Source organism: Lathyrus oleraceus, chromosome 4 (genome assembly GCF_024323335.1).
Source record: "Lathyrus oleraceus cultivar Zhongwan6 chromosome 4, CAAS_Psat_ZW6_1.0, whole genome shotgun sequence".
Taxonomy (NCBI): domain Eukaryota; kingdom Viridiplantae; phylum Streptophyta; class Magnoliopsida; order Fabales; family Fabaceae; genus Lathyrus; species Lathyrus oleraceus.
The window spans coordinates 458369502-458441590 of NC_066582.1; the positions used below are offsets into that span (position 1 = coordinate 458369502).

The 72089-nt window shown below is 37.0% G+C and overlaps 1 protein-coding gene and 1 non-coding gene across 2 annotated transcripts; both read left to right on the forward strand.

Moving 5' to 3' along the window:
* Positions 1-26392: 26392 nt before the first annotated feature.
* Positions 26393-27737, forward strand: LOC127135654 (ATP-dependent Clp protease proteolytic subunit-related protein 2, chloroplastic). The gene is made up of 6 exons (XM_051062310.1): positions 26393-26486; positions 26576-26619; positions 26697-26775; positions 26908-27028; positions 27329-27466; positions 27579-27737. The coding sequence occupies exons 1-6, from the start codon at positions 26431-26433 to the stop codon at positions 27720-27722; spliced, it is 582 nt and encodes a 193-aa protein (XP_050918267.1). The 5' UTR covers positions 26393-26430; the 3' UTR covers positions 27723-27737.
* A 15575-nt stretch (positions 27738-43312) lies between these two features.
* LOC127077778 (small nucleolar RNA R71) lies at positions 43313-43419 on the forward strand. Its single transcript, XR_007787551.1, has one exon. It is a non-coding gene; the product is annotated as a small nucleolar RNA R71 (small nucleolar RNA).
* The last annotated feature ends 28670 nt before the right edge of the window (positions 43420-72089 follow it).

Consider the following 72089-nt stretch of genomic DNA (forward strand, 5'->3'; position numbering starts at 1 on the left):
GAATAGCAATGGATAATAACAAACAAGCAAAACAAAGACGGATACCGGATGCCAATCAATGGTCTTATACCAGTCTCCTAAGACAAAACAGGATATCAGAGGCCACTCAATGGTCTTACACTAATCTCCACAGGCAAAGAAATAAAAGCGGATACCGGATACCAATATATGGATTTACACCAGTCTCCTAAAATAGAACAGGATATCAGATGCCACTCAATGGACTTACACCAATCTCCTCAGAAGAAAATGAAACAGGGAAGTCAACTGCCAATCTATCTGGACTTAGGTTAACTCCACAGTATGCTCACAGGAAATCCAATGCCACATCACAGGGACTTACAATGGATCCTCACATACAAGAACAAAAGCAACAATCATGATCACAGGAATGCAAATGCCAACTTACAGGGACTTATAATTGCAACCTCTCATACAAACAGATGAAACAAACTATGATCACAGGAAAACAGATGCCGACTTACAGGGACTTACAACTGCAACCTCACATACAAATCAAACAGATCAAATTATGATCACAGGATAACAGATGCCAACTTACAGGGACTTATAACTGTATCCTCACATACAAACAGATAACAGAAGATATGAGTGACCAATGAGGTCTTACACTCTATCCTTCCATATCATAGGAGCAAAGGCCAAAAGAGATGGACTTACAATTGTCCTCAATGGGCAAACAACAATGATAACATCACAAAACAAATGAGATGATCATGCACTAATGGCAATTGATGATGATGATAAATGCATAGCATATGGGCAAGCAAGTACATATGAAGCAATCAATCAATCAATGAATAACAAACAGCACACTCTATAGCCAAACAATGGGGGGCTCACACAAGAGGGTTTGACTTTAACAGCCCACTGTAATAGGTAAGTGTCGCTCTTAACCTGGCCATTGAGGGCTCAGGTGAAGCAGATGAAAAGGAGATGAGGGGTGTGCCTCATTGCTTCAATCTCAGATCAGAGAGAGCATCAAAGAAGTGTGGGAGTTCAGAAAGTAGGAACTCTCTCCACATTATTGACTCGATTAGATCTTGGGTATTTATCTCATTGCTTCAACCAGGTACTGGGAGCAAAGAGAGGACACACTGAATAGTGGGGGATAGATTTCTTATCCCTACCTTCCACCAATTGCCTTACTTGAAGGACTTTTCCTGCTTGGGACAATTATAAACACACACAGGCATTGCCTCTTAAGGAGGACTTCAGACAGTTTGCCCGGTCAAATAACAGACCGGGTCTCCAGACTACATGAAGAAGAAGTAATTATACCTCAAAGCAAATGCTAAAAAGCAAAGCAAGCAAGCAAGTTCAAAGAACTTAAGCAACTAAAGCACCTGCAAAAGTCAAACTCATTAGTAAACAAGTCAACAGTCAAAATCAAAAGGAAATGAACCAATAGTCACACAGTGGGACCAATTGTGCAAGGCACAAAGACTCAAGCATGTGAGTCACCTACAAAACAAAGGTTAGCAAACCATATAATTCAACTCAAACAAATATTTGAATGATCCTCAAGGCATTAGTGTTCAACCTGAAACAGATGAACTCAACATAAGCTCAGAAGACCACTAGGACTGGCCTAGGGTCAAAGATGAAAGAAAAAGTCAAGGCAGCAAGCAATGTTCAATCAAAGTCAAATTCAATCATGTAAGAAAGTAAACACAATTGGATTCAAACTTATATCATGCATCAAAGCCATTTCATATGCAAAAGAATGCAAAGCATAGCAAAGGAAGCATGTAAAAGTCAACAGCAAGGACTTCATTCAAAAGTCAACTCAAACAATTTCAAAAATTATGAAATAAATTACACTCAATCCTAACATCTAACATGGAACACATGCAAAATTTCATGGCATTTGGATGAGAGGAAGGCAGTCAAATAAAATCATGAAGTCAAATCAAATTCAAGTAAGCATGGTGAAAGTCAACAAGCATGGGTCAACTTCAAAAAATCATATTAATTTGAAAACAGAAGAGAAATGAATGAGATTAACACCAATGCAAAGCTTGAAGTGTCTAGTTGTCACATATGAAATTTCATGGACATACAATAAGATTTGAGAATTTCACAAAAGATTTGGCAAGGCATAGCACAAAAAGTCAACAAATGACCACATATGGAAGAAAATTCTCAATCAAATGGAAAACAGCATGATTAATTCCAATAAAATTCATACATCAATTAGACATTCAAGGGATCATTCATGCAAAATTTGGAGTCATTTGGATAAGAGGAAGCATGTGAACAAAAATTGGGAAAATGCATGATCATGGTATAGCACCAAATGTAACACATAACTTCAGAAAATCATAACTCTCAATCCACAAATGAGAAATGCACAAACTTTATATGGAAATGAAGGTCAATGTGTCTAGTTTCACCACAAAAAATTTCAAGCTCATTGGATATGTCATAAGTATTTCACAAAGAGAATGGCACAAGGTATCAATTTGGCATACATGTCAAGAAAATAATTACCATAAAAAATCCAGCCAATGGAAAAATCATTAAAAATCACAATTAAATGAAGGACACATTCATGATCATGAGGACAAAATTTCAAGATTTTTGGATAACAATTGAATTGAAAAAGAATTGTTTAAGTTGAGTGGAATTATGGGTGAAATATGAACACAAGGCATGGCATGAGTGGTCAACATAAGTCAACAAAATGGCAATTGTGTGAATAGTGCAGTCACTTAGTGAAACGACTGCGCTTCAGGGAGAAAACGGAATGTTCTCATTGGCTCCCAGCCAATGGAACAGTGGCATGCGCAGCAACAGCCAATGGGCTTCGAGTTTTCTGGGTTCATCATAACCCTTAGGGTTTGGCAACAACAGGGCAACAGGTTCCATTTCATAATTCATCATATCATCATGAAATTCAAACAAACATGGCAATGGTGATCGACAGCAACACAAAAACTTGACTAGCATACAACAGCATTCATCATCATTCATCATTTAAATCGACAGCACGTGAACACAGCAACATTCAATAATCAAACCAACAAAATCATGAGGAAAAATCTGGACATGGTAAGTTTCGAAACAGCCAGCATAGCATCATCATCATTCGACCAAACCAAAACAAATGACAGCATGGTATTATCAACATCAGCTTGATTAATCAACCAGAAACAACAGCAAAATGTAACAATACATAGGTCAAACATCCACAACCAAATATCAATTCTGTGGATGCTGCAAGCAGGTTTAAAGGTTTCTCAAACAGCAGGGCATTGACAGCATTGGTATTCAACATTGTATCATCAACAACATCATGCAATCAACATGCAAACATAACCAATCAAAATCAACACAAAGCATGTGGAATTTCTGTTTTAGCTGGAAAATAGCAAAGTTCAACAGCATAGCAGCATGGCTCATCATCATTCAAACAGCAGACCAAACAACAGCATGGAACATGTTTCAAAAATGCAGCAGGGTTATGCAGCATCGGTATTCATCATCAACAGATCAAACAACCCAAAACAATAGCATGGCATACTCATCATCATCATGTAACAACAAAAAGCCAAACACAACAGGTGGAATTCCTGGGCAGTTCATCATAATAGCAAGCAATATCATCTTCATGTAAACAGAAATCGAAACAAGGTATCATTCAAAAGCAGCATGGTTCATGGTGTCTATCAACATCCAACCAAAATGGACAAAAGCAAACAACATGTGGATTTAGCAAGCAGCAGGACACACTCATCATTCAATGAACCAAAACCAGACCAAGCATAGCATAATTAACATGGCAGCTGTAAACAATCAGCATGGTAGCTCATATATTCATCATCAATTTGCAATATGGTTAATAGCATAACAGCAAAACAACATGGACATGAAGATTTATGGACAGCTCAAACATAACAGCAATATCATGCATTCATCAACCAAATTCATCATTAAAATCAATAGCACATGAACAACAGTATTAGCCAAAAAATCGTGGCCATGAAATATCATCAGTGAGCAATATTAATCAATCAGCAAAACACACAATGGCAGGGCAAGCAGCATGATACCATCATCATTCAAACATCAATCCACAACAAAGCAAATGTTAATCATGAACACAAAAACTGGACAAGGCAGGTTGTAGCAGCAGTATACACCATTCAACATACAAAATCACCAAAAATCAACATGCCCAGAAATCAACCATATGCATATCAATAGCTTCATCAAACTACATACAAGCATTATATAGCAAGGGTTTTCATGAAATCATAAACATGTGAGCCAATCGATGGAGAATGCATTTGGACCTAGAAATGAAAGTTCAGATTTCTTGCAATATGATTAACCAAATCAAATGATGTAAAGCACACAACATTCAGCATGGCAAAAACTATCAAAAACATATCATAGCATAGCAGATAATGAAGGTCGAAACCTTACTTGGTTTTGAAGAAAAGTGAGCTACAGTGGTCCTTTTGTGGTTGTGAGCAAAAACAGGTGAGCACAATGGTTGCTAATGATGAAGGCTTGAAGAAGATCAGTTTAAACTTGCTTGGTTTCACTCTAAACCCCAGCTGCCATTGAAGGACTCCTTTGAAAACAGAACCGGATAAAAACTGTGCAGAGGATGTTTTATACTCGAAAGGAGTTCCAAAGAATGTCCAGATGAAGAATCAATCCCAGTTGTTCAAGGGTTTTTTGTGTTTTAAGCAGAAAATGCCAAAAACGAAAAATGGAGAATGAGAGAGTATCAAGGTTCTTGGTCTGTGGCTGCAGTGTCTAGGGTTTTGCAATGTCAGAAAATGTCCTTATATTCATCTGTTAATCATCACTTAATTAAATGGTAAGCTTGTTTTGTTCAAAATGGGTGATTTGCATTTTTGCTAATTGAGGAACAAGTGAAATGGAGGGTGTGTGCTGCTGCGAATTGGGCTGCTACAGGCTGCAAAAAGGACAACATATTTGCTGTTTTGGTTGTACAAGAAAAAGCTGTACTGATTTTGCCTTATGTACTTCTATTTGCACCTTTTGCCAATTTTGAATTTTGATCCAAAATGATGATGGAATGATGGTATGATGATGGTTTTGGAATTGGAACAAGTCAAAAATGTGATATGGAACATTTCCCAATTGACCAAATCAAGAAAAAGTCAAAAACTCAAAAAGTCAAAGTTTGGTCAAACTTTGAATTTAAATGCAAAAGGTCCAAAAATGCCATTTTGAATGGTAAGGTTTTAGGTCATGAAATTTATATTTTTGGAAAGAGGATGAAAAATGTGGTTTGTAGAAAAAAACCCCACCAAATTTGGCCTTATGGTTTGAGAGATATGGCTTGTTGAAGTTCAAAATTTGGTGAAAATGATTTGATCATATCTTGACAACCACACATGGGATTTTGATGTTCTTGGACTTTTTGAAAATGGGAAGACAAGATCTTCAACTTTCATGTTGGGCAAAAATTCATTTGGAGCTTGTATCATGATGTAAGTTTAAGATCAAGAAGTTTCCATTTTTGGCAGTTGAAATTACAGGTCCACTTTCTATTTCTGGAAAATTTTCTGATTGGCCTGATTTTCTTCCATGATGAGGTTGAACATGATATATGAGGCTTATACAAGCATGAATGAGCTTCTTCAAATCAATTCTATCCATCAAATTCTTGATTAAATCCTCAGTTGACCAAGTTTGACTTTTCTAGGGTTTTGAGTGACTGATGCATTTCTGATGAATTCCAAACCCTAATTCTTTGAGGACTTGACTTCAAATGATGTCTCAAGTCATATGAACTTTTGATTATTGAGCATGGTGTCCAAATTCTGCAAGAATGGCCACCATCCATTGCTTTGACTGATCAATGACTGACTTTGACCTAATTTCTGATGATTACTTTATCTGCAAGCAACAAGGTTAAACAGACAATATTTTTGTACTTTTTGAATGATAAACATATGAAAGCAAAGATATACAAATGCACAGTATGCTTGGTGATCAAGAAACAAACCCACAAGGCAAACTATCCACTAGAAGGGGACAAAGGCATGCATTGATCCTTGAGGTTATGATATGAATGATATGGGCCATGAGGGATCTTAGGGCCCAAAATTGGGGTCTTACAGATGCCCCTATTTAAGGTCATTCTAGCCGGAGAAGTGAAGTTTAGAAATCTTCATCTCGACGCGGTAGAATGGACTTAAATAACAGTAATGAGACAAATTTTGGTCCCTAAGAGACCTCATGATGCATATGTATGTATGCAAAAGACACAAACTCTGTGGGGAATATAATTCACACAGGAGAAAAGACGATCCATCAGAGTAGTACACTCACCAGGAACAGAGACTCTAACAAGACTCTATGGGGATAATAAAAGAAAAAGAAATGTGTGAACAATACACGACTCCAAACTGGGGAAAAAACAAAACTGACACAACGTGATCAAAACACGACTCTGATTAGAAAAACGGAAAACAGACTGGAGAACTCACTGGGGAGTGAAGGACTCACACTGGGAAAAAGAATTCCAAATGGGAAATAAATCCATTGGAGAGACACAAGCTGACTCCTGGAGGAGAAGCAACAGAAAACTTCCACTGGGGAAGTAACAAAGAAATGAGATGTTCCCAGGCATACGGGTAACAAACTCAGGAAAATCTGACTCCACAGGGGGACCGAGGTCATAATAGGGAGCAGAAAGGAGGGAACACCAAGGATACCGGTTACTGGGTATATAATAGGTGACCGACCAAAGCGTGAATTGGATTTCACTTCCAAAACACTCATCATCCTGAAGAGAGCTAGAAAAGCGAACTTGTTTAGGATGGACATTCAATTCCGCAAGGAAAATGAATCTTACTCTGAGGGGAAAACAATCAAAAGATCGACTCAAAAGCGAACGAGATATAATATCCATTACCGTCAGAACGTGGATAGAATACTCAGATGAGACATATTATTCATTACCGGCAGACCGTGAATAATATACTCGAATGGGAAAATTATCCTGAACCGGTTACTGGGTTGTTTATAGGATAAAATCCGAAAACGTGAATTGGTTTTCACTTCCAAAACACTCATCATCCAAAAGGAGGGCTTGAAAAAGCAAAACAACTTACAGGATGGACATTCGAATCCACGACGGGAAAACGAATCTTACTCAAATGGGGACACAAACCCAAAGAGTGCATGAGATATAATATCCATTACCGGCAGACCGTGGATAAGATACTCGCATGAGATATATTATCTATTACCGTCAGAACGTAGATAATAAACTCGCATGGTAAGAAACACCAGAGATACCGGTTACTGGGTATATAATAGGTGATCTACCGAAAACGTGAATTGGATTTCACTTCCAAAACACTCATCATCCAAACACAAACTGGTTAAAGGATGGCTATTCGATTCTACAAAGAATACGAATCTTGCTCAGTTGGGGAAAATCAACAAAGGATTCCAACTAAAGAGCGCATGAGATATATTATTCATTACCGGCGGACCGTGAATAATACACTCGAAAGGAAAAGACACCAGAGATACCAGTTACTGGGTATATAATAGGTGACTAACCAAAAAGAGAGACAATCGATACCAAGCATACGGGTAAACGAAGGACAACTCAAAGGGATAAATTGCAAGCATCCGGCAATTATCCAACAACAAGAATATTCGACTCCACAAAGGGAAATAACGAATCTTACTCGACCGGGGAAACACAAAAGGCTTCGACTGAAGAGTGCATGAGATATACTATTCATTACCGGCAAACCGTGAATAATATACTCGCATGGAAGACTATCCACAACCGGTTACTGGGTTAACAAAGGATAAATCAACCGAACAGAAAGGCATCGGGATACCAAATTAGGTATATAATGATGACCAATCAAAAAGAGCAACAGACATTACCGACAAAAGGGTAAATGAAAGGCGAACTGCTGAGGATAAATTGCAAGCATCCGGCAATTATCGACAGAAGACTAGCTGGGGATGCACTGGTAAATAACCAAAGATCCGGGGAACAAATCACTAGCATACGGTGAAAAGACCCACTGGGGATAAAATTGCTAGCATACGGCAATTATCCACAAAAGACTTGCTAGGGAATAAGTGCTGATCTGAGCAACTTAGCCAAGCAAAGGAAAATCAACATCAAATATTGAATGAAGATAACCACAAAATTAGGGTTTACATCTACCGAATACGGGGTAGAAGACCAACAACTCCGCGTGGGGATAGAACAAATCACAAATCCGCACGGGAAACCAAAATAGGGTTTATAACAAACCACAAACTGCTGAAGAGCAGGAAAATAGGATTTACAACTACCGGGTGATAGGTAGAAAACCAAAAACTCTGGCTGGAGAATAAAAGGTGTATAACTACAAATTCTGTCAAGAAAGCCAGGAAAAGATAGGACTTACAACTGCTGGTTTGTAGGCAGAGGCCCAAAAACATTCCGCTGGGGAACAACCCGCTGGGAAACACAAGACATTTGACAAATAGCCAATTCGGGAATGATCCGAAAAGACAGACTGAATCAAGACACGTCCTAATGAGGATATAACTCAAATAGGAACATCCATCCCAATATATGTGTTGGGAGGAAACGGAAGAAACCGTCATCCACGAGGGTATATCTCGGTGGGGAACTGCAGAAGGAAGGACAGACACATTTTCTGCTTATGGGCTTGACTCTATATGGAGAGATTTAACACCCAACATCTGCTTGGGGAGATCTGTAAAGAGACCTATATCACCATAGCAGGAGACACGACAAACAAAAGATATATGGCAAGAAATGCAACATGAATATCTGAATGTTTATGAATATGCATGAATATGCGTGATTTATGTTTGATGAATGCTGACAAAACAGACAATTCTAACACAACGGGTTCAGGAACTAAACGCCCGGTATTATACTTCCAGGGGAAAAACCAGCTGGAGAGCCAATCTGCGGAGATCTTCATGCTGAAAAGCAAAGATCTGCAAGCACTGCTGAAGAGGCAGAGAATCAGAGATATCAGGAAACAACCCAATCAGGGTACAGAAAGTCACAACGGGCAAAACAGCCACCAGGACGAATCTGTAGGGGAACAAGAGAAGATCCAAAGTATATCTGCAGGGGATCTCAGTGTCAACTGAGAAACAAAAGATGCATTGCACAAGCACAAACTGCTGTAGAAGCAAATCCACACAACTCCACCGGGGAACAACCCACTGAGGGAGAATGATATCATCCAAATAGAATTTGACTGCATAAGCAACTCTACTGGGGAAAACTGTCGGCTACTCTCTTGGGAACAAACCACTGAGGGAGGACAGATCAAACAAATAGATTCCGCACGAACCGATCCACTTGGGGAGACCATACACAGCAAACTGATCACAACAAGTAGATTCTGCAATATAAGCCACTCTACTGGGGATCACAAATAGTCAGGAAGTGAATCCGTTCACTGGAGGCAAAAGCCATCATCCGACCATACTCGGGGATTGAAGGAGTATTCAACAGGCGAAGCTGCCACGACAAACATCCTGCAGACTGAGCTGAGGAAAAGATGGTTACAAAACTGGGATATCAACCCAAACAGCCACTGAGTAGGAAAATAAATCCTGCTCTGCCGGAGAGAATAACTCTGATGGAGAGATAGCAACAATTCCACAGACGACTTCGCCGGGGAACGGGTAAAGTACCGGGTATCAAACCACTGACTTACCGAGTCTTCAAAAGAAAACTAACGTGCTGAGGAAACAAACAAATCCTGCTGGCACACTGCATGGGGAAAAGCGGTAACAACTCCACTTGCAACTCTGGTGGGGATATTAATAACAGCCCTACTCGCGACTCCGAGGGGAGTATCAATCAACAGTTATACTCATGACTGCACTGAGGAGACAAATAAAGTCTGGGGCATACGACCCACTGAAGGAAAGTGACGGGGCACCAAGATAAACAAACCATCAACCACCGAAACTTCTAAAGAAAACACCCATGCTAGGGAAAAAACTGCTGCTGGAGAGTACGAAGTCTTCAACAACAAATCACTTGCGACTGTACTGGGGAACAACCCCAACAACAACTCTGTCTGAGGAACAGCCTCAACAAAGATCTGAAGAAAGAAGATACCACCAAACCAGGAATATGAACGAATGTCTTACCTGTTGGGAATCATGCCACCCTCGGGAGAGCACTGAGATATTCTTGAGTATCCTTTCAATCTTGTGAATGTTCACTTTGTTTAAAACAAATAATTTTGAAAAATTTGATTTGTTTAAAACAATGACGTTTTATCAATTTAAAACATGCAAAACATTTGTTGAATTGAAACAAATAAGAGTGCAAATAAATTGGATAAAAAGTTCAAATTGATTTGATAGAATGGTAGTCTGCAAATGGCAAGACTCCATAGATCTGTACAAATTTGAAATCAGTGATATATATTGGAAGAGGGCTACATTGAACATAATGGTCCTTTCTCTACCAATTTGAATCTCGATGTATCCGAAGCTTCGGTTGACGACGAGTCGAGAATCTTCTGACGAAATGACGACTGATGAACAGAAAGTCTTGTCAGGATGCAGTTACTTGCCAAATCCCTAATTTTTGCCTAGATTGCCCCAGAGTGAGGTACTCAATCTAGCGGGATGCAAATATATATTTTTTTTTCAAGTCTCTAATTTTTGCCTGAATTACCCTTGCGGGTTCTCCATCGAGACGCTCATTTTTGCCTAAGCCGCCCTTTCGGGTTTTCAACTTAGCGAGCTATTCTGTTTTTTTTTTTTTTTTTTTTTTTTTTTTTTTTCATTTGCATATACTTTTTTTTTTCTAGGCAAAGTATCTCTTAACTGCATCTGAATTCGCAGGACGAGTGAAATCCTCCCCATCCATTGTTGTAAGCATCAAAGCACCGCCTGAAAAGGCTCCCTTAACAACATATGGACCCTCGTAGTTTGGAGTCCACTTGCCCCTGGAATCGGGCGCGAAAGACAAAACTTTCTTTGAGCACGAGGTCACCTTCTCGGAACACACGAGGCTTGACCTTCTTGTCGAATGCTTTCTTCATTCTCTGCTGATATAACTGACCATGGCACATGGCAGTTAATCTCTTCTCTTCAATCAAAATTCAATTGGTCATAACGACTCTGAATCCATTCAGCATTAGTCAACTAGGGACTTGAGGGTATAATTTTTTTTTTTTTTGGAAAATATTTTGAAAAATTTTTCCTGATTTTTGATTTTTTCTCTTTTTTTTTTTTTTTTTTTTTTTTTTTTTTTTTTTTTTGAATGCCCCAGTTTGACTGTTCTGCTGATTCTTGTGATACAGCTGAATGAGCTTCTTTTGTGCTCAAGAAGTCGGGTAATCTCATCAGGAATCCCCTTCAACATCATCTTCCTCTGCCTCAGATACAAGGACTTCAAGATTGGGAGATGGCGTTGGATCATTATGTTCAATGGGTTTAGAAATCCCTGCATAATGATTCTGGATAATGAAAAGCTTTTGATATTTTAAACAAGCAAATCATTTATGCAGATGAAAAAGCTGTTTTTGTTTTTCAGGTTTTTTGTGATCACTGATTTCATGCAAAAGCAAAAAGTGAAAACAAATGGAAAAACAAATGTTTAGCAATGCATTAATTGAATGAAAACATCATTGTATTAAATGTTGTCAACAATGTCATCACTTCTCCTTTTGGCATGGGAGAAGGGTTTCAAACAAAATGAACAAATCACGCTGACTTATGAATGACCGTAGGAACATCCACAGCGACCCAACAGTGGCAGACACCACCAGGTATGATGAAAGTGTTCAAATCTTCTGCATCTTCTTCTTCAATGATAGTAACAGCTTCCTCTTCAGGTTGATCGTCATGGATGAATCCTCCACTTGTGAACAAACCTTGCTCATTAAGTGCCCCAGAACCATAGCCAATGCCAGCCCGGGATTGGATAACCAGGAATAAATCCATCAACAGGAATAAATCCATCAACAGCACTAAGGCTGGCAAAATCCTCTCTGAATTCACAACTCTCTTGCCCAGGATGATCCATCAATCTGGCAGAGTTGGCTCTGGTATAATACCGGCAAAGTGCGTCTCAAAATAAATGAAGATCGCAGGGTCAAACCACAGGAAGGAGACCGGAACCGGAACAAAACACCTGCTTATGCGAATGATGCATGAAGTGTTTATGCATATGCTTGTTTTTATATCAAAGGAACCCGAGGGTTTTATTTGCAAACTTTGAAAGATTTAAGCATTTTGATCATACATGAAAATATCTCATCAGATATATCAGGTGAAAAAAAATTTCCGGTTTTTTCATGTTTTGAAAATTTTTGCAAATAAACTCCTTTGAGTTCCTTGAAAATTTTCTCTTTTATCTGATGATATGGATGCAGATGAATGCGTGAATGCATGAATGCAACAAACACACTCAAGGATCAAGCAAAGCACACCAAACAAAGGTCGCGGGAAAGCTCATTGTATCCCTAATATCAATCATCCATTTTGGTGGATTTAGGTTTTCACCTTATCGACACCCAAGTTCCATTGATATTAACGGTACATGAACCGGCTCTAACATTCTTAATATCAACCAGCCGCTTTGGTGGATTTTAGGTTTTACACCTGATCCGGGATCCATTGATATTAACAATGTTTGAACGACTCAACCACGAATCACGGGTTTGTTGAGAGTCACGAGCATGGAGTCTCGGTTAAGAACCACCCAAAGGGAGTGTACTAGGGTTTAAACCTGCCAGACATGTTCTACCAGAGGTTCCCATAATCATCGTTCCATCTTTCGAATATTATCGGAGGAACGAATACTCGTATTCCAAGAATATTCTCAAGAGAAACTCTTATGAGTGTAGTATCGCGTAACAATCGTATCAGAACTGACATCTGAACGACCTCCGCACTACGGTCCTAAAAATAGGCCAAGATGGGTTTGGTAAACTAAGGTCCTTGGCTTCTGCGGAACATGATTGAAAGAATAATGCCTAACCACAAATAACTTGTGTGACATTATTAGTCCAACATGACCTCCACCAAGTGAATGGACTCGCAAGTCAACTGGCTAAGGACTACTCCACACCAGTCGACAAGACTATGCCATTCTCCTATCCTAGAGAGCACTCGAGTTCGGGTATAGAACTCATCTCACAGATCACCAAAGCAAACAGCAAATGTATATCAAGCAATTCACACATTACAATCAATACAGTCATCCCAAATTGTACAAAAATATGTCAGATAAAGAATAATAACATATATCACAACAAGGGTGAAAAGTAGGCAATACAACCAGAGATTCTGGGTTCGATCCCCAGCAGAGTCGCCACTTTTCTGTAGCGGTGTATTCGTCGCTATATGATTTATCGATTAAACCATAAGCTAAGAGATACATTGAAATTTCGAGTCGCCACCGCACTTTTATTTATCCAAAGGATTGGCTAAAAAGCGAACAAAAGCCTAAGAAGTTTTACACGTAGAAAACTAATAAAAAGATCAGAGATTCTGGGTAAGGGGTAAATTACGCAATGGGAAGGTGTTAGGCACCCACTACGTCCTAGGTACTCCTAGGGAGCCCTTTTCACACTTGTTGTAAAAATTATTATTTGTTATGACAAAAGTATTGTGCAAACATGATTGGGATGGTGAGAAAAGAATATACATTTTTTATTGTGTTATTGGGTTATTGGGTTCGAACGGATGAACCCGTTGCCTACGTACCTTCCATCAAAGGTAAGGATCAGAACGCCGTAGTTCGGCTAAAAGATTTCCAAAAGTGGGTTAGGTTCAATTTTAAACACAAACCCTAGGTCTTACGTTATCCACGGGAGAAAACTCAACCTTATACAAACAACAACGTCCACCATGTGAGAACAGCTTCAACTTGCCAAGGAGGGGTTAACCCTATAATAGGCAAGGAAGGCTTACGATTCAATCACTAAAGACAGAAGGTGAGATTAACATCAACCACTAAGATAAATCAAACCTATAGCTCATGTATGAAAAGATTAATGGACAAAGCCAAAACAGGTGAATGAGTGGAATTACTGATTATGATTATGAAAATGGAGTCAAAGTATGATTAAGATCAATTCAGAGAAGTATTATGAAATGAAGTTTGAAAAAAAAAAAAAGGTCAAGGACTTGAGTCCAGGTTTTTAGTTAGAAAACATGAAGATGTTTGCACAACACTTACGTCAAGTTTGGAAATAAAGTGTGAAAAGGTTTAGGACATAATAGATGATGAATGGATGAAGGATGAATAATAAAACTTCTTAGAAGGTTCACTTCTTGAGATCATATAGCGGATGATTCAAGTGTGTCCTTTGGAATAGCAATGGATAATAACAAACAAGCAAAACAAAGACGGATACCGGATGCCAATCAATGGTCTTATACCAGTCTCCTAAGACAAAACAGGATATCAGAGGCCACTCAATGGTCTTACACTAATCTCCACAGGCAAAGAAATAAAAGCGGATACCGGATACCAATATATGGATTTACACCAGTCTCCTAAAATAGAACAGGATATCAGATGCCACTCAATGGACTTACACCAATCTCCTCAGAAGAAAATGAAACAGGGAAGTCAACTGCCAATCTATCTGGACTTAGGTTAACTCCACAGTATGCTCACAGGAAATCCAATGCCACATCACAGGGACTTACAATGGATCCTCACATACAAGAACAAAAGCAACAATCATGATCACAGGAATGCAAATGCCAACTTACAGGGACTTATAATTGCAACCTCTCATACAAACAGATGAAACAAACTATGATCACAGGAAAACAGATGCCGACTTACAGGGACTTACAACTGCAACCTCACATACAAATCAAACAGATCAAATTATGATCACAGGATAACAGATGCCAACTTACAGGGACTTATAACTGTATCCTCACATACAAACAGATAACAGAAGATATGAGTGACCAATGAGGTCTTACACTCTATCCTTCCATATCATAGGAGCAAAGGCCAAAAGAGATGGACTTACAATTGTCCTCAATGGGCAAACAACAATGATAACATCACAAAACAAATGAGATGATCATGCACTAATGGCAATTGATGATGATGATAAATGCATAGCATATGGGCAAGCAAGTACATATGAAGCAATCAATCAATCAATGAATAACAAACAGCACACTCTATAGCCAAACAATGGGGGGCTCACACAAGAGGGTTTGACTTTAACAGCCCACTGTAATAGGTAAGTGTCGCTCTTAACCTGGCCATTGAGGGGCTCAGGTGAAGCAGATGAAAAGGAGATGAGGGGTGTGCCTCATTGCTTCAATCTCAGATCAGAGAGAGCATCAAAGAAAGTGTGGGAGTTCAGAAAGTAGGAACTCTCTCCACATTATTGACTCGATTAGATCTTGGGTATTTATCTCATTGCTTCAACCAGGTACTGGGAGCAAAGAGAGGACACACTGAATAGTGGGGGATAGATTTCTTATCCCTACCTTCCACCAATTGCCTTACTTGAAGGACTTTTCCTGCTTGGGACAATTATAAACACACACAGGCATTGCCTCTTAAGGAGGACTTCAGACAGTTTGCCCGGTCAAATAACAGACCGGGTCTCCAGACTACATGAAGAAGAAGTAATTATACCTCAAAGCAAATGCTAAAAAGCAAAGCAAGCAAGCAAGTTCAAAGAACTTAAGCAACTAAAGCACCTGCAAAAGTCAAACTCATTAGTAAACAAGTCAACAGTCAAAATCAAAAGGAAATGAACCAATAGTCACACAGTGGGACCAATTGTGCAAGGCACAAAGACTCAAGCATGTGAGTCACCTACAAAACAAAGGTTAGCAAACCATATAATTCAACTCAAACAAATATTTGAATGATCCTCAAGGCATTAGTGTTCAACCTGAAACAGATGAACTCAACATAAGCTCAGAAGACCACTAGGACTGGCCTAGGGTCAAAGATGAAAGAAAAAGTCAAGGCAGCAAGCAATGTTCAATCAAAGTCAAATTCAATCATGTAAGAAAGTAAACACAATTGGATTCAAACTTATATCATGCATCAAAGCCATTTCATATGCAAAAGAATGCAAAGCATAGCAAAGGAAGCATGTAAAAGTCAACAGCAAGGACTTCATTCAAAAGTCAACTCAAACAATTTCAAAAATTATGAAATAAATTACACTCAATCCTAACATCTAACATGGAACACATGCAAAATTTCATGGCATTTGGATGAGAGGAAGGCAGTCAAATAAAATCATGAAGTCAAATCAAATTCAAGTAAGCATGGTGAAAGTCAACAAGCATGGGTCAACTTCAAAAAATCATATTAATTTGAAAACAGAAGAGAAATGAATGAGATTAACACCAATGCAAAGCTTGAAGTGTCTAGTTGTCACATATGAAATTTCATGGACATACAATAAGATTTGAGAATTTCACAAAAGATTTGGCAAGGCATAGCACAAAAAGTCAACAAATGACCACATATGGAAGAAAATTCTCAATCAAATGGAAAACAGCATGATTAATTCCAATAAAATTCATACATCAATTAGACATTCAAGGGATCATTCATGCAAAATTTGGAGTCATTTGGATAAGAGGAAGCATGTGAACAAAAATTGGGAAAATGCATGATCATGGTATAGCACCAAATGTAACACATAACTTCAGAAAATCATAACTCTCAATCCACAAATGAGAAATGCACAAACTTTATATGGAAATGAAGGTCAATGTGTCTAGTTTCACCACAAAAAATTTCAAGCTCATTGGATATGTCATAAGTATTTCACAAAGAGAATGGCACAAGGTATCAATTTGGCATACATGTCAAGAAAATAATTACCATAAAAAATCCAGCCAATGGAAAAATCATTAAAAATCACAATTAAATGAAGGACACATTCATGATCATGAGGACAAAATTTCAAGATTTTTGGATAACAATTGAATTGAAAAAGAATTGTTTAAGTTGAGTGGAATTATGGGTGAAATATGAACACAAGGCATGGCATGAGTGGTCAACATAAGTCAACAAAATGGCAATTGTGTGAATAGTGCAGTCACTTAGTGAAACGACTGCGCTTCAGGGGAGAAAACGGAATGTTCTCATTGGCTCCCAGCCAATGGAACAGTGGCATGCGCAGCAACAGCCAATGGGCTTCGAGTTTTCTGGGTTCATCATAACCCTTAGGGTTTGGCAACAACAGGGCAACAGGTTCCATTTCATAATTCATCATATCATCATGAAATTCAAACAAACATGGCAATGGTGATCGACAGCAACACAAAAACTTGACTAGCATACAACAGCATTCATCATCATTCATCATTTAAATCGACAGCACGTGAACACAGCAACATTCAATAATCAAACCAACAAAATCATGAGGAAAAATCTGGACATGGTAAGTTTCGAAACAGCCAGCATAGCATCATCATCATTCGACCAAACCAAAACAAATGACAGCATGGTATTATCAACATCAGCTTGATTAATCAACCAGAAACAACAGCAAAATGTAACAATACATAGGTCAAACATCCACAACCAAATATCAATTCTGTGGATGCTGCAAGCAGGTTTAAAGGTTTCTCAAACAGCAGGGCATTGACAGCATTGGTATTCAACATTGTATCATCAACAACATCATGCAATCAACATGCAAACATAACCAATCAAAATCAACACAAAGCATGTGGAATTTCTGTTTTAGCTGGAAAATAGCAAAGTTCAACAGCATAGCAGCATGGCTCATCATCATTCAAACAGCAGACCAAACAACAGCATGGAACATGTTTCAAAAATGCAGCAGGGTTATGCAGCATCGGTATTCATCATCAACAGATCAAACAACCCAAAACAATAGCATGGCATACTCATCATCATCATGTAACAACAAAAAGCCAAACACAACAGGTGGAATTCCTGGGCAGTTCATCATAATAGCAAGCAATATCATCTTCATGTAAACAGAAATCGAAACAAGGTATCATTCAAAAGCAGCATGGTTCATGGTGTCTATCAACATCCAACCAAAATGGACAAAAGCAAACAACATGTGGATTTAGCAAGCAGCAGGACACACTCATCATTCAATGAACCAAAACCAGACCAAGCATAGCATAATTAACATGGCAGCTGTAAACAATCAGCATGGTAGCTCATATATTCATCATCAATTTGCAATATGGTTAATAGCATAACAGCAAAACAACATGGACATGAAGATTTATGGACAGCTCAAACATAACAGCAATATCATGCATTCATCAACCAAATTCATCATTAAAATCAATAGCACATGAACAACAGTATTAGCCAAAAAATCGTGGCCATGAAATATCATCAGTGAGCAATATTAATCAATCAGCAAAACACACAATGGCAGGGCAAGCAGCATGATACCATCATCATTCAAACATCAATCCACAACAAAGCAAATGTTAATCATGAACACAAAAACTGGACAAGGCAGGTTGTAGCAGCAGTATACACCATTCAACATACAAAATCACCAAAAATCAACATGCCCAGAAATCAACCATATGCATATCAATAGCTTCATCAAACTACATACAAGCATTATATAGCAAGGGTTTTCATGAAATCATAAACATGTGAGCCAATCGATGGAGAATGCATTTGGACCTAGAAATGAAAGTTCAGATTTCTTGCAATATGATTAACCAAATCAAATGATGTAAAGCACACAACATTCAGCATGGCAAAAACTATCAAAAACATATCATAGCATAGCAGATAATGAAGGTCGAAACCTTACTTGGTTTTGAAGAAAAGTGAGCTACAGTGGTCCTTTTGTGGTTGTGAGCAAAAACAGGTGAGCACAATGGTTGCTAATGATGAAGGCTTGAAGAAGATCAGTTTAAACTTGCTTGGTTTCACTCTAAACCCCAGCTGCCATTGAAGGACTCCTTTGAAAACAGAACCGGATAAAAACTGTGCAGAGGATGTTTTATACTCGAAAGGAGTTCCAAAGAATGTCCAGATGAAGAATCAATCCCAGTTGTTCAAGGGTTTTTTGTGTTTTAAGCAGAAAATGCCAAAAACGAAAAATGGAGAATGAGAGAGTATCAAGGTTCTTGGTCTGTGGCTGCAGTGTCTAGGGTTTTGCAATGTCAGAAAATGTCCTTATATTCATCTGTTAATCATCACTTAATTAAATGGTAAGCTTGTTTTGTTCAAAATGGGTGATTTGCATTTTTGCTAATTGAGGAACAAGTGAAATGGAGGGTGTGTGCTGCTGCGAATTGGGCTGCTACAGGCTGCAAAAAGGACAACATATTTGCTGTTTTGGTTGTACAAGAAAAAGCTGTACTGATTTTGCCTTATGTACTTCTATTTGCACCTTTTGCCAATTTTGAATTTTGATCCAAAATGATGATGGAATGATGGTATGATGATGGTTTTGGAATTGGAACAAGTCAAAAATGTGATATGGAACATTTCCCAATTGACCAAATCAAGAAAAAGTCAAAAACTCAAAAAGTCAAAGTTTGGTCAAACTTTGAATTTAAATGCAAAAGGTCCAAAAATGCCATTTTGAATGGTAAGGTTTTAGGTCATGAAATTTATATTTTTGGAAAGAGGATGAAAAATGTGGTTTGTAGAAAAAAACCCCACCAAATTTGGCCTTATGGTTTGAGAGATATGGCTTGTTGAAGTTCAAAATTTGGTGAAAATGATTTGATCATATCTTGACAACCACACATGGGATTTTGATGTTCTTGGACTTTTTGAAAATGGGAAGACAAGATCTTCAACTTTCATGTTGGGCAAAAATTCATTTGGAGCTTGTATCATGATGTAAGTTTAAGATCAAGAAGTTTCCATTTTTGGCAGTTGAAATTACAGGTCCACTTTCTATTTCTGGAAAATTTTCTGATTGGCCTGATTTTCTTCCATGATGAGGTTGAACATGATATATGAGGCTTATACAAGCATGAATGAGCTTCTTCAAATCAATTCTATCCATCAAATTCTTGATTAAATCCTCAGTTGACCAAGTTTGACTTTTCTAGGGTTTTGAGTGACTGATGCATTTCTGATGAATTCCAAACCCTAATTCTTTGAGGACTTGACTTCAAATGATGTCTCAAGTCATATGAACTTTTGATTATTGAGCATGGTGTCCAAATTCTGCAAGAATGGCCACCATCCATTGCTTTGACTGATCAATGACTGACTTTGACCTAATTTCTGATGATTACTTTATCTGCAAGCAACAAGGTTAAACAGACAATATTTTTGTACTTTTTGAATGATAAACATATGAAAGCAAAGATATACAAATGCACAGTATGCTTGGTGATCAAGAAACAAACCCACAAGGCAAACTATCCACTAGAAGGGGACAAAGGCATGCATTGATCCTTGAGGTTATGATATGAATGATATGGGCCATGAGGGATCTTAGGGCCCAAAATTGGGGTCTTACAGAACAGTTGGTGAAATTTAACCCATAATGCCTAGTCTCCATTGCTAGCATTGCAACACAATAATTATTGTTGAGAATACTCAATAAATGTATGAACCAAGAAAAATGAAACCAAAAATGAACAATAGCGAACGTCAGAAGAGAAACCAAGTAATATGAAGATTAGAAAAATACCTATGGTGTCAAAATCGAACAGCTAACAACGAATTAATAGAAGGAGGAAACGTCGTAGATCTAACAGAGGTGGAAGGAGAACGCCTTAGAAGTAGCGAAAATCGTAGCAGTGAGAACCCTAACGTGAAAAAGAACGAAAATAACAGAGAGTGAAATAACAAAACGCGCAGTATGTTATAATTTTAATGTTTACTAAAGGGGACCTTAGAGGACGCTTGTGGAAAAAAAGCGCCCTCTAAAGGGGGCCTAAGAGGGCGCTTATGAAAGCGCTCTCTAAGGCTTTCCAAAAGCGCTTTATAAACTGGAAATGCACATGGACTTATAGAGCGCTTTTTTAAAAGCGCCCTCTAAGGGTAACCTTAGAGGGCGCTTTCTAAAAAGCGCCCTGTATTGTTGTCCCTCTATCTCCTCCTTATTTTTTCGCTTCACCTTAGAGGGCGCTTTATTACAAAAGCGCCCTCTAAAGTGCGTTGTCTATTCCAGTTGTTCGCTCCTTATTTTTTCGCTTCACTTTAGAGTGCGCTTTTGTAATAAAGCGCCCTCTAAGGTGCGCTGTCTATTCCAGTTTTTGGCGTAGTGTGTGTTGGTCTCGGGATTTTTTTACTGAAAACACTATTTTTTGTGCGATCTTCGGTCTTTTTCGTCCCGATTCACTTCATTGACCTCTTATTACTTAAAAACTAACAAAGGAGACAAAAAGCGTGTAAAAACGAACTAGAATGATTCAAAAACACATGAAATCAAAGGAAAAACAAGCAAGAAACATGATACATTTACCGCTTATCAAATACCTCCAAACTTGAACCGTTGTTTGTCCTCAAGCAACAAGCTTGCTTCGACAGTATTTGGATCAAGTGATTTTTGGTTTCTTCAAAAGCTCAAAAAGATGAAATTTGTCGATACTCATACGTGGTCTGTTATTTTGACCGGCTAAGACTCAAGTTCGCATGTACTCATCCATACCAAACGTATTACCGAAACACAAAATCATAAAATAATTACAGTCAAAAGTTTTCTACTCTGGTCACTTCTCTAACTATGCTTTGGATTTAAGTCTCTTTTCGATTTTCTATCCCTTTCATTTTGAGAGTCACTTTAATACAATTTGAATTATGATAATTATCACACGCACAGGATCGATTGAGAATTGCTTGATTGAAAAAACACTTCAAATTTTAATGTAAATGCCAATTAAATAGTTTTATAAATGCTTTCAAATATTCTCTAGTGATCACCTTATTCTCTAGTGATCACCTTGAGGACAAAGTGATAGCTTAAGAAACAAAATTGTAAGATACAAACCCTTAATTTATGATAGTTAGGGTCTTGTTAGTTAATAGGAGGGATTTTTATTATTTAGACGCAGTTAATTCATCGGTAGAAAGTTTTATTAAATATATCAATCATATACAACACAACAGTAACTGTTATTTGCAATTGCAGTTAATGCTCCAGTTTGGTAGTAGGGAGGTGCAAATCCTCGAAGCTATGTGACATTAATACGTAGTTCAAAGAGATTTTTTCTATTTTTTTATATATTAGTTAGCTTCTATGAAATTATTACTAGTTTTAAATTTAATAGGCTTGAGATTCAAAACACTTAATTATAGGCCATTTTTATTTTTGTAGAAAGTCCACAGGGACTCGAAAAGTTAAGGGTTACCATTATTAATACTAGCGTCCAAACGGGTACGCGTCTGTCCGCACTGATGCGCATAAAATATAAATCGTATTATATTTAAATTTATTTTTATTTTTATTTTTAATTATTTATAAAATATTTAAAGATAATAATGTGAAAAATAACAAACCGCTGTATAACCGTCGTTTGTGGGAAAGAGAAGTTAAGATTTAAAATAAAATTGAAAAGGTTATATTTGGAAGGAAAAAAAGCTACACCAAATTCATATTTTTCCTTTATATATTAGTATAGATTAATGCACCTTGTGAACTTCTCAATGATCATATTCACTCTATCTTTCAACTTTCCATCAAATCATAAACACACTCAATTTCTGTATTTTTTGAATGAGTTGTCAATAACAAAGAAGTACTACCTAAATTTAATTACTATTATTATATTTTCATTTACAATAATGATGTTTGTCATTAAGAATCTATAATGCTTAAGAAGTTCACGGAATTTAATTGTAAATGAAAATATGAAGTGTTTCTTTGTTATAATAATAGTATCAAATTCCTCTATGATGCATGCATGATACAATTTGGATGCAGTTGGAGCATGATAATAATAGTAATTAAATTCCTCTATATAGTATCAAATGAAAATGATTGAGAGAACTAAAGTGTTTCTAATGCACTGCACAAGATAATGTAGGATTATATGAGAAAGAAGATAAGGTTTCCTCTATATACATTCTACGTACATTCGATTGGTTAATGCTGCCAATCGATTGAAAGCTTCAAATTCCGTGAATTATTCGTTGCAAATAGCCGTTGCATTTATGTCTCATCCAATCATCTTTGTGGTGTGATCAACGTTCATATTTATGAGTTTTGAGATTATCCAATTGATTACATCATAGTGACTATTGATAGGTTGTCCCATATTCATCATGACTTTTTTGGGGCTTTTGTGTTGCACCTCTATTTAGTTTTATTTGCACCCCTTTCTATAAAAACACTTAGGGCTGGTTTGATTTAGTTCTCAAAAACAGTTTTTAAGTTTTTAAAAGTTTAAAAACTAAAAATCTGTTTGGAATACTTCTTTTTAAAAATTATTTTTAAAAACTATTTCTAGTATTTTAGTTTTCAAAACTAAAAAACTGAAACAACCTTAAACTGTTTTGCTTTTTAATTTTGGTTTTTCTTTATACAGTCATTGAAAATTAAAAACATACGGAGAACAACATATTTTCATTAATGACACTTCTATAATTATTTAAAACTTTTATTTTGTATTTCATTTATTTTATTAACTTTTGTTTCATTATTACATAGTGTCCTATTGTGTTGTATTATAGTGGGAGTATGTCCTAGCAAACATTGGATGAGTTCGTCTTTAATTGAACTCACGTTTCATGCCTTTTTTCTTAATAATAAAATATTAAATACTAGAGTTATAATTTATAATAAATTGAAACCCATACTTGTAATGGTTACTTTAATAAATAGTTTAGAAGTATATAAATAAATTTTTTAAGTTGTTAATTTATAAATAAATCAAAATTTTCATCCTTGTTTATTAATAGTAATGTATTTATCAAATAATATTTAACTAAATAAATATGTTTTTTAATTTATAAAATAATAATAAATATAATTATTGTTTGATAAAATTAAATTAAGCTTCATTTAAATAAATAAGAAATGCATATTGTAATTATATATTTGTAAAAATCCACAATAGGTGAGATCAACTAAAGTCTTGAGGGGTCGCTCGCAATATACATTATTCACTCAGAGATAAGTGTCGCTCTCGATCCATCGAACCGACCCATAAATTCTATATTTTAGTGCGGTCTGGACTACAAAAAGGATTAAAAAACACGACCATTATTTTTTGGCGCAGTCCATCGAACTTATGTTTTTCAAGAACTGGGTTGGGTTGGCCCATTAAAAAATTTGTAAAATGATTTTAGTTAATTTTAGGAAAAAATATATGATTAGATAAGTGCGTTTTCAAGGGAAAAAGAAAAGACGAAAGAGGATGAAGAAATATACATTTATGATTGAAAAATCGTAGCATGGATCGTAAGATCTGATTAATGATAAAAAAATATATTTATATATGGACAAATATATACACATTCTCAAAAAATTCTTACCAAATGAGTTTTTATTCTTTCACCTTTAAAATAGTTTTAAAAAAATGGACAACCAAATAATTTTTTTTTCTTAAAAACAATTTTAGAAAATAAATTTATAAAATAAATTTTAAAAACTAAAAACTAAAACTAATTCAAACATGCCCTTAGAAACTCATCTTCTTGGCTAGTAAAAATAATTTATTGAAATGATTAAAACTAAAACCACTATTTTAAAGGATTAATTGTAATTTTCTAATCATTTCAATTTTAAAATAATGTACTACCTCAAATGTCAAGAGACCTTGATAAGAACTTCCCTTAAAGGAAACACCAGTCATATTATGGTGTGTTCTTCTCTATGTATCATTGGATGCAAGAGTTGATATAAAAAACGAGATGGATAAGTCCATCACAATCATATCCACTTAACCTATTATGAGGTTTATTGATCACTAAGGATCATAAATGTTGAGATATTATTAAAACTCTTGCTTTGATCATTGTTGATATTCACCATCATCGCACATTCTTGGATCAGAGACTTATTTTATACTTAAGAGTATATCTTTGCTTTGCATAACTCCATTAATTATTGTTAAAGCTTCGAGTTGAAAATCACACCTACATAACATTAAGGTTTCACCTTTGGTACCCAAATTTTCTTAGGTCCAGATGGGTTATTTTTTCCAGAAGGTAAGGGTTATTACGTTTAGACATTTTTAATTTTTTAAAACATAATGGCTCTAAATGGCCAACTCTTTTGTAGTGTGTGCATTTATAAACTGAATGGTTCTTTTTCTTGTGATCTACACCTTTACTAGGTTTTCTATCCTTTTTTAATCCTAGTCCATTTTTTTTAAGGAAGACTTTTAACTTGATAGGATAAAGTCAAGCTTTTTTTTCCCTTAGGTAAACTTACATAGAGTTTCATGCAAATCAATTAATTCCATTTTCATGGAGACACAAGTCTCACATGTTTCTCTTTAGTTTCTAATTTAGTTATTTCTAGCTTAAATGATTTATTGCTTTCTTTAATAGATCACAAATACGCTCAAACTCCTTTATACAAGAAAAATGAATTTCGTGGCTAACTCTAATCAAACAACAAACACGAAGATAAGCGACGAGTCTTCCTTCCAAATGATGGATTGAAGTGGTTAGTTCTCTTTCCACAACACTACGCCAAAAAGTGCTTTTGGCAGCACCAAAAAGAAAGCGCTTTTTAAAAAAAGCGCTGTAATAGCTTGAAAAAAAATTCGCCTATGTAAAGAAAGCGCTTTTAAGGTAAAAGCGCTCTTATAGGTCTCCACTTATGAAAGCGCTTTTAAGGTAAAAGCGCTCTTATAGGTCTCAGTCTCACATCTATGAGTTTCACACTTATGAAAGCGCTTTTAAGGTAAAAGCGCTCTTATAGGTCTCATGGGTTTCACACTTATGAAAGCGCTTTTAAGGTAAAAGCGCTCTTATAGGTCTCAGTCTCACATCTATGAGTTTCACACTTATGAAAGCGCTTTTAAGGTAAAAGCGCTCTTATAGGTCTCATGGGTTTCACACTTATGAAAGCGCTTTTAAGGTAAAAGCGCTCTTATAGGTCTCATGGGTTTCACACTTATGAAAGCGCTTTTAAGGTAAAAGCGCTCTTATAGGTCTCAGTCTCACATCTATGAAAGCGCTTTCATGGTAAAAGCGCTCTCATAGGTCATGGTAAAAAATATGTACCAAAAATTACCAAATATTCTATAAAATAAAAAAATAATTTTAAAATATTAATATGGTATAATAAAATATTATAATTTTATTGATGATATTCTATTATATGATAATATAAAACTAATTTAATTTAATCGACATTATCTTTAATCTCTAATTAAATTATCTTACATGATTAAATTTATTATTATAAAAAACAAATAGGAATACTTTTTACTCCTTGTTGAAGTTTTGAAACACAGCTCAACTTTCATTTCCCTATCCGTTACCTCGTCGTTCACTTCAACATGGCGGTTTCACCTTACGCCGCCGTTTCAACCCCTCGTGTTTGTTCTCCACCTAGGTCAAAATCTCCCTCTTCTATCCCTTCCTGTAAATTATTCAATTCAATTTCAACTAATTCTCACCGTGTTTTCGCTTTTTCCATTGCAGTGTTTCCACTAAAATCTACTCTGGATTGAAACTCCAATCTTCACGTGCGCCCATTTCTTTCTTTTTCTTATTCAATTTTCACCCCTTTCTTTCGTTTTTCGCTCACTATTTTCAATTGCAGGTTCTTTTGGAGCGTCTTCCGTTTCATCTAGCGTAAATGCTCAGTTTTTCGGTAAAGTTAACAAAGTTCTCAGTTTCCGGTAATTCTCAGATACCCTAAATCTGAAAACACTGTTTTTACGCCAAAATACACTAGAAGGGTTTTTACAAAAGTTACATTTCATTGTATAAAAAGATTGATGCAAACGGTGTCAAATTTTTCATGTTTTCAGGTATGCTAACCAGAAGCCAGTTAGGGCACAATTTCTAATGATGCCCATTGGAACTCCTAGACTACGCTATAAAACACCTGGTGAAGATTCTTGGCAATGGATTGATTTATGGAATGCCCTTGTAAGTTGTTATATCTGAATATATTTATCATTAGGCAATAGTCATATACTATGAAACATGGACACCGAAAATACGTCACCAACACTACACTCAAGCCATGTTGACACAAGTAATAACTTGAAAAATCGGTTTCTGACATGGACACGGACACAGACACAAACACATTTTTTCAAAGATAATAGACTACCTATCTAAGTGATATTGGTTTACTTTGTCATACAGTCATGGATCTCATATAAACATCGAATTCTTTGTCATTAAGTTAATTTCTAAAAAGAACTTGTGCATTATTTGATGCAGTATCGAGAACGTGTTGTCTTCATTGCACAAGAGATAAATGAAGAATTTAGTAATCAAATATTGGCAACTTTGCTGTATCTTGACAGTATAGATAACACCAGGTTTCTCTATTTGTACATTAATGGTCCTGGTGGGGAGGTAAGTAATGATTCTAGTGTTAGGAGATCAATAATTACATCCTTTTGTTTCTTTCTTCATGTTCCTTTTGACTATCAGGTATTTAACTTGCTTAAAATTTCATCATTTGCAGCTTACACCATGCTTGGCTCTCTATGATACCATGCAGAGCTTGGAGACTCCTATAGCCACTCATTGTGTGGGCCAAGCTTATAATATGGCATCATTTCTTCTTGCAGCTGGACAAAAGGTGTTGTATTATCCTACTGTCTTTTAGAAGTTTAGCTTGTCATAGTACGGTGATTTATGGTTAGAGATTTTGCGTTCTTAATATAATTAAAGATTATCTTTGTTAAGGAGTTGTATAGTTAGAGATTTACTTTCTTAATATAATTAGAGATGACATGTTGAATGGACTTGGTACTTACCTACAGAAGTAATCTTTTTGTACTATACACAAATAAAAGTGCAGGTACTTTAATTTTCACAATTTTGCTTATAATAGTGATGCTACTTGATAAGAAAAGATAACTATACATTCTTATTTATTTTTCTATGTAGTGTCCTCTACAGCGCAACGGTATCGATTGCGGATACTTTGTAATGAGGTTTATGAGGGAAATCATTAATATGAATCAAATAGAGATTCCAATCACGGTATGGATTTATAACTTAGGATTTGTTTTAATATTTGTCGAATATTTCATATTATTTATTACTTTTAACTAAATCATGCATATTATGTTTTGTTATGTAGTACTTTGATGAATACAAGTGTGCTCATTACACGAGACTGCAGTTGGAACAAATCAAGGAGGAATTGTGTCAATATTTTATTGAGAAAAGATTAATTAGTATATAATGGTTTCAAAATAACATGAATACTTTGATGAAGAATGGTTTCTGGTTGGCAAGTGTATAGTTCTTTATATTTTTAACAGATTAGTTATGACTCCAAATAGGCCGTATAACATATTAGTTTTGACTTGTGTATAGTTCTTTATAATTTTAGTGATATCTTTAATTTCATGGATAGATTAATGTGTTCATTCTTGTGTTGGTTTGCTTTAAAAAATTACAAATGCTTGAATTATGACTCCAAATGTGTTCAGTGCCTATCTATCCTTGTGTTGGTTTGCTTGAATTATGACTCCAAATGTGTTCATTCTTGTGTTGGTTTGCTTGTGTTGGTTTAAAAAATTACAAATGCTTGAATTATGACTCCAAATGCTTGAATTAGAGAGGCTTGATTTACAGGTTTATGGGATTATTCCCAAAAAATATTACAGGTTGAAATGGTAGGCTTAAACTGAAGGCAGTGTTTTGTTATTTTACTAGAGGAAAAGACAGCGCTTTTTAGTAAAAAGCGCTGCTAAAGGTTGTCAATAGACAACCTTTAAGAGCGCTTTTTACTAAAAAGCGCTGCTAAAGGTTGTCAATAGAGAGCGCTTTTTAGTAAAAAGCGCTCTTAAAGGTTGTCTATATACCACCTTTAGCAGCGCTTTTTACTAAAAAGCGCTCTCTATTGACAACCTTTAGCAGCGCTTTTTAGTAAACAAAAAGCGCTGCTAAAACCTATAGCAGCGCCACCTACGGCAGCGCTTTTAAGCGCTTTTAAAGGCCAAAAAAAGCGCTCTCATAGGTCTTTTTTGGCGTAGTGCAAAGAACTTGGAGAGGTTAGTATTCAAGCTTCAAAACAAGATTTTACACGTGCTAATCTTGAACCTGTATGTTCTTTTAATATCGGGCCTGAACTCATAAACCTATGAGATTTTAATTCGGCCTGATTTACATCCTTAACAAGCTTTTAACAACGGTCAGAGTTTAAACCGAATAACGGTTTTACACATGATAACCATCAACCAAGATGAGGTTTATCCATGGGTTGATATCGAACCGAATTAATACTTTTGAACAGGCCGAGGCTTCGAATCAAGTCGGTGACTTAGTAACTAAATCTCCAAAACCAAGCTTTTAACGAGTTTATCTTCGAACCCAAATAAATAATCCCTAAATGGATGATATATTCAACCAAGATAAAAATAAAATCCCTTGTTGAATTTACAATTCTACACTTCCAGAATTACAACCGCCTAACTTGCAAAACAACTTTCTCAAAAGCACTATGGCTAAATTATAGTGAGAGAAAGTAAAGAGAAATATTTTAGAGAGAGCGTGAGGAGTGAGGAATCAAAACCTGTCTTTTAGGATGTAAAAATATGTGAAAAGGTACCTCTATTTATAGGCTAGAGGTTGACAAAAGAGAGGAAATTTTTTGTGGCAAAAATTGATGAGCCAATCGATTGGCACATGAGCCAATCAATTGACACTTGAGCCAATTGATTGGTTGACCTAAAATAATCATTTGGTTTGTTTTAAAAGGAAAAAAAATATCTATAGCCATTACCACTCATTAATATGATGACCTAAATGTTTAAAGCATATTTTCACAATGACCCAATCAATTGGGTGAAGTGCCAATCGATTGACAAGAACAAAAAATTTCCCTGAACTTTTTAGAGAGTTCCCAAGTCATCTGGCACGACTTCAAGAAATTTTTAGAAATATTTTCTTGAGAAAATCATGTTTAAAAAGTTTCTTGTGTGTGTGTGTGTGTGTGATTTGCCATATAACTTTACGAGAAAATCCTTATGCTTTTACACTACTATTCAGTTAGACGCGTCAGGGCGAGCTTTCACACACTTCAAGTCTTGTCAGAGACTTCACTTTTTTAGACACTTGCTTGAGTTATACTTTGAGATAAGGTTTGATTTATAATTCATTTAGACACCATCATAATATAAACAAGTTTATCAAACACTATTGATCTGGTTGCATCTTTAACCTCTTTACACTTGACTTTAGTTGTTGACATCAAATACTTATTGTCATCATAAAAAGCATGTTCATCTTTAAGAGAGCTTACTTGAACAATAACTTGCAAAACAAGGTTCCACACTGTTTTCAAGATATTTTGAGAAATAAAAGAGGTTTCAAAGACACTTTTATGTGTGTGTGTGTGTGTGATTACCTTAGTTTCTTTGCAGTTACTCTTATACCTTTTTAATGCATTGATCACTCAGACGCAAGACCATGCAAACTTTTACACTTCCTTTCTTTCACAACCTTGAAGCTTCAAGTTCCTCTACTTGATTCATTAATGATTTAGCACTTCATTTAGATCTTAATTCTTCTATTGATGAGGCTTATATAACTTATTAGATAGGCACCATCATTAAATGTTGTTGGACCAAAGATCATCATTAGGGACTCCTCCCAATGTCGTTTGACATTAGGTATTGTCATCATGAAAGTCATTGTGAACATCTGGATATCATTATACCTGCAAGCACGTAGATCAATAACTTTGATTCATTTCTCATATGAATAATTGAAAATGTACAATTTGGTCTTTCCCCATAAAAATATTTTCCCTTTATATGTCTCATGAGGAGCTGGCACAATCTAATCTTCCCCGTAAAGTATTTTTCCCTTACAAGTCTCACTCTTGAGAAACCATGTACAATATGGTCTTTTCCCATAAATCATCTTTCCATTACATGTCTCATTCTTGAGACACATGTACAATCAAATCTTCCCTCATAAAACATTTCCCCTTATAAATCTGATGCTTGAGAGATTGTGTACAATCCGATAATTTAAGTTGAATCTAAAACAAATTTGAAAGAACGTGACCGAATTTCTAACTTATCCAACAAGGTGTAGCCCACTTGGGCCAACTAACGAGCCAAGTCAATCAGGTCGGTCCATTAAGATATATCAAAAGGAAACAAACACTTAAATAGTTTTTATCCATCTTAATATCAAACAAGTCAAAACTCTTATATAAAAAATACAATCACAAATGAAAGGAGATTCACATTTTTCATACAACTAACATTCGCAACTTTTATGTGTTTAATATCGATAAAGTTATTAATTAATGTATTCAACTATTCAAAAAATATTCAACTTCATACTCAATTTTTTTAAAAATAATTTTAAAGAACTCGAATAAAGTCTTTAAATTAAAATGTCATAACAAATTTAATATATGTGTATTAGATCTGTCACTTGTCACTATTACAAAAAGCTTTTAGAAATACAAGTAAAAGTTACAATTATTTTGTAGATGAATCACACAAGCAACATGTAAGGGTGTATCTAGAGTTCGTACGCTATTAAGTTACAACTCACTTATGTATGAATGACCATTCGTACACCAAGTTGAAGTCCCTGACTATTTTTCATGTACGATTGTTCAGCTAAATTTAAGGAACAACAGTTAGTTTATGGCGGGGTCAGCAAGAATAGTTACATATCTTATGTTATATTTTGTACTGTACTACTTTTCTGTGCATGCAGTTTGCTTTTTCAATTAAATAATATAACAAACTTTATGGATTTTCGTTAACTTCTAAACCATATTACATGAGAATAATCGAAACTTATGGAGACTCAATATTAAAACTTTGTACGAATTATATTTACGGCATATATTAGTTCCCAGTTAGCAGTTTGTAATCACCAAAAAAATAAGATATTCCCATAACTAAAGTATATATATCAAAAGCAGTTTCTTCCTAGGTTTCTATGTTAGACTAAAGTTTCAATCGGAATATCCCCAATAATGCTTGCAAATTAATTCCATCACATAATTTTTTTTATTAAATTAAGTTAATATAATTATTTTATAAAAATCATGATGTACTTTTTAAATTAATATTTAATAACTCTTTTATTCATAATAATAATAATAATAATAATAATAATAATAATAATAATAATAATAATAATAATAATAATAATAATAATAATAATAATAAAAAAGTCTTTGTTTGTTTGATGGTTCTTTCAAGAGATAAGATTTTAAGAGTTAAGTGAATTTAAAAATAATATTTTTTCAATTAACTCTATTTATCATTTTTTCAATGCATTTTATAATTGAGAACTTGATCATTTTTTTTTATTTGAGTTAATTGAATATCTGATATTATCCTTTACACATTTTTAAGATAGACTATCTTCTAAAGAGAATATGTCTTAAACGCTAGTGCTTGTTGATTCTGGTGGGATTGATTGTCCCTTTTACAAGGGATTCGATTTAATCGGTCTCACATCTTTTTGTTACTTGAGTTATATATATATATATATATATATATATATATATATATATATATATATATATATATATATATATATATATATATATATATATATATATATATATATATATATATATATATATATATATATATATATATATATATATATATATATATATATAAAGATTTTTCAATGGTTGGGTTGATCGATGTGGTTCTTAGACCATACATTTATTTTTGAGTATTTCTTTTCTTTAGGTGATAGAGTCGAATCTATCAGTGATTTTGTTATGATCTGACACAATGTAGTCTTAATCGTTTAGGAGCTTGTAATAATCTCATTTTTAATGGTGTTTTAAAAAACTATGAAAAAATGGAGGAAATAGTTTTTTTTATGGATGAGTTAGGCCCAACCACACTTCTTATCATGATATCACGAGTCTATAAATTTCGGATCACCCGACGTTTATAACCACGCACCAAGCCCAATAGTGATGTGCGTGAAAGGGTGTATTGAGAAAAATTTAAGTCTCACCTTGATTAAAAATATAATCCTTTTTATATAGAGTGACACCTTTCACCTTAAAATTTGATTTTATAAAGATGAGTTAAGTCAAACTCTAATTCTACCATATATAATGATGAATTCATTGGATTAAGTGTTTTAGTTTGTGATTTTCTAACCAAAGTACTACGGGACTGGTGTTTAATTGCTAGAGCGTTTTTCCGAATCTATTTTATTTATTTTGTTAAATTGAAGATTCTTGTTCTTTTTATCGTTGGATTCTTATTTATTTATATTGTTGGTAGTCTATTAAAACACTTCTTATATTTTAGAATTATTTATACTCTGATTACTACCTCTTTATTAATATATTATTTTATCATTGATAACAATATTAATTTCCAATGCTAAATAATTTAAAGTGTCGTGTAATCCTAAATTAGGAATCTTTAAAATGTGTTGGAGGATAGGGGGTATGGTGTGACATTTTGAATTGGTTTGGAAGTGTTAGCTAGTGTCCTTCCTATTGATTATAGGCTTCCTTCTTCTATTTTTGTGGCCTAACTCTATAAAGAGGAGATATTTGCAAAGAACTTTAAATTATTCGCATGTATTTGAATTTTATGAAAATAATAGAATAAATTTTTTTTTCTAAAAAATTATCAAGATCTCAAATTTTAGATTAAGTCAAAATTTTCAGGTGATTGTGGTTTAGGTAAAAAAGATGTAGAACTTTTGATATGACTTAAATTATCTTCTTTTTTAAAATAAATTTATGAAAAATGAAGATTTCAAAAAAGAAATGAAGATTAGTAACAATTTAGGAGCATAACAACTAGAAAGAAAACAATTTAATAAATCATTGATATTTTAAAATAACATATAAAACATATTTTGTGTTTGTTAAAAGAAGTTTTATAGTCTAGTATAATCAGCAGTCGTAAATAAAAGTTGCATAAACATTTATTTTATTAAAACATAATTTCAAATTTGTAATGGTCATATTTTTTAACAATATATGTGCCTTTTTCCATATACTCTTTAAAGTTTTATTTAAAAAAAGACTTGAATACAATAAGACGGGTGTGGAGTATATTTTTCCAATAATACATTTTCATTACTAATAAAAATATGTGGATATCTTCAAATTCTAGTTTAATAATTAAAAAATTGACATTATTAAATTAAACATTGTCTTTAAGATTATGATACTCACCGTGATTTTTTAAAATTATTATTTTTTTGTTTATAGATAAAAAAATACATAAGAGTAAATCCTAACCTTTTTGTTTAAACTCAGTCATAATAATGTAATAATATTAAATTTTATTATCTATTATAATTTTTTCAAACTCGAATAATTAATCTCTACATCGAGGATATCAAACCTATATATAAATTATTTTCAATTCAATGTAATATTTATAATCAATAGTTCAAAGCATCACGGAAAGATCCGACACAAATATACCTTAACTAGGTTAATCAAACCTATAATCCAACAAATAAACTATAGTACAATTTGGCATTGACACGTACGATTTATGACCCAATAATATGATATTCAATCAAGCAATCATCAATCCATAGTCTTCTTATTTAATTTTCCACTAATGATTTAACATCGTATAATAAAATATAGAATAGATAGAACGTTTCCTAGAAGCTAGGTGTTGCCGGTGACAACAATGTTAGGGTATATAAATTGATTGATTTATGTCTATTATATATTAAATTATCCAAATGGCATTGAAGTGGACACCCCAATTGTTATTGGAATATTAATTAAGAAATTACCCACGGCTCACTCATGCTTAATTCTGATTAGGGTTTGGGTGATTTTTCAAAAGTTTGATTTAGAATGTTTAAATTTTTAATTAGCTGGATCAAGCTAAAAGCATTAACTTTACAAACTATATGGAGGCGTATGAAACTAGAACTACATCATTTAATCTATTATGAGTTGGTGATCAAGCTATTAATAAATTGTAATAATTTTTAATATAATGGGAGATTTTGTTATATGGATATACGATAAAAAAATTATTAAAAATATTATGTTGTTAAATTTAACATATTAATCTCATTTGATTTATAAATGTCAAACTTAATAATATGACAATTTTGATAATTTTTTACTGTATATTTATATAACAAAATTTACTATTGGATTGAAAATTATTATTATATAGATCACGTCTATAAAATCAAAAATCATTTGATATGTTAAAAAGAATGATGAAAATTAACGGTTTTCATAGAGTTTTGTAAGACGTTTATTTTTATGTATCTTGTTAACATGTCAAATAATTTCAGATTAATATTAAATTTTGTAAAAATGATTTATAAGATAATAATTTTCAATCCAACGGTAAATTTTATTATATAAATATGTAGTAAATAATTATCGAATATGTCATATTATTAAGTTTTACATCTTAGTGTTATTTGAATTATATATATATATATATATATATATATATATATATATATATTTGCATCATAATTAACTAGTTGAATTATGAAATATGTTAGTTAGGTGAAGGAGTGTTTTTGAAGAAGAAAATTGGGTGGAGGTTGGGAAGAATGGATTGTTGAATATTGAAAATGTCGACATCCGTACAACATGCAATCCATGTTGACATGTTGTGTATTATCATTGTAATGCTGTCTGTGTCCGTCTACGTTTGAATTAGTTTATTTTATATTACATCTTGGAAGGAAAATGTCTATAATTATATTAAGTCCACACACATGCTATTTTTTATTTTTTTGGACTGAAGAATTAATTGAGGTTGATATGATAGAAGAAGAAGAGAATGGGTAGAGTAAGATATGATGTAAGATACTGAGTACTGAGTAAGCAATGAATGAATGAGTGAGAACAAAAATGGATGGGGTTCATGTGGCTTCTCCCCTCTTAGTTGCATCACTAAACCTTCCCCCACGTGTCAGACATACTAACCTGAGTTTTAACTGCTCCCACGTTTATTTGTCTTTCTTTTCTTCTATGCATGCACGCGCTCTTCTTCTCCTCAACCACACACGCACGCCTCCAAATTCTTAACTAAAATAAAGGAATAAATAAATTGTCTTTTTGGTGTATAGACTATAGAGCATTTTCTTTACCTTTATGAAATATATTGAAATTGTATTTTTTTTTAGTGTGTTGTTAGTTGATTGTTCCGAGTGATTTTTGAATTTTGAGGGTTTTTTTCTTCTTCTGAATTATAGATAGGTGATGAAGTAATGAAATAGAGTTCAAATATGATCGATCAATCTTTTTCTTTAAGGTTATCATTTTAGCGTCCAAGTCAATGAACGGGTGGAAAGTAGTTTTAAAGTAAAAATAGATTGAATACTTGAAATAACGAAGAGTGATCTTTATATAATATGGACGGCTAAAATCGTTCATGTGTGATTCAACGTCTTATGCTGATTGTCGTTCGATTAGATCCAATGGTGAGAGACGTGATAGAGGGTGTCATTGTGTGTCCATGGAAATAGAGAGAGTCTACTTGTTCCCTACGTCATCTTTTTTAACACTTGTTAATGAACCTTCCTCATGGGCCTTGCAGACGACTCAAAATAGTTGTTCCCCAAGCCCTTGTTTCTACATCGTAGAACAAAGGATTTACCATGTTTATCCTCAGTCCAACCTCTATCAAAATGTAATACAAGAGCCTTGATGGACCGTGGATTTCAATGGAAACATGTGCATTAAATTTCTCCCTCGTGATGAGTAATGTTTCGCAAACATATCTCAATATGTGACCACACGTCTGACCGGTAATGATTAATTCCTTTTAGTACTAGGACATGTGTATGCTCTCAAATAGTCCGCATAGTAATCTCGATCTCGGAGGTGTGATTCACCTTTCCCAACGTTGTGGATAACATGATTCATCTTTCTAGGGAAATATATAAGGAGTTCTGGAGTTACCATGTTCCCATTTCTCGCCATTTGTGAATCTTTAAGACGTCTTCTCTCGTGTCTACAACTCGTTTTTTCTTCGCCAATCTCGTCCCATTTGTCATTATTTTTGACGTACTCGTGCCACCTCTTTTAATGGAGCATACAACTTGTGGGTCACTAAGTTCATCCTTTTCAAGGTAACGCCTGAACCTTTCTTTCATTTTGATATATACTTGCTTTCTTTATTAGAGTTTATAAAGAGGAGAGTTGTAGTTTTTAATCTTGTTTTTTGTACTTTGGCAAAAAAAAATCCCCATATTTGAACTTTGCCGAAGGCATAAAGTTTGTCTTTATATCAATCATGTGCTTCTATTTACAATCATTTCTTTTATATGTTAGCAACCTCTTTTGATATGGACAACTCTCAACTCATAATCCAAAAGGTGGCAAGAGATAACTCTTCTGTGTGGGTGGATCAAGATATGATTGATATTATTTCTGCCCTCATCGGTGAGGTTGGATGTACCACACATTTACTAAAGTGTCATCCCTCTTCGTGAATGTTTATTTTTCTTTGATAGGTTGCATCCTCCCATTTAACGACATTGAGGTGGGTGTTCTAAATCATCTAGTAATCAATCTTTTACAACTGCTCCTGGTGAATTGGGCTTATATCAAAGTTTTTCAATACTTATGAGAATACAAGAAATGTATGTCACCGCTATCACTCTTATTCCACCTCTATAAATTGCAATAGAGTTCTGCTGCTTCAACACAAGGTCAAGGTTTAATCTCTCTTTTTGGAAGAATACCAAGATATTTAAGGTTTATTTTGATATTGTGAATAACTTCATGGAATGGTACTATCTGGTTTGCCTCTTTATTGATGTGGCTCAAGCTAACATAAGCAACATAGATTTCGAGTCTCCTTATCGATGATCGGGAAAATTCTCCTAGTTCTGGTGCCAAAGTCATTTCTTTGTGGATGATGGGTCTTAATTCTATAACTTGGATGATATATCATAGGAAGAAACCCATATGAAAAGGAAATTTGTAGCCTTATTTATTGACGATGTTTCTCTTTCGGGGCAACGTCAAGGAAACAAAGGAAGAGGTTCATGGAGACACGCTTGCTAGTGGAAGATGTTATGAAAGAGGATATGAAGGTCATCTTTGGTTAGTAATACACAAGACTTCCTTTTTTATTTAGTGTTTCTTAAATGATTGTTATTTCCATATCTCAACTAATCTTAACAAGATGAAATAATGTTGAGTATTACAACTAAACTAGACAAATCTTTTATGCATAGTTACTGAAATATATACGAGTATATAACAATGTCGAATATTGCAACTCAACTAGATAAACCTTCTATGCCAAGTTACTGAAACAGAGGTGTACATAAAAATAACAAGGACTTTTGTAAATCCTAACACTAAGATCTTCAATGTGAGTGCTTGCTTTCTAATGTAGGGTTGAGCTCTTTATATAGCATAATAATTATGGGGTTTTCTACTTGGATAATATATTTGATTTCGTCCAGAATTAATGCAAAATCTGTTGGATATTTGAGTTGTTTCTTGAATATCTCCAATAAGATATGATTTGTTTCAATTTAAATTTAAATTTAAATCTCCATTTAAATCCAAATTAATCTACATCCAACTTTCAAACAAATCACCTAATCATATTTTAAATAAATAACAATAAAATCTTTAACAAATATGATGCAGAACATACTCCAAAATGAAGCAATTTGGCGTCTGTTGAGAAAGGCCCAAATGTCGTACTAACATGCTGGAGCATCGCGCCCAACATATGTCCCTTTTGTAGTTCATACAAATTTAGCAAGCTAAACCAATCTTGAACACTTGGACACTTCTCTGTTGCTACCGCGATCGAAATCAACTAGACCGACTGTGAACTGAAAGTTAAAAAGAAAAATGACTACACATAGTCACCACCAAATTTTATTTAATTCCTCATAAAAGAGAGGAGAGGAAAAATAGTCGATAAAACCCTCTAGAGAAAAAAATAAAAGGATAAGGATTGGTCTCGTAACCAAATATGGGTTTGGAAGTTGATTACGCAAGGGGAAGGTATTAGCACCCCTTACATCCATGGTACTCCATGGGAACCATTTAAGTTATCTGTGTGCGTGGGTATTTATTTATAAAAGTGCCTTATTATTAAGAAATTGTGAAAGAATGAGATTGTGGTTTATTATTATTATTATTATTATTATTATTATTATTGTGTTCGCCATGGATTGAGGCTCTTGTGCCTACGTATCATTCATCGGGTGATGAAGAATCAGAGCTCCGTAGTTCGAAGTAGAAAATATTTGTGTGTTGGTTGATTTTACCTTGAAAAAGGGTTTCAGTGTGATGCCCAAAGGCGCAAAAACGAGGTTTGATGAGTTGATGTTGATTTTAGAGTTTATGAAAATATTGTTTGTGATTAGATTGCACTAAAGACTATGGGCGGAGGAGAATATTTCAAACAAACATGTCAAGCGTCTTTTGTCCAAAATAATTAGAGTAAGGGTAGGAGATCTCCATCCCTACTCATTCCCCACCACTTAAGGCTCGTGGTGAACAACAATAATCGTATTTTTATTGTATTTTTGAATATGATTGAGAAAATGCCACTTGACATTGGATCAAGGGTTTATTGCTTTTGATTTTTAAATGGTTACGTACATGAATATTTACAGAGTAACGAAGCAAGAAATAAAGGGTCTCATTGTAAGGTAGCCCAAGAGAAAGTCTTGTGTGTGTAAAGTGACATATGCTAACAAATGGATAATGGGCTTATAGAGTATGTCTCCCTAGGGTAGTGCCATGATGCCATTCTTACAATAAAATATTGCAAGTTACAGATGAAAATCCAAGTTAGGGAAAAGTGTCAAGAGATAGGGCAAGGTCCACATGCAAGGTTCCTAATGAAATTGTCTAAGTCCAACAGTTGGTCACAGATGAATGCATCTTTTTTGTCTTTTAATTTTATCATGTTTCTTTTTGTTGTTTTTGATCATATGATGACAATAAGTAAATGACAATGATAAATATGCATGAGATTATATATACAATGATGATGATGAGGGGTACTTGAAAGTAAATTACAATACAATAAGTTGACAAGAAAATAAACCACAAGATGATAAATAAGATCGACAATAACAATGGTTAGTGATGAATAGTTAGTGGTTAGTAAACAAATGTACTAGGTAACTACCTAGGGATTATCTATCCATAAATCAAAGGACTCAAAATATGGCGCATCAAGGGATAAATTATCATTGATGCAAAATATTGAAGATGATACATGATAATCTATCAATAGATTTGAACCAAAGAAAGTTATACAACCCCAAGTCCATCTATCAATGATTTGACAAGTGAGAGATTATATCACCCAAATAATTACAAGTTCACAAGTTAAATAATATACAAGTTAGACATTCAAACACAAGTATTAATGGTTAGTGGTTAATGGAAACAACACAATCAAATAGATCAACAAGTAGGGATCAATAAGTGAAGTCTCATATATGCATCAAATGGTTCAAAACATGGTTAAATATAGGTAACCTATCAACACCTGAAAGTGTCATGAATGATCCATTGATCATTCATTGACATGTTTGAAATATTGAAGATTTTATCAACCCTAAAAAACCAATGACCATGATCAATAAATGTCATCAACCATCATTAAGAACAAGGGTATAAGTGTCCAAATAAAAGTGATAAAATATAAAATGATTAATGGATAGTAAAAATAAATGATATGGGTGAAAAATATTTTAAGTATATTTACAAACATGTTGGATAGAAAAGAAATAAGTTATGAAATAAATGAAAATAAAATAAGTGAAAATGAAGAAGAAATGAAAAAATAAAATAAAAGTCTGAAAAAAAGAGATAATAAACGACGTTGGGGGTTGAACCCCTGACCTTGGGGTCATGAATCAACTCCCTATCCACTGGGCCAAGTGCCCTTAGGTATCAACTAATATGTTTAAAGAAAATAAATAAAAAGGTTCAATCATAAATAACATGCATGCAAAGGCCAACCCTTGGATCTAGTCAGTTATGCAAAGTAAAAAAAATGAATGGTCATGATTAAGAGGCCCATATGCGTACGCGTTGACCAGGGGACACACACATGCGGGGAACACATCAGCATAAAACAACCAATGGAAACTATGTAGCGGTAAATTCATGATCATCAAGCTATGGATAAGCTAGAAATCAAATAACAAGAGTCGCCACCACGCTTTTATTGTTTCCAAGGGAAAAGGGAAAAAGTACGAACAAAACCCAAAAGTAAGAAGTTTTCAAATCAAAACTAATAAAAAGTCAGAGATTACAGGTAAGGGGGTTGGTTACACATAGGGAAGGTGTTAGCACCCAAAGTGTCCTAGGTACTCCTAGGAAGCCCTTTTTGTGTGCATATGTATTTTGTACAAAGTGATGTTTACTAACAAATAGAATGGGGGATGAGAAAAGAATTCATTAATTATATTTTTGTGTTTGGCAAGACCTTCGGTCTTGTGCCGACGTACCAAAATAAAAATGAGGGATCAAAACCTCGTAGTTTGTGATACAAATTTCAAAGTGGATGCATTGCTTTTAACAAAAAAATTAAGTTTGAAAGGCACAAAGGCCTAAAAATGGTTTGAATGAGTTAGTTCTTTTTGGCTTTTTGAAAGTTTAAGTAAAGTATAGTTAAGTCTATTTACAAATTTGATTTAAGAAAAGAAGTTTGAAAATGCAATGGCATAAGGCCAAAGTTTCTATCTTTTTGCAAAAGTGGTCAAAGTTTAGAGCAAATTAAGTTCAATCAAAGAAGGTTTTGGAAAAAGAGGGAGATATTTTAAAATTAAAGAAATGGGGAGAAGATTAAGAGACTAATCCTATGTACAAAATTAAAAGTTTAGAGTTGAAAGGATATGACCAAGTGGGTAGCAATCCAACAGACAAGAATGTCAATAGAAACCCATAATTCCCTTGGACTTTTAGAATCAAGCAACACACAAATGCACAATTATATTATCTTGAAGAGAAAGACATCAAATAAAGATGGCCACATCCAAACTTATCCATTCCATGATCTTCTTCAAGGTAGCCCATGTAACAGATGAATTCCACAAGTCACAGGTTTAAAATAACAACTTCACAATGATCATGTTGTAGATGAAATCAGAGAGATCTTGAATGATGTATCAGATGAAGTTTCAAATTGCAAGCACTTGATTTCTTAATAAGTTGGCATTGGCCAAGTCCTTTAGCATAGGAATGTTTCCTAAATTCTAAGTCCATTGGTCCAAGATCAAGCCAACAGTCCACACAAAAGTTTTTTAGGGGTTTTGTTGTTATTATGTACATTAATGGTCAAAGACCACACAAACAAACAAAGTATACACAAACATAATATATCACACGATATGGTCCAAATGGACAAAGTGAAAATTTCATTATGTAAGACCCCCAATTTTGACCCTAAGATCCCTCATGGCATCATAAACATTGTATTTGCATTGCCTCAAGGATCATAAGCATCTTGGCTCCTTACCTTTGGGTGGGATCTTTTGAGAGTTGGTTTGAGATCACCAAGCATACTTGAATTATATATCATTGTTTTTCTCATTTTTTATTCACTAACCAAAAGCACAAAAATATGTCACTAACATCTCTTGTTTGTAGCTTGAGCAGTCACAAGGTCTAAAGCTTCTAGGAGACCCTATGTGCATTGATATGGCCAAGGGAAGATGAAAGAAAGAATGGAAATGGTTCCCAAAGCTCTCATCCATAAAATATTCCTCCCAAGTATCTCAATTAATCATTTTGATCAAATCAAACCAAGGGGTTTGAGGCTTGTTTCCCAAGGAAACCCTAATTCAACTGTGCCTTGCTCATGAAGCAACCTCAACCCATGGTCAAATACAATCAAGGGAAGTTATTTAATTCATCATTTCATGCATATTTGAACTTATTTGAGTGTCCTCAATCATCAATTCATCAAGATATGAGATTTGGACTTGAGAAGTTGATCAGTCAATTCATCTGACTATTTTGAAATACACTGAGACCTAACTTTTTATGTGTTTGTCAAATGGAGATGACCCCAAGAGAAAATATGTTCTTAAGGACCATATGAACAACTTTCATGTTCATCAAAAATTGATTTAAATAAAAGTAATTCATCAACGATGAGGGCGCTAGCTTTAGGGTAAGGTTTGTTCATCAGAGCACCGCCTGCGGCAGCGTCGATGGTCATCTTTGTGTTGTAATGAAGTCCATTATAGAAGGTTTGAATGATTAACCAATTTTCTAAACCATGACGTGGGCATGCTCGTAACAACTCTTTATATCTCTCCCAAGCTTCGAACAACGATTCTCCTTGGTTTTGGGTAAATCTAGTTATATGGTTTCGGAGAACGGCGGTTTTAATCGGGGGAAAGTATCTAGCAAGAAAAACTCTTCTAAGGTTATTCCAAGTCGTAATGGAATTGGGTGGAAGGGAATCTAACCATGATATGGCTTTATCTCTGAGGGAAAAAGGGAATAATCTTAAACGTATTGCCTCAGGAGAAGCTCCATTGGTTTTAAAAGTGTCTGCTAATTGAAGAAATATTTTTAAATGTTGGTTTGGGTTCTCAGTAGCGAGACCTGCGAATTGTCTCTGTTGCACTAGTTGCAACAGGGATGGTTTAAGTTCAAAATTATTAGTTGGGATGGTTGGGTTTACTATACTAGAACTAGGTTCTTCATTAGATGGTTGAGAGAAATATTTAAGAGGTCTTTGGTTTTGATCTTCGGCCATAGCTCTCTTAATTCTATGAAAGAATAAACGTGCGCGAGTGTAACGTCCAGGTTCCGCCAGAGGGTATACTAAGCTTAAACTTCCGGTGCTGCGAGTTCTTCGCATTGACCGGCGGGAAATAGCCTAAGTCTAAACGATATAACAACAGGAAAATGAAATTTGACGAAATTGGTCCCCGGCAACGGCGCCAAAAACTTGATGCGGTGTTTCGCAAGTATACGAACGCGTCAGAGTAGTATAAAATATTATCGAATCCACAGAGACCAAGTGTCAATCTATCGTTATCTATTGTTATGGTGTTTATCAAAGGCAATCAAAATAGGTGTTTTTGGAGTGTGCAATGAAAAGTAAAGTGTTGAATAAAGATTAATTAATAAAGACAAGGTCGAATGTAATTCACGTAATCAATTAATAATCCAAGTACTTGCTAATAGAATTACTTATGGGCAATGTTTCCTACTTTGAAAAGAACTAATTTAATAGGAACTGTCGCTTTCGCGTATTCAGAACCGAGTTGTACTCCCTAATCAAACCCTCTTATTGTCACTTATAAAAAGGCGCGCATTGCGTTAGAGTAGTAAACCTATTTTTAAGAAATATAGTATCTTGACTAAGTTGAAAAGTATTATAACCTGGATTTCTTAACCCAAAGAGGTTCTCACGAACCAGACTCTAAAATTATAAACGCGTCTGAAAATAGTTTTAAAATCTCTTTTCTTCTTAAGTTAAAAACTCCTAATGAACTAGACAAAGCGCTTTCGCTGTTTTTGAAATAGTTAAAAACAATTAAGTTTAAAAAGACGTTGGACGACTTTCGATCTTACCCAACGGAATTGAAGTGCGGGAAAACTTAAGTTGAAAGTTAAAATAGCCCTTAAGTGCTTCTACGAACAATTGTATGGATTATCGGTTCAATTACGATCCTTACATTCTATCCTTATAAATTTAGTTAGACATGGTAAAGTAAAAGTGCATTAATTTAAATAAAAGTAGTGCGAGTGCGGAAAGTAAATAGAAGTAGTGCGAGTGCGAGGAAATAAATAATTTAAAGCAAGTGCGAGGAAATAAATAATTTAAAGCGAGTGCGAGGAAATAAATAATTTAAAGCGAGTGCGAGGAAATAAATAATTTAAAGCGAGTGCGAGGAAATAAATAAAGTAAAGCGAGTGCGAGAAATAAATAAAGTAAATCGAGTGTGGGAAAATAAATAAGATAAAGACAAGTAATAAAAACCTGCTCCAATCGGAGGGTTGAATAAATTGCAAAGCGGAAATGAAAATGGCGGCAGGATTAACTTCCTTCCAAAGTGCTCCAAACTCGATTACAGACTCTATCACAGACTCGATTACACAATTGTGGTAACACTCCAATGCGAAGCGATTACCACTTTAAAATACTGAATATATGCCTAAGTGAAACAAAGTTGCTTTTAGTTTGCCTCTGTTCTAAGTTTGGATCATTGTAAAAGTGATTTCGAGTTTCTATTTATAAGCAAGTAAAAAGACAGAAATGACAAGGATGCCCTTCAACTTGAAAATGGGAGGGAAAACTTTTCCTCTTGTGGTGCCCGCCACAAGGCCAATCTGAGGCGCCTTAGTGGAAGTAGTGGGGAACGTGGAAGTTGAGGGAAGTTGAGCTTGGACACGTCATGGCAGGGTCTATGGCGCCAGCCATGGGGTAGGCCACAAGTACAAAATGCTGAATTTTAGGGTTTTTAGCTCTTTTTCACTCTTTTTCTCGATCAGGGCTCCGATTAAAGTAAAAACCTGAAAACAAAGGAAAACATAACAATAACACAACAAAATAACAATAAAACAACTAGAATGCATGTGAAATCGGAGTCGAAAATACGGTAAATTTCAGTGTTATCAGAGACCCACCAGCTATACCTACCAACCCTCAGTGGTGGTATAAGCCCAAATTACACTGTGTTTATCATTCCGGTGCTCCCGGACATGACGTGGAAAATTGCTACCCACTGAAGACCAAGGTTCAAGACCTTGTGAGATGTGGTATTCTGTGTTTCGAGGAAGTAGGTCCTAATGTGAAGAAGAATCCATTGCCCGAGCATGGGAAATCCTCTGTCAACATGGTCCAGGGTTGCCCTGGTAAATACAAAGTCAAATATGTCAGCCATATTCGACAATCTTTGGTCAAGATGCATAGACTGCTGTGTGAGTACAGTCATTACGAGCATGACCACGACAGATGCCGAGTTTGCACTGTCAATTAGAGAGGATATCGCCAAGTCCGCAAAGATGTTCAAGAAATGCTGGATGAAGGAGTCATTGAGATACTTCAGAATAGAAATGTTATTGAAGATGCTGATAAAGTCAATGTAATATCTCCAGTATTTCGGATCCCTGAGCCTGTTGTCATTAGGTATGATGGTAGCAAGCAAAAGACTTCTCCTTCTTTGATCATTAAACCAGCTGGCCCTGTGCCATACTCTTATGAGAAGGCGGTTCCCTATCGCTACAATGTTGTGGCATTGGAGGATGGGAAGGAGGTGCCCCTGCCCTCTACTTCTGTTGTTAATATTGCCGACGTCAGCAGCCTGACCCGTAGCGGTCGTGTCTTCTCGGCTCCGCCGAAACCCCAAGCTGATGTTCGAAGGGGTGATGTTGCTGATTATGCTGAACGCCTAGTTGGGACTGCTGTGAATGTTCCGAATCTGGAACTTGTTGCCGCTAAGCCTGCCTCTGTTGTAAAAACTCCTGTCTCTGTTGGCCAGAATGGCAATGCGAATGAAGACTGTGATGAGATGCTGAGGCTCATCAAAAGATCTCCGTATTATCTTTGTTGATGAATTCAGAACCACACCGAGAAGCTCTGCAGAAGGTGTTGGATGTGGCGTATGTAGATCATGACGTCATAATAGAACAATTTGACAGTATTGTTGCAAACATCACCGCTTGTAACAACTTGAGTTTTTGTGATGCTGATCTCCCCGAGGAGGGAAGAGACCACAACTTGGCATTACACATATCTATGAGTTGCAAAGATGATGCCATGTCCAATATGTTTATGGACACTGGATCATCGTTGAATGTGTTGCCAAAATTCACTCTTGCTAAATTGTCATATCAGGGGCCTCCCATGAGGCAGAGTGGAGTGGTAGTTAAAGCTTTTGATGGGTCCCGTAAAATTGTGATTGGAGAGGTGGAACTCCCAGTCAAGATTGGACCGAGTGATTTCCAGATCACCTTTCAGGTCATGGATATTCACCCATCGTATAACTGTCTGTTGGGCAGACCATGGATTCACGAGGCAGGCGCCATGACATCCACCCTACACCAGAAATTGAAGTTTGTCCAAAACAAGAAGCTGGTGGTGGTAGGGGGAGAAAAGGCTCTCCTGGTTAGCCATTTGTCTTCCTTTTCTTACATAGATGCTGAGGATGAAGTTGGAACTCCGTTCCAAGCTTTATCTATTGCTGAGCCTACTAAGAAAGGAACTTCTTCATTTGCGTCCTATAAAGATGCCAAGTTGGCCATTGAGCATGGTACAACTACTGGATTGGGGCAAATGATTAAGCTGGAAGACAATAAATCCCGGGCTGGCATAGGGTATTCTTCTGGCACCTTCAATAAGCATGGGTTGTTCAAGAGTGGTGGATTCATCCACGCTGGTCAAGATGAGGAAGTGTAGTGGGGTATTCGTTACCATTAGAGATATTGACTAAATCCAAGGTAAATCATACAAGTCGAGTCGCCACCGCACTTCTATTTATCCAAAGGAATGGTTAGAAAGCGAACAAAAACCTAAAAGTTTTATCGAATAAAAAACTAGTAAAAATGTCAGAGATCTGGGTAAGGGGGTTGGTTATGCAATGGGAAGGTATTAGGCACCCAAAGCATCCTAGGTACTCCTAGAGAGCCCTTTTTCACATTTATTGCAAAGGTTGTTGTTTTTTGTGAAAATTTATTTGTGCAAACATGACTGAAGGGATGAGAAAAGCGTGCATGTTTATCTAATGTACTACTTACTAAAAGAAGGGTCAAAAGAAAATGACTCGCACGGACGTCGCATCCACTGCATACGTATCTCATCTGAATCTGAGAATCAGAGTCTTCGTAGCTCGACTACCTATGGGTTAAAGAGGAGTGTGCTCGCTAAGACATCGCGTCTTATACCTACGTATCTCATCTGGGATGAAAATCAGAGCAAAACGTAGTTCGACCACCTATGGGGTAAGGGTTGTGTTTTGGGGTGAACGACGTTACTACGCAATCTACCGGATGCTCGACCTTTGGAGACTTACTCGCCTGTAGTAGAAGGAGATAATGTGTTCTTAGGAGAAGAAAAATCAATGAGTTTGGGGTGTTTAGGGATGCTCAGGCAAAAAGGCAGTCCTAGATGAAGGAACCGCGCTACCTTAAATGACATGCCACGAGACGCTATACGAAACCTAAGAAATCGGTAACATGCGGGAAAAGTAAAGGGATCGATTGATCTACCGTACGGATAAAGATCCGAAGTAACAACAATTAAAGAGATAAGAAACCCATAGATCTCTCAAGCTAGCACCATCAAAGAAAGTGAGTCAGTACAGGTAATCGGAATAAACCTCCAGGTGGTATCCCACAAATAAAGTGGAACACCAGGCAAGCCATCTCTGCAAGAGTCATATGAGCCCTCACAAAACAAAACTCAACAAACAGGTTAGAGAAACAAGATAGGGTAATCAAGAGTTGCCCCTAAATCAAAATGTAACCACATGAATCATGCCATTAAAATTCACAAAAAGCTTACAAAAAGCAACCAAGTGTAGGAGGCCTAAACCTCTTGTCAAACACATGCATCAAAAGGGTATCAAATTCACCCATAATACCTCATACATTCAGAGCATTCAAATTAAAAGCATAAAGTAATGGGAATAAGGCAAACCTGACTGGGGAGATCGAATGAAATTGAATTGCCCGGTTGGGTTTGCAAAGAAATCTGAGGGTTTATATGAGAGGGAATTGGTTCTTTGCCGATGAGTTCCCTTCAGTCTCTAGAGGTTGCTCTGAACTCTGTTAGCTATTCTCTCACTATCTTTTTCCCTGCCAGGGTAATAGGAATAGAATTTCTTTTGTTTCACTGAAACTCTGAATTTATAACCTGATTTTTGTGGACCTGTGGGCTCAAATGAGAGAGACCCAAGTCCAAAATTTTTCTGTTATATTTTATTTATTTATTTATTTATTTATTTTTTCGTTTTTTTTTTCTTTTCGTTTTTCGTTTTCTTTTCGTTTTTTTTAAACACGTGGGCTTCGCCTAGCGAGCATGACAATTCAAGAAATTCCTTTGAGCGTAGGTGATTCTGGTGGCTTTTCTTAGGACTCGCTAGGCGACCCATTCTGCTCGCCTAGCGAGTATGACAACTCATGAACAAACTTTTGCTCCTTCAAGATTAACGTTTTGACTGACGAATAGACCCCATTTGAACCTGTTGGAAGTATCTCAAGCCATTCCCTTGTGTTGACTGATCATCTAAATAAAACCCACAAAGTGTCTTGGATGATACTCAAGCTTCAAACAAAAGATGTTAGTGACACATTTTTGTGCTTTTGGTTAGTAAACAAAAGTAAGAGAAACAATGATGTATAATTCAAGCATGCTTGGTGATCTCAAACCAATCACAAGGAGTCCCACCCAAAGGCAAAGGGAACCAAGATGATAAAGATCCTTGAGGCAATGCAAATGCAATGTTATGATGCCATGGGGGATCTTAGGGTCAAAATTGGGGTCTTACAGATGCCCCTATTTAAGGTTATTCTAGCCGGAGAAGTGAAGGTTAAAATCTTCGTCTCGACGGGGTAGAATGGGCTTAAATAATAACAAAGAGACGAATTTTGGTCCCTAAGAGACCTCATGATGCAAATGTAGGTATGAAAAATGGTAGCACTCTGTGGAGATATGTGTCCACAAAAGCAAAGAAATCAGAAGCCACTGATAATCCATATGAGCAATTCACTCCATGGGACCAAGACCCTAGGGACTTTCTTGGGGATAGAAAAGGGATAAAAATGCGCGAGCAGGTCACGACTCAAAGCGTGGGGAATAGAATTCCAAAGGGAAAAGATCCAATGGAAAGACTCGAGCTGACTCGAAGATGCATGTATTGGGGAATATGCCAATACAGCAAAAAACTATCCACAGCGGATACTTCGGATAAAATCCGGATGAAAACAATCCACTAAGGGACTTCGCTGGGGATGTCCACAAGGACACTCCTGGGGAAGCAGCGGGACGAGGTATTACCGGTTACTGGGTAATAAGCTCAAGGAGACATGTGATCTGAACGCCAGGTATGAGGGTGAGAGATACAACATGCTCAGGAAGAGATGAATATCCAAGACCGGTATAAGGGTGAGAGATATCAAAACTTCAAAACGTCTGAGGAAAACCTAAAAGGTATACTTCAACTCAGGGATTCTGACTGCACAGGGGACAAAAAGTCATAATAGGGAGCAGAGAGGAAGGAACATCAGGGATATCGATTACTGGGCATATAATAGGTGACCAACCAAGACGCTAATTGGGGAATATTCCCAAGACACTCACCATCCACAAGAGTGCTAAAAGCAAACTCGATTATAGGATGGATATTCAACTCCATAAAGGGGATACGAATCTTACTCAACTGGGGAAGAACAAAAGGTTTCAGACCCGAGAGTGCATGAGATATACTATCTATTACAGTTAGAACATAGATAATATACTCGCATGGGCGATTATCCACAACCGGTTACTGGGTTAATAAAGGATAAATCGACCGAAAAGGAAAGGCATCGGGATACCGAAACTAGGTATATAATGATGACCAATTCAGGAGAGAAACAATCGTTACCAACAACAACAAGGTAGACGAGAGATGACCCGCTGGGGATAAATTGCGTAATCAGGGCAATTATCCAAGCAGATGAGGGGATATCATCACCGAATATTGGATGAAGATAACTGTCACCAATTAAAGATGAGCAAAAATAGTTACTCTGCAAAAAGGGAAGAAATAGGGTTTACAACTACCGATATGAGGGTAGAGAAACACAGACTCCGTCGGGGATAATAATTACTAATTATTGAGCAATTTTTCATTTACCACGGGGAAACAGGAAAAGAGTCTCAAGAGACCGATCTAGGATCAAACTAGATAGGCACACCAAATCAAGACTTGTCCCGGTGAGGATATAACTCAATGGGGAAAACCATCCCAGTATATGTGTTGGGAAGGAACAAAAACAATCAACATCCACGAGGATATAACCCGGTGGGGAATATGGAAGAAAGGATAGACGCTTTCTGCTTATGGAGCTGACTCTATACGGAGAGATCAGACATACACATCTGCTCGGGGAAGTATATCACTAAATAGCAGGAGACAGCAAACAACGATATATGGCAAAGAATGCAACATGAATATCTGAACGTTATAATTATGCATGAATATGCATGGTTTATGTATGATGTATGCTGACAGACAGACATATCTAACACAACCAGGTCCAGGAATCAACCACCCGGTACTACATCTCAAGAGAGAAAGCCAAGTTCACCGGAGAGTATCCAATCTGCTGGGGATCAGAGATACCAGGAAGCAAAGAACTCTGCAGGGGATGAATCATCAATCATTCCAGTTGGGGACTAGAGTTATCACAGACACGGTCCACCATACCAACAACTCTACTGGGGAATCTATCCGAGGAGATAAAGGATTTATCGGGATCAACCACCAAATACCGCTCTTGCCCAAAGAGATCCAAACTGCTGAGGAAGAAAGATTGCTACTCTGCTGAAGGGAAGAGAGGTGACTCTCAACAAGCAATCCACTTTGTAGGATAAACCACAAGGGGTTCCGGAGGGAGGAGATACAGTCATGCCAGGAATATGGACAAAAATATTACCCTGTTGGGGATCGTACCACCCTTGGGAGAGCACTGAGGATCTCCTAAGTATCCTTTCGTCATTGTGAATGTTCACTTTGTTTAAAAACAAATTATAAAAAATTTGATCGTTTAAAACAATGATATTTTCTTAATCAAAACATGCAAAACATTTGTTGAATAGAAACAGATAAGAGTGCCAATATTTGGATAAAAGGCTCAAATTTATTTGATAGAATGGTAGTCTGCGAATGGCAAGACTCCATAGATCTTTACAAATTTGAAATTGGTGATATATATTGGAAAAGGGCTACATTGAACATAATGACCATTTCTCCACCGATTCTGAATCCGATGTATTTGAAGCTTTGGTTGATAATGAGCAAGAATCTCTGACGGACGGCAGTTGTAGAACCATGTCTTGTCAGGATGCAGTTACTTGCTAAATCCCTAATTTTTGCCTAGCTTGCCCCAGGATGGGGTACTCAGTCTAGCAGGATACATATATCATTATTATATATTTTTTGTGTCTCTAACTTTTGCCTGGATCGCCCTTTCGGGTTTTCAATCAACCGAGACGCTCATTTTTGCCTAAGCCGCCCTTTCGGGTTTGCAACTTAGCAAGCTATTATTATTTTTTTTAGGCGAAGTATTTCTTGACTGCATCTGAATTCACAGGACGAGTGAAATCCTCCCCATCCATAGTTGTAAGTATCAAAGAACCGCCTAAAAAGGCTCTCTTAACAACATATGGACCTTCATAGTTTGGAGTCCACTTGCCCCTAGAATCGGGCGCGAAAGACAAGACTTTCTTGAGCACAAGGTCACCTTCTCGGAACACACGAGGCTTGACCTTCTTATCAAAAGCTTTCTTCATCCTTTGCTGATATAACTGACCGTGGTACATAGCAGTCAATCTCTTATCTTCAATCAAATTCAGTTGGTCATAACGACTCTGAACCCATTCAACATCAGTCAACTTGGCCTCCATCAAGACTCTCATTGATGGGATCTCCACCTCTACTGGGAGTACAGCCTCCGATCTTGACTTAGCGATCATATCATCAACGTACACCTCAATCTCCTTGTGCATCATGTCATGGAACAAGGTAGTCATAGCTCGTTGATACGTGGCTCTGGCGTTCTTCAAACCGAAGGGCATCACTCGATAACAGAATGTTCCCCAAGGTGTGATGAATGTTGTCTTCTCCATATCCTCGGGTGCCATTTTAATCTGATTATATCTGGAAAATCCATCCATAAACGAGAAGACATTGAATTTAACTGTATTGTCTACCAACATATCAATATGTGGTAGAGGGAAATCATCTTTCGGACTAGCTTTATTCAGGTCTCTATAGTCCACAAACATCCAGACTTTTCCATCTTTCTTAGGCACAGGCACAATATTGGCCACCCATTGAGGATATGTAGAAGTCACCAGAAACCCCGCATCAATTTGCTTCTGAACTTCCTCTTTGATCTTTACAGCCATATCAGGATGAGTTCTTATGAGCTTCTGCTTTACAGGCACACACTCAGGCTTCAAAGGTAGCAAATGTTGCACAATATCTGTATCTAGACCAGGCATGTCTTCATATGACCAGGCGAAGATGTCAACATATTCTCGTAGCAATTTAATCAACCCCTTCTTAACAGATTCTTCCAGAAGTGCCCCAATCTTTACCTCTCGCACACAATCTTCAGACCCCAAGTTAACTGTTTCCAGATTCTCAAGATGCGGCTGAATGATCTTCTCTTCATGCTCAAGTAGACGGGTAATCTCGTCAGGAATCTCTTCAACATCATCTTCCTCTGCCTCAAATTCAGGGAATTCAAAATTGGGAGATGGTGTTGGGTCATCATGTTCAATGGGTTTAGAAATCAACCTGCATAATGATTTTGGATATGAAAAGATTTTAGAATTCAAACAAGGCAAATCATTATGCATATGAAAAGATTGATTTTATTCTATTTTTTTCTTTTTTAGGGTAATATGTGATCACCAATTTCATGCAAAAAGCAAAAAGGGAAAATAAATGGGAAAAACAAACATTTAACATGAATTTATTGAATGAAAATATCATTGTATTTATGCGCCATCAATGTCATCACTCCTCCTTTTGGTATGGGAGAAGGGTTTTTAAACTAAGTGATCATTACGTTGACTTATGGACAACTGTTGGAATATCCACAACGACCCAATTGATGCAGACCCCACCAAGGATGATGAAGTTTCCAGAATCCTCTGCATCTTCTTCCAAGACAGCAACAACCTCCTTATCTAGACCAGTGTGGACGAAACCTCCACTCTTGAATAACCCTTGCTTGTTGAAAGTACCAGAAGAAAAACCTATGCCAGCCCGGGACTCGTTGTCTTCTAACTCAATCATTTTTCCTAAACCAGTGGTTGCACCATGCTCAATGGCCAACTTTGCATCTTTGTAGGAAGCAAATGAAGGAGTTCTCTTCTTAATAGGCTCAGCAATAGATAAAGCTTGGAAAGGAGTTCCAATTTCAACCTCAGCATCTATATAAGAGAAGGAAGACAAATGGCTAACCAGGAGAGCCCTTTCTCCCCCTACCACCACCAGCTTCTTGTTTTTTCACGAATTTCAATTTCTGGTGTAGGGTGGACGTCACGACACCTGCCTCGTGAATCCATGGTCTACCTAAGAGACAATTGTACGATGGGTGAATGTCCATAACCTGGAAGGTAACCTGGAAATCACTTGGTCCGATCTTGATTGGGAGATCAACTTCCCCAATCACAGTTTTGCGAGACCCATCGAAAGCCTTCACAACTACTCCACTCTGCTTATGGGAGGCCCTTGATATGATAGCTTTGAGAGAGCGGACTTTGGCAATACGTTCAATGATGACCCGGTGTCCACCAGCACATTGGACATGGCGTCTTCTTTGCAATTCATAGATATGTGTAAAGCCAAGTTGTGGTCTCTTCCCTCCTCAGGGAGATCAGAGTCACAAAATCTCAGGTTGTTGCAAGCAGTAATGTTTGCAACAATGCTATCGAATTGCTCCAAAGTGACATCGTGATCTACATATGCCACATCCAACACCTTCTGCAGAGCCTCTCGGTGTGGTTCTGAATTTAAGAGTAAGGATAACACATATATTTTGGATGGCGTTTGTAGAAGTTGGTCTACAACATTGTACTCACTCCTTTTGATGAGTCTCAGCATCTCATCACAGTCACCTTTCACATTGCCACTCGGGCCAACAGAAGTAGGAGTTTTCAGTACAGAGGAGGGCTTAACAGCAAGTTCCGGATTCGGAGAATTCACAACGTTCCCAATCGGGCGTTCAACAAAATCAGCATTAATTTGAGGCTTCGTCGGTGCTGAAAGTACACGGCCACTACGGGCCAAACCGCTAACATCGGCAATATTCACAACAGAAGAAGAGGGCAAGGACACCTCTTTCCCATTCTCTACTACCACGGCGTTGTAGCGATAGGGAACTGCCTTTTCAGAAGAGTAAGGCACAGGACCAGCAGACTTAATGATCAGAGCGGGAGAAGCCTTCTGCTTGCTACCATTGTACTTGATGATAACAGGCTCGGGTATCCGAAACACTAGGGAAATCACGTTGACCTCAGGCTCATTTTCATCAACACTCCTGTTTTGAAGGATCTCAATGACTCCTTCGTCCAACATTTCCTGAACATCCTTGCGCACCTGGCAACAACCCAATCCATTAACAGAGCAGACTCGGCATCTATCATGGTCATGCTCATAATGACTGTAGTCACACAACAAATGATGCATCTGGACCAGAGACTGTTGAATATGACTGACATATTTGACCTTGTATTTTCCAGGGCAACCCTGGACCATGTTGACAGATTTCCCATGTTCGGGCAATGGGTTCTTCTTCACATTAGGTCCTACGTCCTCAAAACATAAAATACCACACCTCACAAGGTCTTGAACCTTAGTCTTCAAAGGGTAACAATTCTCCACGTCGTGGCCGGGAGCACCAGAATGGTAAACACAATGTAACTCAGGCTTATACCACCACTGGGGGTTAGCAGGTATAGCCGGTGGGTCTCTCGGAGTAATCAACTTCCTTTCTATCAAAGAGGGATATAACTCTGCATACGTCATTGGAATAGGATCGAAGGTGACCTTTTTCCTCTCGTAATTCGTGCTAGTTTGATTACTACTTCGAGGCTGGTAGGCCTGCTGTTGCGGACGGTGCTATTGTTGTTGATATTGCGGATGTGGTTGCTGATTGTTACTATGTTGCTGATACTGTTGATTGTCTCTGAAAACAGGTGCTATATGAGCCACCTGGTGGTGGTTACTGGCGGGACGCACAGTCTTCCTCCTCACAGATGGTCTTCTTGGTTTCTCATGGGAGATCACAACATGTGCCTCTCCATCTTTCTTCTTTGTAAACGCCCCATAACGTTTGGCAGAAGAGCCTTCTTCTCTGGTTAACCATCCTTCACGGACCCCTTCTTCTAGACGCATCCCCATATTTACCATCTCGGTGAAGTCAGAAGGAGCGCTAGCAATCATCCACTCATAATAAAAGGAACTTAAAGTCTTCAAAAAGATCTTAGTCATCTCTTTCTCTTCTATCGGAGGCACGATCTGTGCTGCCACCTCTCGCCACCTCTAGGTGTACTCCTTAAATGTTTCTTTATCCTTCTGGGACATAGCTCTCAATTGATCTTTATCGGGAGCCATATCCACGTTGTACTTGTACTGCTTGACGAAGGCTTCGCCAAGATCATTGAAGGATCGGATGTTCGCGCTGTCTAAACCCATGTACCAACGCAAAGCGGCACCGGACAGACTGTCCTGATAGTAATGGATGAGTAGTTGGTCATTATCGGTTTGAGTCGACATCTTCCTGGCATACATGACCAGGTGGCTGAGAGGACAAGTATTTCCTTTGTATTTTTCAAAATTAGGGACCTTGAATTTCACAGGGATCTTCACATTTGGAACCAAGCAGAGTTCGGCAGCAGACTTGCCGAAAAGATCCTTCCCTCTGAGAGTTTTCAATTCCTTGCGAAGCTCAAAAAATTGATCGTTCATAGCATCCATCTTCTCATAAACATCTGGACTCTCAGACGGCTCAGAATGATAGATGGTGTCGTCTACCCTGGGCAAAGTATGCACGACAGGAGGAGGAACGACAAGGGCCGGGTTAGATGCCGGCAGAGAAGCAAAGGTGGGAACAGGACCCTCAGGCATGAAATTGGGAGGCATCCCCCACGGGAACCCGGTTGGCATGGCTGTTGGAACAAAGTGTGCACTGGCAGCGGGCACAGTAGAGGAGACAATCTCGGAGATAACGGTCCTCCGGGGAGGAGTTGAAGGTGTTGGAGAAGACTGGCTCTGGGCAGCCATGAGTGACTCCATTAGGGCAGTTAATCTGGCCACTTCCTCTTTCAGCTTGCGGTTCTCTTGCTCTAAGTGATCCATCAGTCTTGAAATGTTGGCTCTAGTGTAGTACCGGTGAGTCAGCTTGTCTTCAAAATAAATGAAGGACACAGAGTTAGACCACAGGGCAAGGGACCAGAAACAAAACCTGCTTATGCATATGATGCATGCAATGTTTGTGCATATGATTTGTTTTTTATTTCAAAGGAACTTTAGAGTTTTATTTGCAAATTCGGGAAATATTAAGCATTTTATCACATATGGAAATATCTCATCAAATAATATCAGGGAAAAGAAGTGCAACATCGTCAATCATATACAAGAGAAAAGGAAAATAATCGTCTTATGGATCCCTAGAAACAATCATCTAAAGCTCGGGACACAGGAAGATAAGATGCACGAAGCCTCTTCACCTCCCTCTCGTAGGCTGCCTTCATATTGGCCTTCTCTTTAGCGAGTTGATCATACCTCCTCTTCCATAACTTAGAAGACTGAGGAAGTAGAGAAGTCCATACATCATCAGGGTCATCAATAACTTGATGCTCAAGAAACTCAATCAACGCATCCTTCTCCTTAATCTGCTGAAGCAACTCTTCACTTTCACAGATCCAGGCACGTGAACGGTCTTCATCTCTCAACTCCTCTACTCCTTGATTAGGGAGGGTTGAAGGCCCAACCATAATCATAGGTGTAGGTCTCGGATTCTCGTAAGGCATGAGATACTCAGACGCCCTCTTGCTAACCCAAACAGTGTAAGGCTCCAAAGCGATGCAATTCTTAGGACCCAACTCTTTCCTTCCTTTCCTATGAATCTTGCGCCAAGCGTGGACCATCCTAGCTTTCAAGCCTTAGGGATCTTTACCATCCTGATAGAATACACCCTCTAACAGAATGTTATTGGGTTTATCCTTTAAGGGGAACCCAAGCTGCCGACGTGCCAAAACAAGATTGTAGTTAATCCGCACACCATCATATACACGGTTGTACCAAAAGATATCATCATTAGTGAGAGACATAAGCCTCGTGGACCACCATAAACATTCCTTGTTCTCCTTGAAAGCGACCGTCTGAGGTAAGTGAGAAATAAACCACTTATGCAACAGAGGCAAACAACACACAATGGCGCCACCACCCTTTGCATTCCTCATATGCAAAGAGAAGTAGGTATCGCCCAACAGAGTCGGAACGGGATTAAGAGTAGAGAAGATCCTAATAGCGTTCACATCCACAAACTTGTCGATGTTGGGGAACAATACCAATCCATAGATGAGAAGTACAAATATGGCTTCAAAGGCGTCCTCACTCATGGCCTTCCCATACATAGTAGCTTGAGCAATGAGGAACTCAGAAGGGAGACCTTGAATTCCTCCTTTGGTAGTCATATGAGCCTCAACCAGAGATTCATCTATGTGTAACATGTCTGCTATCTCTTGAGAAGTAGGAATACTCTCCAAGCCACTGAACGACAACTGGTCTAGAATAGGTATACCCACAAGGTAAGCATACTCCTCAAGGGTAGGCAAAAGCTGGAAATCCGGGAACGTGAAGCAACGGTACAAGGGATCATAAAACTGCACCAATACACTCACCAGTCCTTCATCCACCTGAGTAGTTAAAAGAGGAAGAAGCTTCCCAAAACGAGCTTTGAAACCCAAGGGATCTAATACATAAGATGTCAAATTCCTTAACTCTTTCAAGTCTGGTTGTCTGAAACTGTACTTCTTTGTATTCCTTCTTTGTCTTTCCATGTTTGAAAATTTTGCAAATAAACCCCTTAAGTTCCTTGAAAATTTTCTTATTTATTGATGATATGGATGCAAATGGGTGCATGAATGCATGAATGTAACAATCACACTCAAGGATCAAGCAAAGCACACCAAACAAAGGTCATGGGATGGATCATGTTATCCTTAATATCAACCATCCATTTTGGTAGATTATGGTTTACACCTTATCAACACCCAAGTTCCATTGATATTAAGGATTCATGAACGGATCAACCATGAATCAAGGGTTTGTTGCAAGTCACGAGCATGGAGTTAGGTTAAGAACCACCCAAAGGGAGTGTACTATGGTTTAAACCTGCCAAACATGTTCTACAAGAGGTTCCCATAGTCATCATCCCATCTTTCGGATATTATTGGAGAAACGACTACTCGTATTCCGAAAATATTCTCAAGAGAGACTCTTATGAGTGTAGTATCGCGTAATAATCGTATCAAATCTTACACTTGAACGACTTTCGCACTACATCCTAAGAATAGGCCAAGATGGGTTTGGTAAACTAAGGTTCTTGGCTTCTAAGGTCTATATTGGAAAGAGTAATGTCTAACCTCAACTACTTGTGTGACATTATTGATCCCAACATGACCTCCACCAAGTGAATGGGCTTGCAAGTCAACTTGCTAAGGAATAACTCCACACAAGTCGACAAGACTATGCCATTCTCCTATCCTAAGTGCACTCGAGTTCGGGTATAGAACTCATCTCACAAAGATCACCAAGCACACAAGGAATTAATATTCAAGCAATTCAATCATTACATACAATACAGTAATCCCAAATTGCACAAAAATATGTCACAAAAAATAAATAAATATACAATACAATACAACAAATATGAAAAGTAGGCAAAACCCACTAGGATTTCATGTCCCCAGCAGAGTCGCCACTTTTCTGTAGCGTGGTATCTGTTACCATTAGAGATATTGACTAAATCCAAGGTAAATCATACAAGTCGAGTCGCCACCGCACTTCTATTTATCCAAAGGAATGGTTAGAAAGCGAACAAAAACCTAAAAGTTTTATCGAATCAAAAACTAGTAAAGCTATCAGAGATCTGGGTAAGGGGGTTGGTTATGCAATGGGAAGGTATTAGGCACCCAAAGCATCCTAGGTACTCCTAGGGAGCCCTTTTCACATTTGTTGCAAAGGTTGTTGTTTTTTGTGAAAATTTATTTGTGCAAACATGACTGAAGGGATGAGAAAAGCGTGTATGTTTATCTAATGTACTACTTACTAAAAGAAGGGTCAAAAGAAAATGACTCGCACGGACGTCGCATTCACTGCATACGTATCTCATCTGAATCTGAGAATCAGAGTCTTCGTAGCTCGGCTACCTATGGGTTAAAGAGGAGTGTGCTCGCTAAGACATCATGTCTTATGCCTACGTATCTCGTCTGTGATGAAAATCAGAGCAAAACGTAGTTCGACCACCTATGGGGTAAGGGTTGTGTTTTGGGGTGAACGACGTTACTACGCAATCTACCGGATGCTCGACCTTTGGAGACTTACTCGCCTGTAGTAGAAGGAGATAACGTGTTCTTAGGAGAAGAAAAATCAATGAGTTTGGGGTGTTTAGGGATGCCCATGCAAAAAGGCAGTCCTAGATGAAGGAACCATGCTACCTTAAATGACATGCCACGAGAGGCTATACGAAACCTAAGAAATCGGTAACATGCGGGAAAAGTAAAGGGATCGAGAGATCTACCGTGCGGATAAAGATCCGAAGTAACAGCAATTAAAGAGATAAGAAACCCAGAGATCTCTCAAGCTAGCACCATCAAAGAAAGTGAGTCAGTACAGGTAATCGGAATAAACCTCCAGGTGGTATCCCACAAATAAAGTGGAACACCAGGCAAGCCATCTCTGCAAGAGTCATATGAGCCCTCACAAAACAAAACTCAACAAACAGGTTAGAGAAACAAGATAGGGTAATCAAGAGTTACCCCTAAATCAAAATGTAACCACATGAATCATGCCATTAAAATTCACAAAAAGCTCACAAAAAGCAACCAAGTGTAGGAGGCCTAAACCTCTTGTCAAACACATGCATCAAAAGGGTATCAAATTCACCCATAATACCTCATACGTTCAGAGCATTCAAATTAAAAGCATAAAGTAATGGGAATAAGGCAAACCTGACTGGGGAGATCGAATGAAATTGAATTGCCCGGTTGGGTTTGCAAAGCAATCTGAGGGTTTATATGAGAGGGAATTGGTTCTTTGCCGATGAGTTCCCTTCAGTCTCTGGAGGTTGCTCTGAACTCTGTTAGCTATTCTCTCACTATCTTTTTCCCTGCCAGGGTAATAGGAATAGAATTCCTTTTGTTTCACTGAAACTCTGAATTTATAACCTGATTTTTGTGGACCTGTGGGCTCAAATGAGAGAGGCCCAAGTCCAAAATTTTTCTGTTATATTTATTTATTTATTTATTTTTTCGTTTTTCGTTTTTTTTTTTTTTTTTTTTTTTTTTTTTTTTTTTTTTTTTAAAACACGTGGGCTTCGCCTAGCGAGCATGACAGTTCAAGAAATTCCTCTGAGCGTAGGTGATTTTGGTGGCTTTTCTTGGGACTCGCTAGGCGACCCATTCTGCACGCCTAACGAGCATGACAACTCATGAACAAACTTTTGCTCCTTCAAGATTACTGTTTTGACTGACGAATAGACCCTATTTGAACCTGTTGGAAGTATCTCAAGCCATTCCCTTGTGTTGACTGATCATCTAAATAGAACCCACAAAGTGTCTTGGATGATACTCAAGCTTCAAACAAAAGATGTTAGTGACACATTTTTGTGCTTTTGGTTAGTAAACAAAAGTAAGAGAAACAATGATGTATAATTCAAGCATGCTTGGTGATCTCAAACCAATCACAAGGAGTCCCACCCAAAGGCAAAGGGAACCAAGATGATAAAGATCCTTGAGGCAATGCAAATGCAATGTTATGATGCCATGGGGGATCTTAGGGTCAAAATTGGGGTCTTACAGGAAGCTGCTGCAATTTTGGAAGAGGATGCAGATGAGGATTCTGGCAACTTTGTCGTCCCTAGAGGGGTCTACAATAATTGGGTCGCTGTTGATGTTCCAACAGTTATCCATAAGTCAAAGTAATTTTCATTGTGTTTAAAAACCCTCCTCCCATGCCAAAAGGAGGAGTGATGACGTTGTTGGCTCATAAATACAATGATATTTTCATTCAATAAATTCATATTAAATGTTTGTTTTTCTAATTATTTTCCCTTTTCGCTTTTGCATGAAATTGGTGATCACATAAAACCCTAAAAAATAAGAATAAAATCAGTCTTTTCATCTGCATAATGATTTGCCTTGTTTGAATTCTAAAATCTCTTTTATATCCAAAATCATTATGCAGGTTGATCAAACCCATTGAACATAATGATCCAACAACATCTCTCAACTTTGAGTTCCCTGTATTTGAGGCAGAAGAAGATGATGTTGAAGAGATTCCTGATGAGATTACCCGTCTACTTGAGCATGAAGAGAAGATCATTCAGCCGCATCTTGAGAATCTGGAAATAGTTAACTTAGGGTCTGAGGATTGTGTGCGAGAAGTGAAGATTGGGGCACTCCTGGAAGAATCTGTTAAGAAGGGGTTGATTGAGTTGCTACGAGAATACGTCGACGTCTTTGCCTGGTCATATGTGTAGCGGTGTATTCGTCACTTTATGATTTATTGACTAAATCAAAAGCAAAGCATACAAAGATAGAGTCGCCACCGCACTTTTATTTATCCAAAGGAATGGCTAAAAAGCAAACAAAAGCCTAAGAAGTTTTACACATAGAAAATTAATGAAAGGTCAGAGATCTGGGTAAGGGGGTAATTATGCAAAGGGAAGGTGTTAGGCACCCAATGCATCCTAGGTACTCCTAGGGAACCCTTTTCACAAATTGTTGCAAAAGATATTGTTTATGAACATATTTATTGTGCAAACATTGATTGGGAGGATGAGAAAAGAATATACAATTTTTATTATTTTTTTGTGTTTGGATGGATAACCATTGCCTACGTACCTTTACAGGATCAAAACCTCGTAGTTCGGCTAAAAGATTTCCAAAAAGTAAGTGGATTGATTTTAAACAAAAGCCCTAAGGTATGTCATTATCCACAGGAGAAAACTCAACATATACAACCACAAGTCCACCATGTGAGAAAAGCTTCAACTTGCTAGTGAGGGACCATGCCCTATAATAAGCAAGGAAGTCTTACAATTCAATCACTAAGGACAAAAGGTGAGATTCACATCAACCACTAAGATAATTGAGATCTATGGCTAATGTATGAAAATTTATCAAGAAAGTGGACTTGAGCCACAAAACAATTGAATGAATGTAATTAGTCAATTAGGATTATTCACAAAAGATGGTCAAAGTATGATTAGAATTCAATTCAAAAGAAGTATTATGAAAATGAAGTTTGAAAAATCAAAGGCTTAAGGCCTAGGTTTCTAATTTGAAAAGAAATGAAAATGTTTGCACAATATTTTCTAGTTTTGGGTTAACATGCCAATGGAGGTTTATAGAACAAACAGGGTGGAGGTTAAGGGATGCAAAACTTCTTAGATGCTCACCTCTTGAGATCATATGTAGATGATTCAAGTGATTCCTTTGGAAAAGGCAACAAAACAAATAACAAATAAACAACATAAATGGATACCGGATGCCAATCAATGGACTTACACCAATCTCACAAAACAAAGATGGATACCAGATGTCAATCAATGGACTTACACTAGTCTCACAAAACAAAGAAAACAAATGCAATAAGCAAAAGGAAACAAGTTGCCAATAAATGGTCTTACACTCGACTCCCAGGAAATGGGATGCCAATCAATGGTCTTAGTCCCAACTCCTACCAGATCATAGGAAACAACTGCCAATAAATGGACTTACAATTGACTCCTCAATGGACAAAACAAACAAGGAAACAGGTAACCAATCTATGGACTTACACCTGACTCCACAACAAATGATCATAGGAAACAGATAACCAATCAATGGCCTTACATCTGACTCCTCACATACACAAACATGCTATGAAAAGCAAAAAGCAAGCACATGGAATGATGCAAGTAGATATGCAAAAGCAAACATGTAAGATGCACAATTGAGCAATCAAGCGATCAGTTAGCACACACTATACACAATCAAGAGGCTCAATCAAGGTTGGGCTTTAAACAAGCCAACTGGAATGGGGTGTTTTGAGCTCTTAACCCTAACATTGAGGGTTAGGGTGAAGCAGATGAAATGGAGATGAGGGTTATGCCTCATAGCTCTTATCCCTGGCCTGGGAGAGCTTTAATCAATTGAAAGTGTGGGAGTTCAGAATGAGGGAACTCTTCTCCACAGATGGTTGACTCTATAAGATCTTGGGTTCTTATTCACAATGCATCAACACATGGTGTGAGCAAGATGAAAGACACAACTGAATAGCAGGGGATGGATTACACATCCCTTCTATCTGCCAATTGCCTCTTAAGAGGACTTTACCTACTTGGCACAAAATTAAACAAACAAAAATATGGCCTCTTAAGGAGGGCTTCAAACAGGTGCCTGCCAATAACAGCAGGTCTTCCAGACTACATGAAGATCAAGGGATTATACCTAAGTGGTATGCCAACCACAAGAAAAAGCAAAGCAAAGTTCAAATGAACTTAAAGCAACTTAGGTACCTGTGTAAACAACTAAACAAATCAGTACAATACTCAGACAAACAGACAACAGTCAATAACAAACAGTCAATCCCAATGTACAACACATAAGCCATAAGGCAAACTCAAGTGACTTATCATCAACCTACAAAATAGCAAGTGTTAGCAATCAAAAGCAAATATCAACATTCAAATGATGAAGCAACATTAACCATGGAATTTGGATGCTTGAACCTGAAATTCAAAGCTCACATGTGAGTACAAACCACTAGGTCAAAGCCTAGGGTCAAAGGTGAAGAAAAAATTCAAAACAGGGTCTGAAATTTAACACAATGCAACTTCAAACACATATTAACATGTCCTAAAAAGGACCACATCAAAATCATCAAGCAAAAGCATTTAATGTGCAAGAGAAGTGAAAGGCAATTTTAAAGCTCATATATGATCATCATGAATGAAAATTCCAAATCAAAACAGAAATGATGCAAATAATTCTGGAAAAATTCATGAGCATTCAACACATCTAACATGATCATCATACAAAAAATCAGAAGCATCCAAGATCATTTGGCATGGAAATTAAATGGTACAAGTTGGACAACCAAATGTGTGACACAAATTGTCGCACCATGCAAACATGTGCATAAAACAGAAATGGTAATTGAGAAAAATAGCAAACCAATCCTACAACATCCATCAATGTGTCTAGAATCATCATGTAAAATTTCATGTCCATTGGATTAAAATCCAGCATTTCACAATAGAAAGAGCAAGGCAAGGTCACAAATGTACACATGATCAAAGATTATAGCACAAGCAAAAATCCAGCCATGCACAACTTCCAAATTCATCATCATAAAAAACTGGACATCCTAAGGATCAAGTAGCAAAAAACCAGGCATTTTTTGGATCATTTTTCAATTTGTTGTGAATTTTTAAAGTTGGAAAAAATAATTGGAATCAAGATGATCACATGCATGTAATTTGGAGGGAAAGGCAATAAAATGATGAACATTTGAAAATAATGTTGTGCGCCAGAATCGAACTAGGTTGATTTTCAAATGTGAAGCGCGCGCACCAAAACGGCACCATTTTGCATAAACCCTAGCCAATTACCAGAATCCGTCGCTAATCACATGAATCCGACGCTAACATATGAATCTTCATCTTCTTCATGAGGAAGAAGATGAACAGTGAAGAACTTCATACGATTTTCCAGAAATTTTTCCAGAAATTCGAAACAAATACATCAACATGAAGCATTTTCAATGGAGATCATAGATCAACAAACATCTAATCTTAATTCATCATAACAAGAGAGAATCGATGAGAAACATTTTTGGATGCAAAACGTTAATCACACATATCTCGCTCAATATTGCACCAATTCACATGATTTTTAGCTCAGAATCATCAGGAAAACGAGATCTACTAGAATATGTACATGAATTGCAAAATTAAAAGGTTCGAAAATTGACCTCTTGAAGAGCAGAATCTTGAAACTGCACGATCCTCAGCTCCAAATGATCCAAATCCAGTCCATAATGCTTGTGATGATGTTTGATGAAGAAAAGGAAGCTTGAACACGTGTAGATCTAGCTTAATTCTGAATTTCCATCTTCAACTTCATGAGCTTCAACTGCTTGATTCTTGCACGAATTCAACAAACCAACACTTGATTCACACTATAATCAACTCACTGATCATGAATCTTTAACAAAAACAAGGTGTTATGTTGAAGGATTTTGAATTTTGATTTGAAGAAAATTTTGGAGGGAGATGAAAACTAGATCTAGAAATGGTGAATTGTGATTAACCTCCCTCAAATTCTGTTATGATTTAGTATATATATGCTTTCTTAATCAACTTGCTAATCCATAATTAACTTGGTTAATGAAAATAAGGTGTTTTGAAAAAAATCAAAATTGCATGGTGCATGTAGTAAACCTACGTGAACAGTACCACTTCCTTCATCAAAGTCACTTAAAATCATCTTTTAAACACATTAGCAATGGTAGAAAGTCCATACAATGCACCATTTTTGAATTTTGCAATTTCCCTCCAAAAAAGGCATGGATATGCAAGTGATTATGTGATGAGATTTTATGTAATGTGATGCATGATTTGGAAATTAGAGGTCAAGAGAAGAATATTGCAAAAAGAACCACTCAATTTGGAGCTTTGGTTCAAAAGTTATGCTCATTTGAAGTTCTATGCACACTTGGCAATGATTTGATCATATCTCCTCAACCATTCATCAGATGCTCATAATCTTGGACTTTTTGGAAATGGGAGAGAGGGATCTTCAACTTTCATGTTGGACAAAATTTCATTTTAAGCTTATTTGATGTTGGAAAGTTGAGTTGAAGTTGGATCAAAAACTTGCCATTTTTGGAAAGTTGAAATTATAGGTCACTTTCCATTTTTGGAAACTTTTGACTTGACCTCAAATTCTTCAACCTTGATCTTTGAAATGATGAATAAGCATGATTTGGACATGAATGGGATGAAGAAACTCAATTTCCACACTCAAAACCCACATTTGAGTTTTCAGTTGACTGCATTGGCCTTTAGATGACCTGAAAATGTCCTGATGAATTTGGGGCCTTTGCCACTTGGGAACTTGCTCCAAAATGAACCTATAGTTCACATAAGCTCAATGAAATGATCACATGATCCATATCTCAATGGAAACTTCATCTTTTGCACACAAGATTTACTTGAATTGCCTTGACTATTGACTGCTTAAGCTGCAAGTAACAAAGGTTAATGACATATTTTTGTACATTTTGGTTAGTGATTAAAAGAAAAGAAATGACATACAAATTCAAGCAATGCTTGGTGATCAAGAACCACTCTCAAGAAAGATCCCACCCACAGGGAAGGAAGCAAGGTGTCCAATGATCCTTGAGGCAATGCAATGTTATGATATGATGCCATGAGGGATCTTAGGGCCAAAATTGGGGTCTTACAGATGCCCCTATTTAAGGTCATTCTAGCCGGAGAAGTAAGGTTAAAATCTTCATCTCGACGCGGTAGAATGGGCTTAAATAACAGTAATGAGACAAATTTTGATCCCTAAGAGACCTCATGATGCAAATGTATGCATGTAAAGCAAACAAACTCTGTGGTGAATATGGGTCCACAAAGAAAAGACGATCCATCGGAGTAATACACTCACCAGGAACAAAGACTCTAACAGGACTCTCATGGGGATAAGGACAAAAAATGTGTGAGCAGGACACGACTCTGAATTAGGGGAAACAAGAACTGATACTGCGTGAGCAGGACACGATTGGACTGGAGACTTCACTGGGGAGTAAAGGACTCAAACTGGGGAGAAAAGAGTTCCAAAGGAAGACACATCCATTGGAAAGACTCAAGCTGACTCAAACTATCCACAAAAGGTACTTCGGTTAAAAAATCCGGACTCGGACTGGGGAAAGATTCACACAGAACCTCCCTGCCGGGGAAACTGCATATATTGGGGAAAACACCAATACAGCAAAGGGTAAAACACAACAGAAACTCCACTGGGGAATGTCTAACAAAGAGACTCTCCTGGGGAAAATCTACAAGATGAGGTGTTACCGGTTACTGGGTAACAAGCTCAAAGAGACATGTGATCTAAACATCGGTTACTGGGTGAAAGAACAACAAGCTCAGGAAGAAAGAATATCTAAGACCGGTATAAGGGTGAGAGATATCGATCAACCAAACATCTGAGAAAGACCTGAAAAAGGTACATCAACTCAGGAAAATCTGACTCCACAGGGGACCAAGGTCATAATAGGGAGCAGAAAGGAAGGAACACCAGGGATACCGGTTACTGGGTATATAATAGGTGACCGACCAAAGCGTGAATTGGTATATATGCCAAAACACTCATCATCCGAAAGGAGGGCTTGAAAAAGCAAATCGACTTACAGGATGGACATTCGACTCCGCAACGGGAAAACGAATCTTACTCAAATGGGGAAGGACAAAAGGCTTCAACCAAAGAGCGCATGAGATATATTATCCATTACCGTCAGAACATGGATAGTCTACTCGCATGAGATATATTATCTATTATCGTCAGAACGTAGATAATATACTCGCATGGAAGGAACACCAGGGATACCGGTTACTGGGTATATAATAGGTGACCGACCGAAAAGAGAAACAATCGTTACCAACAACAACAGGGTAGACGAAAGATAACTCACAGGGGATAAATTGCAAGCATCCGACAATTATCCAGGAAACATATCACCGGCTACTGGGAGATACGCTCAAAAGGGGAACAAAGAATATTCGATTCCGCAAAAGGAACACGAATCTTACTCGACTGGGGAAACACAACAGGCTTCGACTGAAGAGTGCATGAGATATATTATCCATTACCGTCAGAACGTGGATAGTATACTCGCATGGAAGATTATCCACAACCGGTTACTGGGTTAATAAAGGATAAATCGACCGAAAAGAAAGGCATTGGGATACCAAAACTAGGTATATAAAGATGACCGATCAAAGGGAGCAACAATCATTACCAATCAAACGGGTAAATGAAAGAGGACTCACTGGGGATGCATTGATAAAAAATCAATGACCCGGGGAACATATCACTGGCAAACGGTGAAAGGACCCACTGAGGATAAAATTGCTAGCATACGACAATTATCCACAAGGAAGCACAGACTTCGTTAGGGAGACAACAATCAACATAGGATTTACAACTACCGAATACTAGGTAGAAAACCACGACATCCGCCATCAACCAGAATGAACCACAAAGGTTACCTCTGCTAGGGGAAAAGAGATAGGACTTACAACTACCGGATACTGGGTAGAGGGCCACAACTCTGATGAGGATAAAAAAAATTAGGGTTTACGACTACCGAATATAAGGTAGAAAACCAAAACCTCTGCGTGGGGAGTGAAAGGATCACAATTCCGCACGGGGAAACAAAATAGGGTTTATAACAAACCACAAACTCTACTGGAGAGCAAGAAAATAGGATTTACGACTACCGAATACTGGGTAGAAAACCACCGACTCTTGCTGAGGAACAAAAAATGTTCACAACCACAGATTCCATAAAAGGGAAAAAAAGGTACACAGGATTCACAACTACCGGCTACTGGGTAGAAAACCACAAAGGATAGGACTTATAACTACCGGTTACTGGGTAGAAGGCCCAAAAAAGATTTCGCTGGGGATAAGATGAACTATTGCCGGTTACTGGGCAATTTATTCATTTATTCCACAGGGAAGCACAAGAGACAGTTGAAAAAATGCCAATTCAGGAGCAATCCAAAAAGGCGAACTGAAACAAGACTCATCCTAATGAGGAAAGAACTCAAAAGGGAAAACCCATCCCAATATATGTGTTGGGAGGAAACGGAAACAACCGTCATCCACGAGGATATATCTCAGTGGGGAACTGCAGAAGGAAAGACAGAGACTTTCTGCTTATGGGGCTGACTCTATATTGAGAGATTAAACACCCGACATCTGCTTGGAGAGATCTACTGGAGAGATCTATATTACCAAAAGCAAGAGACAACAAACAAAAGATATATGGCAAAAATGCAACATGAATATCTAAATGTTGAAAGTATGCATGAATATGCGTGATTTATGTTTGATGAATGCTGACAAAACAAACATTTCTAGCACAAACAGGTCCAGGAACCAAAAGCCCGGTACTACACTTCCAGAGAAAAATCCAAGAAATCCAACTGGAAAGCCAATCTGCTGGAGATCTGAATGCTAAAAAACAAAGATCTGCTGGGAGAAATCAGAGATATCAAAAAACAAAATCTCTGAGTGATGGATCATCAATCAACCCAACTAGGGAACAGAAGTTCACAACAGGCAGACACTACCACGAAATCTACTCTGTTGGGGAAGTGAAGAAATCCCGAGATTTCTGCAGGGGGATCAGCGGTCTCAGCTGGGAAACAGGAGTTTACTGCATAAGCAGCAACTGCTGAAGAGAACAGAACACACAAATAGAATCTGGCTGCACAAGCAACTCTACTGGGGATACTGTCAGCAACTCTACTGGGGATGAACCCACTGAGGGAGAATAGATCACACAAGTAGATTCTGCACACAAGCCACTCTACTGGGATCAAAAGCATCAATCAACCAAATCTCTACAGGGGAGAAAACCATCACAGATACAATCCACCATGCCACACATCTACTGGGGATTTATCTGAGGCAGAGAAGGAGAACTAGGGATCAACCACCAAATACCACACCTTCCAAAAGGAAACCACAACTGCTGAGGAGGAAAGAATCACTGCTCTGCTGAAGGGATAAGAGGTAAAGACCTCAATCAAACACTCTGATGGGAAGAGATAACACAGATGAAGTACATCATACCAACAACTCTGTTGGCGACTACGCTGAGGAAACGACGTAGTACTGGGGTATCAACCCACCAACTACTGAATCTTCAAAAAGGAAAGCACCCATGCCGGGGAGAGAATGCTGCTGGAGAGGAAAACTGAAGTTTCCAACAAGCACTCCGCTCTGGGAACATAAAATCTCAACAGAAGCTCTGCTTGGGGAACAACCCCAACAACAATCTGGAGAAAGAGGATACAACCATGCCAGGAATATGAACAAATGTCTTACCCTGTTGGAAATCATGCCACCCTTGGGAGAGCACTGAGAAATTCTTAAGTATCCTTTTATCACTGTGAATGTTCACTTTGTTTAAAAACAATTTTGAATTTTTTTTATTGTTTAAAACAATGACATTTTATCAATTAAAACATGCAAAACATTTATTGAATTGAAACAAATAAGAGTGCAAATAATTGGATAAAAAGCTCAAATTTATTTGATGGAATGGTAGCCTGCAAATGGCAAGACTCCATAGATCTGTACAAATTCGAAATCGGTGATATATATTGGAAGAGGGCTACATTGAACATAATGACCATTTCTCTACCAATTCGAATCCGATGTATTTGAAGCTTCAGTTGACGACGACTGAGCGAGAATCTCTGACGAAAAGACAGCTGCGGAGCAGAAAGTCTTGTCAGGATGTAGTTACTTGCCAAATCCCTAATTTTTGCCTAGATTTCCCCAGGGTGAGGTACTTAATCTAGCGGGATGCAAAAATATTCATTTTTTCATGTCTCCAATTTTTGCCTGGATCGCCCTTTCGGGTTCTCCACCGAGACGCTCATTTTTGCCTAAGCCGCCCTTTCGGGTTTTCAACTTAGCGAGCTATTCTATTTTTATTTTTAGGCAAAGTATTTCTTGACTGCATCTGAATTCACAGGACGAGTGAAATCCTCCCCATCCATTGTTGTGAGCATCAAAGCACCGCCTGAAAAGGCTCTCTTGACAACATATGGACCTTCATAGTTTGGAGTCCACTTGCCCCTGGAATCGGGCACGAAAGACAAGACTTTCTTGAGCACAAGGTCACCTTCTCGGAACACACGAGGCTTGACCTTCTTATCGAATGCTTTCTTCATTCTCTGCTGATATAACTGACCATGGCACATGGAAGTCAATCGCTTCTCTTCAATCAAATT

Excerpts from the sequence above, each read along its gene's own strand:
- LOC127135654 (XM_051062310.1), top strand. The coding sequence starts at position 26,431 with ATGGCGGTTTCACCTTACGCCGCCGTTTCAACCCCTCGTGTTTGTTCT. Across the intron at positions 26,487-26,575 it reads CGTGTTTGTTCTCCACCTAG|TGTTTCCACTAAAATCTACT; the intron begins GTCAAAATCTCC and ends TTTCCATTGCAG. Across the intron at positions 26,620-26,696 it reads ATTGAAACTCCAATCTTCAC|GTTCTTTTGGAGCGTCTTCC; the intron begins GTGCGCCCATTT and ends TTTCAATTGCAG.